This window comes from Fringilla coelebs, assembly GCF_963513975.1.
Source record: "Fringilla coelebs genome assembly, chromosome: 2".
NCBI classification, from domain to species: domain Eukaryota; kingdom Metazoa; phylum Chordata; class Aves; order Passeriformes; family Fringillidae; genus Fringilla; species Fringilla coelebs.
Genome location: NC_140029.1, coordinates 24,041,057 through 24,113,145, shown reverse-complemented (window position 1 = coordinate 24,113,145; position 72,089 = coordinate 24,041,057).

The following is a 72,089-nucleotide window of genomic DNA, read 5'->3' as shown; positions in this document are numbered from 1 at the left end:
GAAGAGTCATTTTTCCCCAGAGCGATCCTCCAGATCAGGATCCCACTGTCAGCAACCCCAGCCCTGGGGTAAAGCCAGGGCTGCCGGTATCCAACCTCGTACCCGCGAGTTTCCAATGGCGAAAGCCGGGAGCAGGAAGAGATCCAGCCCGGCACGGCGGCGCTGGGGACAGGGGCTGAGGAGCCACCTGAGGCGAGCTGGTGCTGGAAACCAGCCTGGCGCTGACATTGCCCTGAAGTCCTTCTGTCACCCGTTCGCGAGACACACTCCCACAAAAGATTGGGATTTAACCGACTGACACTATCGATGAAAGAAAATGTTTATCAGAAAATCGCCATGCAGCTGCCTGTCAGCACTGATTTCCACCAGCGGGCTGGCAGGATCGCGACAGCCTCTCCGCCCCAACCGGGGGCTCGGGAAGGGCAGCGGCGCGTCCACAAAGGGGCTGGTTAAAGAAAAGTGCCCATCTGACGGAGCCTGGGCTAGTTTTCCGCCCCCAGCACACAATGAGCTGACCCCCGAGCTCCCCCGGCTCGCTCCCCGCCGGCAGCGCGGGCGGGTCCCGCCGCCCCTGGCGGAGCCCACCGGGGCCGGGCCAGCCTGCGGGGCCGCGGGACACGGGCAGGGCACGGACACACGGACAAAAAGGAGCACAGAACAGATGAAAAAGCACACACGCCACTACCCTCCTCGCTCCCCTAATACTCACAAGAGAACACCAACCAAATCCGTCCGCAAAAGGCGCCTCCTCATCAGCCCGCTCCCGGCACGGGAGACCTGCGGGGCATGCCCCCGCTGCGCTGCGCGCCCGCCGGGGCCCCCGCCCTCTTCCGTCCCTCACGGCGGCACTCACCTCGGGGGGACGAGGGCAGGCTGAGGGGCCGCCTCTCTGCCGGTGCCGGGCGAGGCGGGGCGAGGCACGCTTCCACTTTCTCTGGGGGGTCTTTCTTTGCCGTGCCCAGCCGAGTCGTGCGGAGCCGAGCCGTGCGGAGCCGCGCCGCCTCTGCCTCCCCCGGCACTCCTCCTCGCCCGCCCCTCGCCGCCGCCTCCCCGCGATGCGAAGCGAAACGAAGCGAAGGATGGAAGGGAGGGATGCGAAGCGGTGCCCAGCTGCCGGGCCGGCCGGGGGCGGCTCTCCCGGCACCGCCCCGCCCCGCTACCTGCCCGGCCAGCCCGGGGGCGACGGGGCGGCTCAGAGGAGACGCCCCGCACCCCAGCAGCCACCCCGCCGAAGCCCTCTTGCATCCCTCTGCGGTACTCACCTGCCGTGCTCCCAGCTCACCGGGGCACGCCGCCAAGGGCTGATGCTTTTTCGGGGTTTGACATGCTTTGTCCGCTCTTCTCCTTCGGTAAACTGCGCTAAGGAGAGGGTCCGGGAAGGCTGTGTGTGTGGGAGCAGTCTACACGTACTTCAACACAACAAAGACCCACTTGGTTCCCTACTGGCACCTAATGCCCAACAAAAGAGAATCGCTGGGAATGTCATAATTATCACCCCGTGAGATGGATGCAAAAATCAACACTTCTTACGAGGTTGTACTTACAGAACAAATGGCAGCTTCGATGCATCTGTTTCTGTCCCGGTACTATAAGCAGTTTGCTCCCACCCTACTGCTTTAGGGCTGTGTTTCCTGGCACTGTAGGTACAAATCTTGCAAAAACATAAAGGCAGGGAAATCTCAGTTACAAATCTCAGTGACAGTCTTTTGTCACCTTATTGACTAAGGAGACTGGCTGTTAAGATCTTTTGCCCACAGATGAGACCCCTGCCTAACTTCTAGCTAAAGTGCACATCACAGCATCCATTTTTCAATGGAGGCTTCAATGGAAGCATCCTAGCAAAGTCCTCACTAGATACTGCCCTACACAACATATGCTATGTAATCTTCCACTACATCCTCTCAATTGGAGCCATCTTTGCTATCCTAGCAGGATTCACCCACTGATTTCCTCTGTTTGTGGGGTATAGCCTGCACCCCACACGGGCCAAAACTCACTTCAGGTTTGTATTTACAGAAGAAAGCACTGCCTACTCCCACAACCCTTTCTAGACCTAGCTGGCATGCCAATGGATATCAGAATATCTAAATACCTGCAGACTATGAAATGCTATAGAATATAAATACCTACATATTAGATTACCCTTCACTTGGTCTTGAAGGGTCCCTGCTTACCTGATGATGGCACCTGCACTGCTAACTCAAGTTCAGTTGTATGGGATCTAAGCAGCTGTCCTTCATTTAAAACTTAGTTGTGATCCACATGTAACTAGTCCACATCTGAAACACACTCAAGGTTTTCCAGAAAAGCTCAAGCTATGAATCATGGATCTGGTCACTGAATTCTTCACATGAAATTATAGGGACCTGGTATACAACTGATTAGCTAGTGTCACTGTAGCCAAGTTAGATACAGGCAGCAGAGGGTATGGAATGCAGTGCTGGGGGCAGAGCACACACTTCCCTATGTCTGGAAGCTGAACCAGCACACAAGAGTGTGGGGACCAGCACACAAGCTATGAGGACTGAAAGAAAGGAGAGCCTAGCCTTTAACTTTGTGATTGTGTACTCAGTTAGGAAATATCCTCCCAGAATAGTTTTAATCCTGATATCAAACACTATAGGTGTCAGAATTTGGACCTTCATTCAGACTTTGGCAGGTTAAATCCTTGAATGATATCTTCTGGTTCCTTGACTTTGACTTCTGGCTACCTTCTGTCTGAAGCACTTTCTTCAAAAGTGGACCAAAACCCTCTGGGGCTCAGGAAAGCCTTCAATGGCTCTTTGTTTACCAAGCCCTCTAAATTATCAATGGTTATGCAAAAGGAAGGCAATTTCTTTCTTGTGCTCTGTAAGCAACTTTCATGTATAAGATCTGTCATTTCCTATTGATTTTAACTCAGTACAGAAAGCCCAATGTCTCAGGTAGAAAGAATCTCCTAGATTTGTGTTGTCTATTTTTTCCTTTGACTTTTTCTGTAATGCAGATTTATCCTAGAGCCACCTTCTCTGTTTGAGGGACTAGGGGCTAAACATCTAAAATGGAAATGAAGCAATAGCTGTGTAAAGTACTTTAAAGCCAGTATTTCATTTCAAAGAGAAATTGTTGCCAGTAGTACTGAGGTAAGCCCCATTATTGCAAACACTGACATCCAAAAGTTTATTTACGAGGCCAATTGCTTTCAAATCATTGAGGTGTGTCATGTGAGACCAAACCTAGAGGAAAATCCCTGCAAGCTGAAAGACCTTCTCAAAAACAAAAGCTGAAAAAGTTACAAAATAATCACAACTATGTATCTAGAAATGAACAAGCAATTCATTTTTTGTTCTTGGAAGAAGAGAAAGGGGAGCACTGGTATGAAAAAAAATGTTTATAAAATGTTTATATCTTAGTGTTTGCTGGTGCCTACTTCACTTAAAGGAAAGAAATGTTTAGATGCCGCAGAAGTCAACTCCAGCACTAAATTAGTTTGCTGTTTCCCCTGAAGGTGTACATTTACAATGGAGCTAAGCTGGTTTGGGAGCTATTTGATGTCCCAGAGGTGGCAGTCCTGCTCCTAATGCTTCCTCTGTTGGAGCAAAATTTGAAGAAAACTAAACATTTCTTCATAGCTAGTTTAGATGCTTGAAAATGTTCTGAGAGTCACTGCTGGGTAGATGAGAAGGAAGCAGAGGGCAAGCAGCTGCAGGCCCAGCAAAAGGAGATGGGGATTGCCCTGGGACTGCAGCAGGCAGCCCCCAGTTTGACTGAGCTGTCTTGTGAAATTCACCTTCATAGGAAGAGCTCAGAAAAGACTCTACATTAAATCTGTTCTTCCTATGGTATTAGTTTACATAATTCTGGCTCAATGAGCTGCTAAAGAGAAAGAAAGATTTTGTTCCTTTGTGGTTAGGGCACACGATGAGGCTGAAGGAAGACCTCACTTCTGGTGCTTCCTTGAAGAATTGATTCTAGATACTCAAACAAGGCATTAAACCAAGGTCTCCTATTTCCCCAGCATCCTCAGTCATTCCTCCTAGATCAAATTCTCTATCTCCAAATTCCAGTGCCAAATAGAAATGCATGACCAGCTCTCAAAACATTGGCACTGATATCATCTGCATCACAACATAATCCCAGCAACAGTGCTGCTCTGTGTGGTTCCTGTACCCAAGCTACCACTGCTGGCTCTGCAGGACACAGAACTCTGCTGGGTAGATGTACTATTTTTCCAGCAGGCAAACCATACAAAAATATAATTCTAACAGTTAATAAAATATTGAATTATCCCACTAACTGGCAACACTTCAGTAAAATAGCAATATTGATTCTGTTTCCAAAGCTGATTCTTCTTCTATTAGATGACCTCAAAGGTCAGTTTATCATCTGATGCATATAAAGCTTCCCAGTTTTTTAGTTTTCATTAGTTTGCTGGCATAGAAACATGCCCATCTCTTTTTTTGCAAAGCCACAAATTAGAAGGAAGGCAAAAAAAATCCCCACATCGATATTTGAAGTTAGTGGTGTTCACTGTAAAAATAATTTGTCAGATTAAAAAAACACAAAATTTGGATAAAATCTTTGCAATGGTCAGCCAACAACCCACTGCTGTTAACTGTATTTATTCAAACTCCAATAGGAGCAGAAAGTTACTTAAGTATAATTTCCAATCTTTGTGTATCCTACAGAGAATGATGTTGTAGTTCATTCATTCATTCTTGTATTGATAGTTATGAATCTAAATTGCTGTCACTTTTGACACTAACCTTCAAACAAATCATCGCTCCTTGCTTCTCCCCAAGAGCACTGTCATTATATATCATCAGGGGATGAAATTCTGAATCAGAAGGAATTTGAAGTAGTTTTAAGTAATCAGTTCATTTCTGTAAGCTACTGTTGGTAGGAAATTTTAGTGTGGGTCCACACAGTATTTTTACAAGTAAAGGCCTAGAGAGATTCCATAAGAAAACATGGTCATTCCCACAGCCTGAGCTCTACCAAAATGCCAAGCGTGCCATTGGAATAACATGAATAAGAGCAGCATTCCCTCTGCAGCTGAGAAATTCCTGTTTCATAGGAAATGGAACTGAACCTCTGCAGTTGTTTTAAAGCTGCCTTCTTATGTTCAAATGGATTGTCATTCACTTTGCCACCTTTTTTTAAGTAAATACTATTTTCATGCTAACTCTTCACTTTCCTCAGGGTATGTTCAACTTGTGAATGTCTCACCCCTGCAAATATTCAAGGCCACACTGGCTGGAGCTCCAAGCAACCTGCTCTAATGGAAGGGCCATTACCCATGGCAGGAGTCTTGGAACCAGAAGATCTTTTAGGACCCTTCCAACACAAGCCATTCTATGAGTCTATGATTTTATTCGATTTAATGATTTTCACCAGAAATATAATTTCAACTGTGTACCTTGGAGAGAACAGAGGCAGAAGACTGTCTCTGCTTGTCCCATGCAGATACAACACACACTCCATTTTAGTGGAGTAGTCAGTTGTAGAAGAAAAACAACTCTAGTTTGACAGCTAAAAGCTTAGGTAGGAGGTGTGAATCATTGCCTGAAAGCTGGGAGACACTTGTTCATGCAAATTGCGTGAGGTGAAGTGGGGACAGTAAAAGGTTTCTAGGCAGCCAGAACCAAAGTGGTCTCAGAAAGGAAAAGTGGGAAGAGATGACTTGAGTCAGGGAAAGGGAGAAAGCATATTTTAAATCAAGCCAAACCTAATTTGATAACTTTGAATGCATTCCAATTTTGCTGCATGGACAAAAATGGACAGGTTATGTCAAAGAAAAAAAAATGGACAGATAAGTAAATAATCAACTATGGCTAGAGACATGGCAGCTGATGTAAAAATATGAAGTGAAGAGCAGAAAGTGAGCTAGGATATACACATCAAAGGATAAATCTTTTGCTTGTTACAGAACACCACATTAAAGACCATTATTTTTAAAGGAGAGATCATGCAGTATAACAGAAACATCAGGAAAAGTGAAAAGGGAACAGAGAAAGGAACCAGGGAGATGAGAAGGAGTCACTCTTTCAGAAGAGAGATCTTTATACATTACCAATACACAGCAGCCTGACTTGCTTCTATTGAACAAATATCTTTGCTACAGTCTTCCACCAAGGTTAATGAAACATTATGAAAGTTAGTCAAGGAGAAAAATTTTGTATCCATTGAAGTGTGTATGAATTTCACAGTATTTTTGTGTCTGTCATTTCAAATTATACTCATCTGTGTTTATTTGTTTTTTCAGATAAGACAATAGATTGCTTTCTGGCTCCATCTCTACTATCTAAATTCATCAATAAGGACTTGTTTTCCAGTTTAGATTTCTATATCTTAACCTGGAGAGTCATACGTCCTCTTATATTCTGCCAGGGAGCTAATTACAGTACAGGGAATGGCATTTTAAAACTGGTAAGAAAAATTTAAAAGTGCCAAAGTTTATCTCACCTTTTGTATTGAAAGGCTCACTTTGAGTCCATAGTTCAAAGCACAACACAAGAACACATAACACTTTTGCTGTGGATTTTCCCTGTATCTTGATGTATTCTGCAGAGTGGATCAGATGCTAAGCTTGACAAAGACATTGATTTCTATCCATGGGTTTGCATTATTCAAGGTACATAGTATTTTAATATGCCACATATCTTCTTGACAATTGGTTTGGGGAAGTACAAGACTTTAAATACTGGAGCAGCTACTAACCTCTGAATAGCACCACTGCTGATCTGAATTTATGACTCCATAAGGGCCTATCACAACCATAAAACTACTAATCATCAATGTGTTAATGAAGTTAATGGGTTACCAAGAGCTTCAGCTGCTTGGTCATTGCTGCATTTAAAATATTGAATTAGGTGTCATTATCTTTTACAGAGGGAGATATGTTACATTGGCAGAAGTAATTGTTCAGAAAACTTATATTTAGTATTTCAGCTTGAGTCTGTAAAATGCCTAATCTGAGACAACTGTTCTGTAGATTCTTACCATTTTCATGATTGTGTGAGTGATTTACATGCTGGGGTTAGCTGCAGAAATGTTTTTGCTTCTAAGGTTAAAGCCTTGTTTCTTCAACCTTGCTGTTCAAGGGTAAAACACATGAACTTCATGTCTGTTACACCAATTCAAGGCAGTGTATATCTGCATTTAGCTTTAGTTCAGTAACAGTGTGGCTCCAGTTACTTTAAATTCTTAGTGAATCATTTTTAGAAACTAGTATTTTGAGAGGAACTTTTTATTCATAGGATCAGTTCCTTCATACTGCTGGTTCAAAACCACATTTTTTCAGGAAAAAATATTTCTCAAGAAAAGAGCATGCAAAAGTGCAGTCAAGTGTAGTAAATAATATGCATGCCCATAGCCTACCAAAGCTACTAAAAGGACAGTGTGGTTGGTTAGAATGAGATCTGTTCCTCATAACTCCAATGAGGATCAGCCACTACCCCGAATAAGGCAAACCCACAAACTAAAAACAGGTTTCTGACCCACCAAGCCATGTCCTATATACTTCTTGGGGTCTCTGTGGGTCAGCCAGCTCGTCTTGTACTTCACTGTTTCCACAATTTCCAAAAGTTTTATTTACATCCTGGTGATAAAAGGGAGTGTTTCTAGTGGTAGTGGGAAAAATTGTGATAGCCTTGGCAAGAAATGTATGAGGTGTAGCTCTGAGATACTTGAAAGGAGCTTGACAGCTTGGGCACGATCACAACGGAGGAGGACAGAGGGGAGCTGGAGGAAGAAAGGGAGGAGTTGGATAACAGAAAGTTTCCTCCTTGAAGACATCTCTCTTTCTGTCCCTATCCTTTCCTGGGAAGATGGCAATGCTTAACTGTCACATATCTCTACATAACCTTAGGCTGACCCTCATGATCTTGGATGAACAGATAAGGATCTCATTGTTCAGGGCCACAGCACCAACCCTGAAAAATTCCTCTTCTTCTGCAAGTAACCCACCTTGTACAGAGTCACAGCTGAGGACAGTGCCTTCATCAGCAGCAGTATTCCTCCACTCCACAGGAAAAATCAGCCTGTCAGTCTCCACTGGCTGTTGATGAATATCTTTCAAGGAGACTGTCTGAACTTTGTCCATGGTTCTAGCAATAGCTCAATATCTGCTGGGTATTCCCGCTTTAGTAATAGGCTGAGACTGGCTTCACAGGTTTTGTGAAGCTACTCAAATGTAATGGCTGAAATTAATATATCTGGGGAAAAAAAATAAAATTTGACCATCTGCATCCAGTTTCCTTTGAATTGGTCTGAAGGACTGGGAATAAAGGTGTTTCTTGTTGGAACTTCTTAGATTAATCTACCCATGTCATAACCTTAGGTAATCTGAATAAAGTGAGGGATTCTCTGTATTGCCAGTAATAATTTAGTCAAATGAATCACACCAGCACTCTCCATTTTGTTTAGAAAAAGAAAAAAAAAAAGTTTAACAGAGTTATCCTGATTTTTATCCAGATACAAATTTTTTTTTTCTAAATTTCTGCTAAATATTACTTTTTAATATTAATTTAAGGCTTCTTTATAAAATAAAGTGTTTGCTAGCCACTTTTACATTCATTAGGAAAAATGAAAACCAAAGTGAATTACACATTTTTCTGCCAGGTTCCCGAAATTTTCTGGTTACCACTAGCACAAATGGAATCTTATCAGTCATCCTGGATAAGGGAATGCTTTTCATTTCATTTTTTACATTAATTATACAAATACAACATATTCTTATTTGAAGTAACATTTCAGTGCAGAAAATGTCTCACACAAGGAACAGACAAATTCCTCAGATGACTTAGCCAATCAATTAGGTATAATAAAAAAACCCCATATATTTCCATTAGTTTTACTAGATCTCTGACCCCGCCCAAACCAAAATAATCCCTGTTCAAATGTCTCACTAATGGAATTAAAACAGTGGTGGCAAGGCTGGGAAATTCAGACCGTGATTTAGTTAAACTTTTATACATGTAAAAAATCCAATACTTATTTTTAAACTAAAACAGACAAAGATGGATATTATACTTCAGTGAGGTAGTGTTGAAGTTTAAATCAGCAAATCAATTTTCATTTAAGTTGTATGTTTCAAAGCAAATGAGCTTAATTTACAAATTTAAGATAAACTATTGGAAACAGCAAAGAAAACATTAATGAAACAATAAGAAGGGTCATTGTCATTGCAGCTCAACAAACTGATACCTTTACTGCATACAGGGACCAAGGAAAGATTCATTTTACTAATAATATTCATATCACAACACCACAGCTCAGCTATTCATGTTCCCTTTAACTACAGTCTTCTTTACTAATAGGCAACAAATACAGGGTTTAGACTGAGTCAACTTGTCTTGTCCACCATTTTTCTCAATTTCCTTGAAGTAGAAGGCAAACACTTCCAGCACTGTGTTTCTAATTCTCAGCTTATTATGACAGCCTTGACAAAACCACCCAAAGGTCTGTTGCACTTCACCTCACACCTGCAGAATGAAGGGTGTCCACCTGTGATTAGACAGCCCATACAGAGCCATGCTAATGAACTCTCCTGTTCAGCTCAGTCAGATAAACACATGATGCCATCATTAGTATTTCAATGAAGAAGTGCTGAGCCATTGCTTTAGTTATAGGCCTTTATGCAATTTGTTGTGGTGCCTTGCTCAAGTTTTTGATGAGTTTTGCCCATGGAAGATCAGATTTCCCTTATCTAAGAACCTTGGTAAAGAACCAGCAAATGTTCTATAGAACTAAAGAGAAAAGTACAGCAAAATTTTAGCTTCTTTCAGTAAGGCTGTGCTGGAGGGGATTTCAACAAATCCAGTGGAACCAATCTCTAACAGGTTTATTTCCATGCCACCCTTGTCTCCCCTTCTTACAGTCACACAGCTGCGCTCAGCACAGCAAGGGAGGCTTGTTTCTTCTTTTCTGCCCCTTCAGGCTTTGACACAAATAGTCTCCTTCTCCCTATGTTTGTGTGTAGATACTGTGGAAAGGGAGAGGGAAAAGTTTGAAGAGAAAGTCTTTCTGCCTCCCTGTCCTTGGCCTGGAAGTGATTAAGAGCCCTCTGCACCATACCCCCCCTCCCCACACTACTGCACCTGAGACATGAAGTTCTAAGACAAAGGATTTATAGAAGATATCAAAGTTTCTAAGTTTTATACAAGTACAGATAAGAGTTACCTTCTTCTACAATTTGATCCTATTCCCACTCCAATCAAAATCAAATGCCCAGTTTTGTGCTAGTACTTCAATAACAGACTATCTGAAGAGTATGTTCAAAGAAAACCTTATTCAAATTTTAGATTTGTTTAATAACAGTGTTAAAGATACTCAGAGAAAAGTTTTTATTTTACTATAGCTACTATTGGTAATGATGAAGAATGAGGCAACTTTAGGTGAATAGTTAAATAGAAAAGATTGCTAAATTATTTTTCCTTCAATAAGTTGACCTGCGATGCTGAGATGTCTGAGAATAAATAGGACTACTGCCTTTTCACTTCATTCCAGTATTATGCTAGACAAATGTGCCATTTCAACTTTTTTCCTCAGCAATACCAAAGAAATACTAAAGGAATTAAATATACCTATATATCAAATATATGTACCTATTTATCTCCAGGAAACCAGTGAGGTAAAAGGGTTAAATTGTGTTTAACCAGAATGTATACTTAGTGTTCTTTATCTCCCTGGAACTTGTTAGCACTTTGAGGACCAATTCACTAGGAATGAATAATACCGTGAATGACATCAGCTTCCGCCAACATGCAAGAGGTTACTATGGTAATGGAGAAAGTTTTTCACAGAACAAAACAAGTACCATACTTGATATATTAGCCAGCCAAAGAAAGCAGTCACATATAAACTACAGCATCTTTCTAATGAATAGCCATTTATGCAGCATGCATGTTGGCAATTCTGCTGAGTTCCTCTGAACATCAAACTGCTGGCAGTTATATTGAAAAACTTGGCAGATTTACAAAAGTGCTAACATTTTGTTTTCGGCAGCTTGTTTTTTTCTTTCTCAGAGCCCATATCTTCAGCATATTCACAGAATCTTTAGCCAATGCCAGCCAGGAAGGTCTCTGATCTGAGCTTAAATGCACTGTATGTGCACACTGAGAAGGCAAGATGTACAAGCCATGCAAGTGATTCAAAATAGACTTTTTTTATTTGTGGCATAAGAACAGATGGCTTCTTTGTTAGGTGGTGCTTTCTTTTTTTATTTGCTCACCACCTTTTCTATAAGAGTTTAATCCACAAAATAATACAATGTATTTGCTAATATGCAAGAGTCAGAAAATACTGAAACCTTCAAATCATAGCCATGCATATATATATATATGGTTATTTCAGTAATGGATCAAGACCATATCAAACCACATAAATATCCCCTAATTCTAAACAGAGGCAAGATATCTCCTTATTCCTTCCACTTTCCAAAAAAGTAACCCCAAAACAACCCAGTAACTTCTTATTTTAGATGGGGTTTGAGCAAATCCATTCTTTCTTGCAGGACACAGAGATGAAGAAAAGAAATCTGAAAGCAGTTACAGACCATTGATTTCAGGAGTCTGCTGGCAGATAAGTCTGGGGGTTTTCTACTGATGTAAATTATTGTAAACCTTATCCCAATACACTGAGGTATCATCTGACAAGACCTTCGTCACAACACTTTTTCTATGCTTCTCCATTGCATTCCCCTTGCCAAGGATGAAGAAGTGAGTAAAAAGCAAAGGAATGAGTTAGAGTGAATGAACTTTCATGCAATTCCAGCAAAAAGCAGTAACTGATCTTGGATTCTGTCTTCTGCCACCTATGTAATACATTTTGGCTGAGGATGCTGCCAAATACATACATTTAAAATGCTGCCAAATTTAAACTTCACTTTCCAAGTCGTTCTGTGTATCATCATCCAGTCATTCAACCTGCCGTTGTTTTCACAGACATTAAAGGTTTTTCCCATCACTCCTCTGCACTTCTTATCAACCTTTCAAGTGAGGTCTTAAAATGGATTTTTAATTTAAAACACCTTTTACTGGATAGCTTATTGTATAAATTAATGTATTCCTAATATCAGAAAACTATTCTGTATTCTAAAATTTGTATCCTGCTGGCTCTATATTTTCAGCTATGGCATTTCAAAGATTTTCCATTCTTGACATTTGAACTAAATATTTTAAAGCTTTTCTTCATAGGGTTTTAACATTTTAGCTTCTTCTCTGTTGTCTCATCTATTACCATGCCAGTTGATATGTTGGTAATGCTTTTTGTTTGTTTCACATACTGGCAAAAGGATAAACAAGAAATGAAAAAAATATAGGAAAAATGTTTGTGTTTTGCCTGTAACTCTATCCCTATATTTTTTACCTTTTTTTTTCCATTTCTATGGCATTTCATGTTTAATTGTGATTCTGTAATTGAAAGATACAGCAGTTCCAAGAAGAGATACCCAGTCTTTGGAAATGAAGAAGACAGCAGCAGATATACATATTGGCCTGAGACCTGCAGCCTGACCAGTCTTAATGGACTAGCATGATACTGAGGGCAGAACACAGCCCACTTTCCTGAGCAGGAGAATTCTCCCTTTTCTTGGTATTTTTAGGCACTGCAATAAAGATCAGAGATGATCCTTGGGGTAGTACTTTCCCATACAGCTCAATAATATACTGCATAAAAATAGCTGCATTTGCCAGTATTCTATCATACAGCTCATACAACTTTACCTGTATTTTGAAAGCCTTGATTTTTTCCTCTGGTCATACTTCTTGCATCTCAGGGAGGAACATAACTAAGTTACTTCTTCGTAGTGAATTAGTTAATGTGCTAACACCATCTCAGAGGTAGCACTAACTTTCATTAAAGAAAAAAAAGTTAAACCCCAGTATTCTTTCAAGTACTGCCACCACATAATCTTGAGAGGATCTGATCTGCTGTTTTATGAAACAAAGCTTATTAGAACTGTACTCTTAAAGATGGTTAAATATCCACTTTCTTTTAGGCCTGAATATTTGCCTTAGTACTGATATTCAGCTGTTTCCCCAGAGGCAGTGCACTACCTAAGAAGACTTAGACACCTTTCAAATTGCTCACCATCAAATTACTCAAATTACATTCATCATTGAGGGTATTTCCTTCCCTTGGACATATAGGAAGGCAGCACCTGACAGCCTGTTAGTCCCCAAAAAACTTGCTCACTAAGACTTCTGAAAGGCCATGCAGTTGTTCATGTCCTTTAAGTTAGACACATGGGAGAAATACCAAGATATTCCCAAGAGGTCAAAAGAAGCAAAGAATTTTTCTGGCAACCTCAGAAAATCAAAGAGCTCTGGCAAAAATTAAGAGCAACATTTAACCAACGTAAAAAGCTTCTTAACACATTAACATAGCCCACTCAATTTAGCAAACTCTAAGCCCATTTGACTTTAAGTCACCCAAAAAATCCAAGAAGGAATTAGAAAACAAAGAGAGAAAAAAAGAAAGCATATAGAAAAGGACACACACTGTCACAGTTGAGACAGCCACGATACACTGAGTACCATCATACAACAGCAGAAGGCTTCACATGTCTGCCCATACAAAGTACCACCATACCACTTCAGAAGGCCACCAGCATCTGCCCTTCTTGTTCTTCAGCCCAGCCTTTTATCCCCCTGCTGTTCATGCATTTCACCTGTGTGCCCTCTGTTCCCTTTGGCCCTGGGTTCCCCTTTCCCTGGGCACTCCGTGGCTCACTGCTGTCAGTGCTGTCACCTGCTTTTTGCAGCTGTACCCACTGGGAACAAGGCTCAGCCACAGCCCCACTCCCAATCCCCACAAATTACCTTACACACCTACCTACATTACACAACTACCATCCCTGGGTGCTAGTAGTGTTCAGCTGATAGAAATTCTAAGAGGAGGCAGGGTCAAGTTGTGTGCTGACTGCATGTTTGGCCTTCAATACCCCTTGGCCAGCCTGGGCTCTTCCCCTAAGGTGGGACTCCAGCAATGTGGGCACTCAGGAGCTGGGTTAGGGGCTCCAGGGTTGGGCTGGGGAGCATTGCCTCTGCTGTGCCAGGGATGAGCAGCCACTACAGGGGTGGGTCTGTGAGCAAGGCCAGGTCTGTCTCCTCCCACACACACACACACCCAAAGAAATGTTTGGAGCCAGCAATCCTTCCATTCTCGCCCACAGCCCTGGGGACAAGGCATTGGAAACCCATTCTGCATCACACATGTTCTCTTGGTCATGATGTTAGGAAGCTGGAACAGGAGGACTGACCACAACCTTGCATCTTCAAATTCTTGACACATATTTCCATCTCAGTGGGATTTCCGCTGAGCTGCAAAATTTATAGATATTTCATATACTCAACAGAATCATGACACAAAACTTTATGATCTGCTTCAAAAATTTCAGAATGTTAGCACAAATTCAGGGTAATGATGAATAGAGTACCTGGCACTGAAAATAGCCACTCACCCACACTTGCCAAACAGTTTTATGAACAATAAGTTATTTCTTCATTTTCCTATTTTTCAAAGGATGCTGACAATAATTTTTGGTTCATGTGACAGCAATTTGTTTTCTGTGTTGTATTTATATAGAAAGAAACAAAAATGACCAAAATAAGTCAAGCTGAAAGTTCTAATGATAAATACGAAAAAGAACTCCTCCCACTCCATCATTCTGCTCTGCCATGATGGTTATTTTTCATTGGCCTTGTTTGCAATAAGTGTTTTTCTGGGTTAAAGCCTAAAAACCATTTTTTTTCTACTTTATTTGAAACCAAAGGCACACCTCTATGGCAAAAAAATTTAAATGCTTCATGTCTTCTACATCACTTTGCTTAGGACTGTTACAATTAAAAACAAATCAAAACCATACAGATAGTTGTAAATTAAAAAAAATAAATTAAATATTGTCTGATATATAGACAGCTGTAATTATACCACCAAGATCTACCAAAACAATTTATAGCATTTAAAAAGACAAGTTCAAAATAGCATGACTCTACGTCTATGCAGACAGAATACAAATGAATGTGCAGAGGAAGATATAGTATCAAATATCACATCATTATTTCTTGTTCCCTCATCAGCTTTACCAGCATGAATTATTTATACTGACTGAGCAACTAGAATCAGTCTCATTCACAGCTACATACAGGTGACAAAGTGTAAGAGTGATAATGATGGTAATCTTCTATTGCCCTCAGTTATTTTTCTACTACTTATGGCTACGAACCTGCATTTTTGTGTCTTCTGTTGCTTCATTTACATAGCATAAAATATCTGGAAAGGTGACTTAGTAGATTTTTTTGTGTTTGGAATCCTGGGACAGTTTTGAATTCATGCAGTTGAGAACAGTACAATTTTCTCATCCCTTAACTCTCTCTCATGCCTACTAAAACAGTCCCTTGATGACTGCAGAGTTTTGTAGCTTGGACAGTGCTCTAAGCTAACTAAAGTGATTATACTCAAATGGGAATTTCAGAGATAATTTTTGAGTAATTTTAAGTTCCCTTTCCCTGTTCTAGCCATTATTCTTCCTCCTGCAAGCATCTCATTTAAATCTGCTGTCTGGATGCTTGTAACACTGACACTGCATTAAAGGCCTCAAAATCTCAACACATTAATGTACAATTTCACTCATTCTTGTTGTGTTATCTTCAAATCTCCTGTTCTGCCCACAGTCTCCTCTTTCCACCATAACCTGAATGCATGGTATATTTGAGCAGTACACAGAAATGCATACAGACCTCAGGTATTGTTGTTTTGCTTCTGAATCCACTTTTCTTCTTGAAGCAGTGTGCAAATGAGATGACATTAGGTGACTTGGCAGCAGATGAACAAGGTGTCAGGTAAGTGAATAGCTGGGGAGAAAGAGAGGCATCAGAGGCTGGCTGTGGAATCCCACAGTATTTCAAACAGTTTGTGCCTTCAGCAGAAGACAAATCATTGTGTATTAGAGTGTCAGAGAGGAAAGCAAAGATGAATGTGGGATTCAGTCTCTGAATGTGTCTTGAGACCGATACTTATCTTATAAGTAATGTGCAGTGGGCGAAGTGGATCCACTGTGCAACTGCTAGGCAGAGAGCAGAGCTTTGAATGGAGTCCAGAGCAGGAAGAGACTAATCCTGAAAGGCTGGCACTCAGGGTTGCAACAGAGTAGAATTTAAAGAAAAGGCAGAAGCTGGGAAAGGGAGGAAAATAGAGTACTAGAGTACTGATGAAAAACTGGTGGTAAGACAACACCTAGAAAAGAAAGATGGCTAGGAAGGAGAAGTGGACCTGCCCTTCTCTGGAAGAATCAGAAGGCAAACCCCGGTCTTTTTATTCTGACTTTACTCTGGTTCATTAAATTTAATATTGTTATCCTTCTTCCACTTCTGGGTGCCACATTGGAGGTAGCTATTCCCAGCCAAAATGTTCAGGAGAGCTGTATCTTTTTTGTCTTTTTCCACTCTACCTGAATTTTGAGACACTCTTGACCATCCTTCTCTTTTATTTGTAGAATTGCCTTTGGCTGCCAAATATCACCTACAGAATAGGAATAGTGTGGCTCTGAAGTTTTTTAAGTCTGGCTTTTACTAGGGATGTAGCAAAATGTCAGATCTTTTGGTGATGAATAAAAAGCAGGTTTAGTAAGCAAGTAACAGAGGACTTGGAAGCCAATTCACATGCTGATTGAGTGCCAGACTTCAAAACTCTGGCAAAGAACTTGGTGCTACACTGTACTGCATCTATGCCCTAGTTTGAGTTTTAAATAGGAATTATTTGCCAGCTTTCAGTTATAATGAATAAGTAAGAAAGCAGTCTCAAGCTATATATAGTATTTGGAATTTAAGCTCAAGCAGTAACAGGAAAGCCTAGTCTGTGATTCTTCCTCTGCAGGTATGAGAGAGAAATAAAAAGAAGAAGGATTGACAAAAATGGTAAAAATGTCCAGAAGGACATCCTGGGCATATCCCTACTATTGTCTTTCTCTAGATAACAGCCCCAACTGCCCCAATCCCCATTAGCTGCCTGACCTTGTCAATGGGATTTTTTTTTAAATTATGTTTTTCTTAAATAGATACAGTAAATTACTCGAGAGAAAAAAAAAATGACATGACCTTCCATTACCTTAGTTTTCTACACTTAAAAAGATTTTTAAGTTTCATTTTCTGTGATGTCTCTCATTCAAATGAAAGCAAGAATTCTGTGGTTTGTGGCTTCATCCAGGTGCTGAGAGATGCAGCTTCAATACTTCTTTTGGCTGAGGGAATTTAAATGTATATCTGCTATTAAGGATCCAAGCCATTAGACTAATTTCCATTCTTCATAGGTTGAAACCTCTCTTCTTTGCTTCTCCTTTTTTTCTCAGAGTGATTGGTGCTTCAGACTCACAAAACCCTCTTGTTCTGCTGACCACCTCTGGCCACCCCAGGAATGGTGGCTCTTGTTAGATATGGAAGGGTTAATGAGGCCTTCCATTTTATAAGATGATTAAGCTTGACAGTGTGGCTCACGAGATCACACAACCTAACCCCACAAGTTAATCAGCCACATAACTAACTGCTGCCAAATCCATGCCAGTTAGGATTGCATACATTCATGTCAAGAGGGCATCCATGTGTTCCCATCTGGAACGATTCCTTGCACATTTACACCTCATTCAGCTGAACCTCAGCAATAACACTGTGCTAAAATCAAAGGTGAATTGAAAAAACTGAATTAAGCATTTCCTAGAGGTTACAGGGCTAGACTGCCATACAGCACCATTTAAAGGAAAGAGGAATCCAGACTAAACATCTCCCAAAGAGGGGGAAAATGTGACTAAGACAGAGCATTTGTTGTGGGTGATGTTTCAACAGCTTATTTTATTTCCAGAATAGCCTGGGATATTGCTTGCAAGAATCATAAAATGGTAGTGCAATATATTTATTCTGATAATCCATTCCTTAGATTTGGAATAGGTTATTCTAAGCTCTAGATTTACACAAACCCATACAGACAGGTTTCCATGTTTAGCTACAAAAATCCAAACTCTGCATGGGTTTCACACACTTCTTTAGGTACAGGCATTCACACAGAAAGGTGTGAAATATTACAACCACACCATGGAAGTCTGCATGTGAAGAACTAACAACATGGCTGTGTTTTCAAGGATGTTGTAAAAACACTATGTTCACTACTGCTTCATAGTTGTACAAAGAAGTTAAAAAATTCAACAAAGCAGAAAAAAAAATTGCATGCTTGTGTTGTATGCTGGGCAATGGAATAAATCTCAAAGTTTGGGCTGTATATCAAGGTCTGCTACAGGTTTTGTGTCACACTGTCATTTCCCCACTCTGCCTCTTGTCTTCATAAGACACTTAAAAAATAAGGAAATGGAATATCCATTAGTGAGCTTATTTTATTGTAACACTGCTGAGTACTGCTACTATGTATACAGGCACGATTATTCACATGTAAAAAAGGGATACACTTGTCCCAGAGAACATTAGTGTCTGATTAGATCCTCTGGGGCTACTGCATTCCAAACAATTAATCAGATCCATAGTATCCAAATTGGTCAGGAAGGCTACAGACATTAAAAATGGGAGGTTTTTGGCCTGCAAGCAAACAGAGGTCAACATGAACTAAGAAGACCTGTCATCAGGCCACCCATTAACAGGGATTTCACCATTAATTATTTCCTCTCAATACAAGACTGGTGCAAGAAATAAAGAGCAACTAACATGGTTTAATGAGTTTATTGCCTAAATGTAAACTTTTTCAGTTTGTGCTACATTTTCATGTATTTGGAATCATTAAAAATTAAGTGGAAAGCATCAAAATTGGGAAAGATAAGGATACAGAGAAAAAAGAGGTTAAAGATACATAGAATTGGTAGAATAGTAACAGAGATTTAAGACACTGGCATTCCATATTAACATGTCTTCATTGTATTAACAGTGCTAGAATGAATAGCTGTGCTATTTGCAGGGGCTTTAACGAAAAAGAATGATCATGTTAGCTCAGTCCCTGTGAATAATGTATGAGGCTGAATTCAACTTATTTGCCTCATCTTGCATTCAGTCTAAAACCCCCACAAAATAAAGGACTACACTTAGCATTAAGTAATAATTTCTTGCTTTAAATTCCAAATCGTTATTTCTGTGCAGTTAGACATTGGTTAGAAAATTGCATATGGGATGGTTTTCCATTTATTAGAATTTCCGGATGCAACCTCAGTGTCAGATGGAGGCCAGTCTGGGAGTTCTTCTATTTTACCCATTTAAATCCTTTAGGCCCTCAATGCATTTTTAATAGGCCATAGAAGAATCAATTAAATCTTGTTATTTGTATGCATTACAGGGTTATGCTCTTGTGGGTATATAGCTAGTGTTAATTAACCAAGGAGGAAAGCATTTTGCACTTTTAAATGGTGTAAAACGCTATATTCACAAATTAAGGATCTAACAACAGTTTGGAATGGAAAAGTCTTATTAATAATAGCAATTTATTGCTGAGTTATGGCTTCCAGCTGAAGAATGTTATGTGGAAAAGAAGACTTCATTATCACCTCTGTTTAAATCAACCTATTTTTCTAATTTTATTCTTTTAAAGAAAATTATACTTTATAATCACTTTGAAAACTTTAGCTACCTGGGACAGTAATGACCTTGAAGAAATGAAGTCACCCACTCTCCCATAGCAGACAAAAGACTTCCTGAGGAAAATACCATGGAGTTCTGAGGAATTATTCCAGCCCAGCTTATACTTGGAAAATCAACCTACCCCTGTCCCAACTGGGTTAACTTAGAAACTATATCCAAAAGAAAACAGTGAGGATGAAGAGTAGTAGAAAAGAAGACATTAATTTGCTGTTATAATTTTTCTAATCTACAATGAAAAGGGGCAACAGCAGAGTCCTGTCATCAAGCAACCCTTAGAAAATCAGGCTTGCAAGGATGCCTAATAGTCAATTTTGGCTGCAATGAGTTTTAGCTGTAGCAGGAGAGCAGAAATGCATTTGCATAGCAACCCTGGTAGTACAGGGGATCAGGGGAGTACAATAATCAGGGCAAATGGAACTGAAAGGTGGTAAGAAGGTAGAATCACAGAATATCCTAAATTGGAAGGGACCCACAAGAATCATCAAGTTCAGCTCCTGGCCCTGCTCGAGAATCACACCATGCTCCTGAGAGCATTGTTTAAAATGCTTTTTGAACTCTGTCAGGCTTGGTGCTGTGACCACTTCCCTGGGGAGCCCTTTGTCTACCTGCCTTCTGGATGAAGAACCTTTCCCCTGATATCCAACCTAAACCTTTCCTGACACAGTTCAGGCCATTCCCTTGGGTCCTGTCACTGGTCCCCAGAGAGAAGAGATCAGTGCCTGTCCCTCCTCTTGCCCTCAGGAGGAAGCTGCAGTGAGATCTCCCCTCAGCCTCCTCTTCTCCAGGCTGAACAGACCAGGTGACCTCAGCCCATAAGGCTTTCCCTTCAGACTCCTCACCATCCTCGTGGCTCTTCTTTGGACATTCTTTAATAGTTCAATATCTTATATTGTGACACCCAAAACTTGAGGTGAGGCTGCCCCAGCTCAGAGCAGAGCAGGATAATGCCCTCCCTTGCCCAGCTGGCCATGCTGTGCCTGATGCCCCCAGGACAGGGATGTCCCCCCTGGCTGCCAGGGCACTGCTGGGTCATGTTCCACTTGCCATCGACCAGGACCCCCGGGTCCATTTTTTGGCACTGCTTTCCAGCAACTCAGTCCCCTCTCTGTTTGTACAGTCAGGGTTGCCCCATCCCAGGTGCAGAATCTGGAACTTGTCTTTTGTTGAACTTCATACAGTTGGTGATTGTCCAGATCTCTGATTTGTCTAGGTCTCTCTGCAGGGTCCCTCTGCCTTAGAGTGAGTCAGAAGTGAACTTCCAGTTCACTATCATCAGCAAACTTCCTCAGAGTACCTTTGATATCCAAGTCATTTATGGACACCTTGAGTTAACAAAAGAGAATCAAATGCTGTGGTAACAGATATCTGTCCAGCAGTATGACAGCCCCATCCCCTGCTTTCTCACTGCTGGGGAAAAGCAACTTCTTACTGAATTACTCCTTCTGGAGAGGAGCAACACCTTTACACATACTAATCTGCTGATGAACTTCTTCCAGGCATGGTGCTCTAGATATCCTGCATGAAAGTCCCTGCATAGCTAGAGGCTTTTGCCTTAGTCTTTCTGTGTCATTGACTGGGTAGAAAATGAAGGTTTCTCACAGTGTCCATGAAAAACAGCATCTTGGAGTTGTAACACTGGTCACAAGAGAACTGCAGGACTATGTATGCCTGAAGACCCAAATGGGAAGGGAAGTAAAACTCAGAGGACAATCCAGAAAAACGTCACTGGGATCCTTTGTAAGGAAAAGGGCACTTGGCATATAGTCTAATATTTTTAAAAGGTATTATCATGCTAGCAGATGTTATTAAATGTTGCACATGATGCACAAATTATGGTTACTTTCATTTTGCTGACACTACTCTGCTATTTTATACGACTGATTTTGTTCATTGCTTTGGGCAGGCCATGTATAAAAAATTCTATTCCTTCAAGGCAAGGCTGAAGACAGTAAATAGTTCTTTGAAGTGGAATTTAGTTCAGAAGATATTCAACAATATTTTTACCTTGGAATTTTCATGTGTGTTTTGCTTTACTTGTGTTTCTCACTACAGCCTTTGGTAAGCTCAGGAAAGACTCATTTGGCCTAAGTACTACTATAAATAAGCTTCCCTTCATACTAATATGAGGAACTTTATCTTGTCCTGCTGTGACAGAAGAACAACAGCATTTTCTGGAGCAACTGGCATCCATTAAGGAATCCTATCATTCATCAAGCACAAACAGTTTGCTAAGCCAAGTCCTGTCTGTGGGAACAAAAACATCCCCATATTTCTAAGGAGGCAGAGCACACATTGTCATGTCTCAATAAGGAGCTGGATAAATATTGTAAAATATTGTTTCAGTAGAGCAGATGCTCAAACCATATTGACACCTACTAACAAACTCGGACACCCTGGGGCAAAAAATTTTATTTACAATGGAATTGAATTATCTCTGAATGTATGAGCAACATCCTACCTAAGGCAAAGAATAAGATTACTTTACAATTTTTTTTAAAAAATAAACCAAACCTAAATACAGACCCAAAATTACCTTGTTCCTGAGCATCAGTTTCAGAAAATGAGAAATCATCTACTAATCCTTAACATAAGATGAGAAAGAGCAACAACAACAAAAACCAAATTACAGACATAAACTTTTTAAAAAGCTGTTGTTCTATTTCTAGATATGTGGACAAGTCTGCTCGCAGCTAATTGTTTCAATTAGCACATAGACTGTCATCTGAAAAGAAGATCCAACAGAGGACAAGATAAAGTCTATATAAAGTAAATGGCATGTGTATTTTGTTTTATTTTAAGGAGCAGCATAAAATAGCTCCAGGAGATCCCTCAGGGCTTTTCTAAATTATCATTTCCTAAAAATAGTCACAGTACTGTTGTGCTATAATCTGTGTTTCAACCTGCTGTGTTTTAAAACAGGAGTCCTAGAATCACCATGAAATATCCTTAGCATGAAGCTGCTGGGATAGAGAAAAAGCAAGGTAACATTTTAGGTTTTATATGAACTCCATGAGCATAGGGCCTACGCTGCTGCTGAATCAACTTTTTTGCAGTTTTACAAATACACAGATTTCTCATGACTGTAAAAATAAAATCAGACAGTTATTTTATAGAGTGAGAAAATTACAGGAAGTTTGAGCATTGTAAGACCACAAATGCAGCACAATCCTCAGTAAGATCTAATTATTAGAAAAAACAGCAGACAACATACATGAATCCATGACACTAAAAAGAACGAGGTGATGAAAAAGGTAAAGTTAAGCCGCAAAATCTAGAGTCAGAATGGCACAGATCCTACATTAACTCTCAGAATCATAGAATGGCTTGGGTTGGAAGGGATTTCAAATATCATCTAATTCCAGCACCTCTGCCATGGGCAGGGACACCATGGACACCTTTCACTAGACCAGGTTGCTCAGAGCACATCCTCTTCTACATTTTCTTTTTATTAAGTGAATAACCCCTCATGAAAAGTAAAAAAAAGAAAAAAAGAAGTTTAGAGGCATCAGTTTCCTGTTAAATATTAAGGACAAATAATGAACTGAACATTCATTTACTTTACTGGAAACTCTATCCTTGATTGTTATATTCTAACATACTAATCTGTTCATCCGGACAGTGAGCTGCCGATAGCTACTACAAGAGCCAAAATCATCTGAATTTATTTATTTATTTATTTTGCAGACCACAATTCACCTCTTTCCGGTGAGTAAGTACCCTATTTATAGCTCTTTATTCTTAAATTCAAATTCCTATAAGAGTTCAAACATAAGGTATAAACTGTCTGTGGAGAAAAACTCACCAGAAGCTGTATTAATATTCATTTTGTGCATATTAGGTTCTATATTAAGAGCACTTACAGCATTCAAACAATCTCACTAGCGTCAAGCCTTTGGCTGTCAAAGAAAAAGATCCTGTGTAAGGCAGATAAGCTCCACCAAAGCCCTTATTTGTAAACATAGTGCAGCTGCCAAGTGCCTCAGAATTCTCTTACGTTACCTGATCACGTAGTTGGGAGCAGACTGTAGAGCAGACTTTGTCAGCTTGCAAACAGAATGTGTGTCTCCTGATCTGCAGCAGATCTTTCAAGTATCAAAAATACATAAAGATAAGGTGTTTTTCAAATCCTGCATTTACTGGCTTACAACTTATAAATATTGCTCAAGGCAGCAGCTCCATCCTCCCTCCCTTGCCTTCCTTCTTCTGTCTTTAATTTTAGACTGTACATTATTAATCAGGAAAAATTGCCTCCCCCCCATTTATATTTTTTAAGAGATTAAATAAATCTGAACTATGTCAACTGGGATAGCAGAAAAACTAATTTTTATCACTTACAGGTTTTTTTTGCCAAACTCAAATAATACAGAATACAGAAAAATTGAGGGAGAAATGTTTAAAGCAATTGTTCAACACCTTTGCCCTGTAAAAAACAGATGAAATAATAAATAATAAGGAAAAGAGGACTGACAGTCAGGCATTAGCTGGCAATCAGAAAGGCAACATATTTTTGGTAACATGAATTCACATGTCTTCTAAAAGACACACTCTGATATACACTCTAAAAGAGTGTATATTAGAAGTGGCATGTACAAATGATCAGGATACAGCAGCTCTAGAATAATACATGCTATTAAAAAAAAAAAGTGATAGATCTACCAATAACTTCAGCAGGGACATTTTTACTATAACTTTATTGTATTTTTTTTCCCTATAGCTGTACCTCTGTCTGGTCAGACAACTGTTATTATCCCTTCCCCTGTTCTCCAGATTCTCTCCTTATTCAGGAAAAGAGTACAAATAACATTCCAGTAAATGAGTTCACTGAAGGAGTCTCATTTTGAGTGACTTTTGTCTTTCAAGTGTGACAACAAATTTCACATCTTTGGCAAGCGTGATCACGAGTTCACGCTAATCCTTTGCAAACTGCTCTCAGCAAACTGCCTGAGGTGTTCTGCTCCCATACCCTCAAGCACTGCCTCTCTGGGCACATTTTTCTTTCTCCAACAGTGCTCTACACAGTCTTGAAAGCTGTGCAAAGTGTTTGTGAGAGGGATAGACACAGTGAAGAATCACAATTTATATGATCTAATACCAAAATCTGTCAGTGTGATAAAAAAACATTAAGTTCTGGTTGAAAATGGGTAAATTACTAAATAAATGCAAGTTGTTTTTTTTAGCATAGCTTCATATATCTTAAAAGTAAAGTAAACCATATAAATATTGTGTACAAGGGAAGAATTGTCATCTATATGTGTGGTGGTTCAGCCTAGCTGACACCCACTCAGCCCTGTACTTTTTCCCATTCTGCAAATGGGAGAAGACACAAGAAAGAAAAAAAAAAAAAGATTTGTGGATCATTGTTGTGACATTTTTACAGGAAAAGCAAAAGCTGCACAGATAGGGCAGGCAAAATAAGGAATTCATTCATTACTACCCCTGGCAGAGAGATGTTCAGCCACTTCTTGGCCAGCAGACCCTCAGCATGAATAATGCTTGCTTGCCCAGACAAACAGGATCACAACAAACATCCCCCTTTCTGCTTCTTGGCTGGAGCTGTTCTAGCTGAAGCACACACCCTCTGTGGAGCGCCCTTCTGTCAGGCTGGGTCCTCTGGACAGGTGGTGCTCCTTGCCAGCCTCTTGCACCTCCAGCTTGAGCCTTCTGGATGGAGGTGGGTGGTGGTGGTGGGGAGGAGGGGATTGAATCCAGTAGGTTCCATTTCCCACTCTGGGAATCAAAGTCTTGTCTCTTTCCTCCACCCCAAAAGTGGGAGTGGCAAGAGGCTGACAGAGGACCCTGCCAGGATGGCAGACCCAAACTGACCGTATTCCATTCCATGTGGTATTGTGCTCCTCAAGAAAAGCTCAGGACAAAGAGGAGAAAGGGAGGGTTTAGCAGTGGTGTGAAAGGAGTGAAAGAATATAACTGGTGTAACAAAGACAAATCAGTGACACAGTAGCACACTAAAGCTTGCATTTCTCTGTTTGAGATACTGGATTTTCTTACTCATCTGTTTGTGGTCTTGGCAGACTTTTTGCCTGTGAAAAGACCCTTTGATAAGTTTCATTAAAGTATCACCACAGGAATATGAAATGTTATGTTCTGCCATCAGAATGACAAATGTCTCTTCTTTCTCCTTAACCTTTGAATCCATCTGTACAACACAAAATCAGCATGTCAGCTTCGTGCCTACAAATACTTTTCATCTTTCTGCTGTTTTGTAGCTGGGAAAAGTCTTAGCAACTACCACATCTAATTTGAAAATCAATTTCCAAGGTGGATCTGTGTCTTCTTTCCAAGAGTAAGTTGGATTTCCAACAGATTGAACTCATTAATATGTTTCTTAAAAGGAAGATATTTCAATTCACCTCAATGAACTGGCTTTCTGGGTTCCTAACATTGTTACTGGGTGCTTCTGTATGGGGAACATGGAGAGTAAGAGGCTTTTTGAATGTTTTTGAATCTCCCTAACTTTGAATTTAGGCAATTAATATATAAACAGGAAATTAATAGAAGTCTATGATTATTTTTTTGTAGGGCAGGCCAGAACAACTGAAGAGTCATGCAGGTCGCAATAAGAAAATTTTACCACATAAAACTAGCAATAGCATTGTCTAAGCACTTCTGCAATACCCTTGAACGAATTCCTTGTTCTGCAAGAGTTGAATGAATTCTTTGTTCTTCTTTGGCTGCCTTCATGGCTTTAGCTTTACCTACTAAACTTTATCTCAGCCCTTGAGTTTTCTCACTTCAGCCCTTCCAATCCTCTCTTCCACCCCAGCAGGCGGGAGGGAAGGAGCAGCTGGGGTTAAACCAGACACAGAGCCATGATCTCAGGGGCTGGTGGAGCTGTGGTGGGACAGGTCACAGCACAGCAGTGCTGCCAGGCGGGGATGCAGCAGGCTCCTTTAGGAAGGACAGTGCCAGGATGCTCTCAGGGCTGGGGTTCCCATGGCACCTGGAGGTACACGGGATCACCGTGGGTTTTTTCTGGACAATGCTGAGCAGCCTGGGCAGCCCCAGGTATGTGGCAAGGTCACAGTGACAAGAGAGGTCTGAGGTCACCCTGGAAAGTCTGCCACTGTAATAGGAGACATTCATAGTGGGTCCTCTTCAAAAACACCACACAAGGTGTTTTTCCTTGGGTTATAAATTCCTGCTCTTTGCAGAGATGTAGTGTGACCGGTGTTCAGGAACAGGCCAGGTGGCTGTCATCAAGTCTGACTACAAGCCATTAAAATCACTGAATTAGGGCTGGAGAGAAACAACAAATATTGTAAGCCACTTGACTTAATTAAAAACTGATCTGTCAGTTACATAGATTGAACTTTACATTTCAAAAAAGAGAGAAGGCTCAACAGTAAAAAAAAGCACTAAAAGTATCTTTCACATACATGCAATCACAATATCATGTAGAAATTGATTCTGGATTTAAAAAAGTAGATTTTTTTCCCTGCGAAATAATTCAATTCCCCTGAAATAATTCAGATTGTAGAATGTTCCATAACATTACCAGCAGAAAAGAGTAAAATGTAGCCACCAGGTTCTGGTCTGGGGGAGTTGTCCAGTCTCACAGATGAGAGCCATTGTGAGGTGATAAAAACTTCTCTCTAGGTTCTGCAGTGGAAGAATGTCACAAACACAAAGAGAATCAAATCTCTTTCAGTGCAGAAACTTTGGCACTTAAATCTCTCTCAACCTTTAGTTTTTTATCTCCTGTGGAGTATCTAATTTCTCCTTTAGGAAAGTCAGCCTTTTATTTAAGAAAAGAGTTTGTAAATGCTCTAAATTAATGATACAGTTAATCAAATGCTGTAAAAAAAAAAACTAGGGAAAAACCATATTGTTCCACTTTTGTCTCCTAGGGTTCAATCTGACAGAGAGGGGTTGGTTCTGGAATCCAGTGAAATATGATTTCCTTGTTATTAAGCAAGGAAACATATTTCCTTGCTTGAGAGAAGAAAGGTGTTAGCTACAAATCTAGGACTTTCTTCAACTGAAAAGATTTACAAAGTATACTAAAGTTTCATATTTGCTCAAATACCAGCACTTGCTTTCAGAATCTCTGTCATTTCAAAAACAATTTAGAGACTGCCTGTGGTAAAGTTGCCAGCTAATTCTTTGTGGTACTTAACCCTACATGTCATCTAAGTTTCACTGGGATTTCTTCACTAATTATGCTGTAGTTTCATGCAGGGAAGAAATTCTTCCTGGGTGGTGGACATAGGGTTATTGCAGTTTTGTCACAATGATTTGGGTTGCATACAACAGCCATTTATGCACAGAAGAGTAAAGGCACAACAGTAATACTAAATTATTTCTGCCAAGGCTGATATTTTCAAATAGGAAAAAAATCAGTCTGTGGTGCTTAATGTAGAAGAAAGAGTGCTGCCACAGCAATGTGACATTCTAGATAAAGCCCCCACATTGCTAGTGTAGCTTAGCTGTGTGTTTTGCACTGAAAGCATGTAGCTGAACATGGCTGGCAATCAGTGAAAATTAGAAATAAAATAAGACAAATGTTCCTCACAAAGTAAAAGAGCTAATCTTTGCAATGTATTTGCTTGCAATACTCACTTTGTTCTCAGATTTAAGTAGGAGGACCTATTAACCTGCTTCTCAGCAGTAGAGAAAATTAATCCACCCAGACTAAATAAGGCAATTGTAAATGAAAGGCTTTCCTGTAGATTTGTTACTCTCCTATAACTCTTCAGCAGACAGATGGATACTTACATATAAATAGCAAAATGTGGAGGATGCTGATGTTGCTTGGGACCACAATTCCTTTAGAAGTGTTTAAACCAGCAAGCTATTCTTTTGTACTGAAAGACAGTTGCTATTTTTTCTGTAGGTTTCAAACAAATAGAACCAGCATGAGCTTTGAGGTAGTACTGATTCCTTTTGTATGGAGAGGTTATTTTGCACCAAACACAAATATATGCATCTGAAAAAAAAAAAGAAAACAAACAAACAAAAAAAAAAAAAAATCCTTGAAGGAGGATTCTCAATCCAAAAAGTACAGTGAGATAGTGAGATTGTCTTTTGAAAGTGACCCAGAGAGCTGCAGTAATACTTAACTCTGAGAGGCAGTGTGAACAGCCCTAGAACACAGAAATCAGAAGATCTGGCATGTTGCTCTGCCCACAGAAAGAAAAGCCAGCACACATTTTAACTACACTGGGGCTGAAATGTTGCTCTGGTCTCTTCTTCCACAGCTCCACCAAGGCTATCCCAGGAGACTGTGATTAAAATGTTATTACTCCGTGCCCATTTTTTCATTTGTTGGAAAAAAAATAATGAAAGAGCATTTGTTATTTCCCAATCTTTAATCATTATCTAGCTATGAAAATATCTAAAGATGTTTTAACTAGCCACATTATGTGAAGCAAGTCCTTCCTGCTGAGTTTTATTAATTTGCAGTGAAACAGGGATAATGATATTGCTTGCCTTTGTAATGTGTTTTCAGATCTGTAAATGAAATGTTTAATATGAAAAGCCTAACGAAAATTAAATATTTTAGAAATAAATATCATGTAAGTACAAAAGCATGAAGGTCACATTAAAAATGCAATTAAAACACTTGCTGTAATTTATTTGCATGCATATTAAGACTCACTTCATATGTGTTTTCATGCATAGAGATTTTACCACACAAAGAATTCACACAATTCACACATGACATATTGATGAGCATAGACAGTAGACAAAGTTAATATGTACTTGTTTAAATACAATACACTTCTTTATTTTTTTGCTATAGTTTAAACTTGATGGAAAACAAATAGTGGCTGATATTCCAGTATTAAAATGATTATAGCTGACATTTTATTTGAAAAATTCTGACATTACATAGTGTTTATTTTTAGTCAACACTATTCAAATGTGTAAGGTGAAATAACATTTTTTGCTAATGCTTAGTAAATAAATAAGTATAATCCTGATAGCCATAGCAATAATTTGTTCCTGGACAATTCCTTGTTCCTCCTGAGAGCATCACTTTCTCTTCAGCATCCTCAACTGTAAGTCAACCTGGAAAGTTTACTTCAAAAGATAGTTCTCTCAGCAGCCAAAGTAATCATATTTGCTTTCCTTCATACCTTGTGCACACAGATTCTTTAGCACTAATAATAAGTTTATAAGCCTTTCACTCTATGTGGCTAGCAGTAACCCAGCAGTCTGCTGCCCATTTCCAACAAACTTCAAAGTTCTGTATGAGCTTGACATCTCTGTACTTTTTATCAGGTCTGTTTGAAGTTGGCCAGCAGATTCAAAATGTACAATTTCAAAGAACACATTAGTATAAACCCCACTTCCTTTAAAGAGTATACTTTAAAATACTCCTCCAGCAGGTGAGGACTTTGCATTTGTTATTGATCTGCAATTATGATAAAATCTTAGATGCAGAAATCAGTTTTAGTTTCCTCTATGACACTTGAAATTTTCACACTGCATAGACCATGGCTTCTAAAAAAAAAATTGTATAAATGCTCATGGATGCGGTATCTCAATACAAACGAACTGATGATTCCTCCTTCAAGCAAAACAAACACGCAAAGTTTCAGTCTTCCATAAATGCACACATCTATTCAATCCAGGGAAGTGGATCATTGTGGGTAAAATGACACAATTTCAAACTAATATAGGAACTGTGTAATTTCTAGCAAATTATATTCAGCATTGCAAATCCAATGTAGTGTGTGATACAGTACTTCAGCGAGAATGTGCATTGCATAGTAAATATCTGGGGCTTGTTTTTCCTGGCAGACTTGCTAAGTACTTTCTAATTTCATGCAGAGGAATAAAAGGCCAAAATTAACATGATGATCCCTTCCAATTTAAAATCTAAATGTTGCTTTTGTTTTGGAGCTCACTTTATGTATATCAATACCAATCACAGCTCCTTAACTCATCTGGCACTATTTGTCCCAGTCTTCACATACATATTTAAAGATGTGGAGGAAGTATCTAGGCAAGAATTTACCATGAATAAATTACTATTCATGCAATGGAAAGGTCTATTTTCTGGGGGGTTGCAAGCAGATTTGTTGAACTACCTTCTTGTTCTATTAATGTTGGATTCTAGTTTGATGCTTTTGCAGAATTTGGCTGGGGTAGGATTAATCATTTTCACTGTGGCTGACATGAGGTTGTGTTTTGGATTGTGCTGAACACAGGGTTGATAATATAGAGATGTTTTTGTTATGGCTAAGCAGAGCTAACACAGAGCCAAGGCCTTTTCTGCTTTTCATACTCCCACACTGAGGATGTTGGTGCATGGGAGGTTGGGAGGAGACATAGCCAGAACAGGTGACCCCAACTGACCAAAGGGATGTTCCAGACCATGGGATGTCATGATCAGTGTATAAAATGGAGGGAAGAAGGAGGACAGGAGCAACATTTGGAATGATTTGTCTTTTCTAGTGACCATTACATGTCATGAGGCCCTGCTCTCCTGAAGATGTCTGAACACCTGCCCAGCCAGGGGAAACACTGAATTGATTCTTTGTATTTCTTTGTTTAGGTGCGTGGCCTTGGCTTTCCCTATTAAACCATCATTATCTCCCATGGGTTTTCTTACTTCTACCCTTCCAGTTCTCTCTCCAATCCTGCTGGTGAGAGAGTGACTGAACAGCTGCCTGGGGCTTGGTGGCTGGCCGGGGTTAAACCATAACAATGCTCTTGGAAACTGCCAAAGTGAAAATGGGGCATGAACTTAAAATCCTAATGCTTCCCCTGCACCCAAAAGACCACAGCCCTGCATACATTTTTTTACCATGCCTCAGTAAAAGAATAACTGATGATTTTTCTGGTCAAAACACATTGTTGTGGTGGATTGTATCCATCTTGATCTAGTGCTGTAGGTTCTTCTTGGTTCTATGTGATGCACAAGGACAGGACAAATTCCTAAAAGGAGACTGGGGAAGGAAAACAGAGAAAAATAAGGCATTTATCATTTTATGCTCTTTTCATATGCACTGTCTACTGGATGAAACCGTCTATTTGCAGAAGGTGGTATTTGATAAAATTGCAAGTCACTATGAGATGGCAAGTCAAAGGAGGTTCTGTGTGCAGTTTTACTTGAATGAAAGTTTTAATGATACGTAATTAATTGCTACATAGCTTCGTTCACATATTGCTGTAAGCATTCACTTTTTCCTACATCTCATACAGAAAGTCTTCCTGTATAATCTGGCATCACAGATGATAATGAAAATCAGGCTCTGGGAACACTGAGCTACTACTTGAGTTAGCTGTGAATTTATTCTCAGGCTATATTTTCCTCAATATTTTGGTAAAATTTGTGCCAACGTGAAATAACTTTTTTATGTTCTGTGAGTGTATCTTAATATGAAAGTGATAGGTTATGCAGAGGAAAAAAGACTCTGGAAACTGGTACTAAAATTAATTGATTGAATTAATTAATTGCTCATCTTTCAGTTGCCATGATCATCTATGAGACAGAGACCAAAGCCTTTGTCTAAACCCAGTTTTGGTGTTGTTTTTTTTTTCTTTCCATCTTCAAAAAGAGAACAAATTATAGACATACACTTTGCATGCAATGACATTTGGGGCATTTTTATGTATTTTTACAAAAGCTAGGATGACATATTTTGTTGATTTCAGTGTTAGATTCAAAACATAAATTCAAGACACTACACTTACAGGTAACTTCATGCATGACAGCTGTGTAAGCTCCCTTGGTAGTCAATGGATATCTAATCAGAAAACTTGAGCAAGTTGAGAGTTACTCAATTAACCTCATGATCATCTAAATAGCTCATTAGTCTTACTTGACTTTAATGGACACCTATATACTGAACACATATGTGGAGACCTGCATTTTAGACAGGTAAATGTGGATGTTTGGTCAGCTCTGTGTGGTTCAGCAAAGACTATTCACAAACCTGTCTCCCACCTCACCCAGGAAGAAGATGGTAGAGCAAATTTCTGTTCTTACTGAATGGAGACCCTTGACAAACCTAGATGGAATGAGTTATTCCCTATTATTCTGTCACTCCAGGAAAAAAATTAACCTTGATCAGATTACTCAGATAGACTAGAGATGAAAAGATCTTTTAAGGCTCTCGGGCCCACAAGATGCTAACAAACATGGGCTAAACAATAACTGAGAAATCTATGCTACCATAACCTCCATTCTACTCCTAGCTGTGCAACAGCTACAAATTTGGAAATGTTTTGTAATCTATCTTTGATGAATACAGAGAAGTTTTCAGCAGGGATCCTCCACAGGCTTCCCCTGAATAGTCTGACTAATAGTGCTGCATCTTAGAAATTATTCCCCTATGAATTATGTATGAGTTGTGGTGTGCTTTCCTTTACAAACCTTTAGGGTCACTGCATAAGTCTGCCATTTCTGTGGAGTCAGGCAAACTCCAGCTCTAGGTTGCTTTTAGAGAATAATTATCTTCAGTCAAACAGTTCAGAAAAGGAGTAGATCTATGATCGGGGGTACAAACCAATTATGACTTGTTATTAGCCTCTGCTTACTACACATCCATCTCCAAACCCCCATTGGTTTGAACTGGTCTGAGATGAAACTCTACTTTGTTTATGATTTCAAGTTTGTAAATTATTTCTGTCTACATGAAGCTACTAGAAGTAAATTAGCAATGGAAAACTAAAAAGGTGCTGAATTTTTAGAGCTTTAAGCAATCTTGTTAAACCCTTCTCTAACCCTTGACAGGCTGCCCAAAATCAGATTGACTTCAGTGGAAACCTGTTTCTGCTCTTTCCAACAATTTCTCAAGAGGAAAATATTTCTTCAGAGTGATCCAGTTCCCATGAGTTGGTATTTTCAGTGGGTAGTGTCTTAGCCAGACTGAGCCAGTATCATGTGTGTCAGCTACTGGCAGACAGGCTGCAGGTTAGTTTGGCAGGTAGAATGATCTCTGCAGAAGGTCATGGTCATTGTCACTGTGAGGAACTCTAATCCAGGTGCTTCCTCACTGTGGCAAGAAGGCACTAGGGCAGAACTGAGGGGAAATAATAAGTTTGGTGTGGTGATCTTTGTGCATTCAAGTGCTATGGAAAGAATCATGAAGAAACATCCCTTTCAGTATGTTTTGAGGACATGCAATGAGTTAAAGGGAATTTGGCTCACCAGTATTTTAGAGCAGCCCAGAATAAAATCTGTGGGAGGTAGCAATAAGATTTTTCTTTTTTTCTTTTTTTTTTTTTTTCCCCAGAACATTTCCTAAATACCCATTGAGAAAAAGTACACAGTGAGGTAAACAATCCCACCCTACAGCACAAGAAGAAGGCAAGGTAAGATAAGGTGAGGTAAGAACAGTTTTATTACAGTGATTGCTAGAATTGGCACAGAAAGCCATGGGATTGGGATTTAGAGACAGGCACTGTGGAATATGAGGACACAGCCTCACCTTATAAATTCAGGGAACTCTGACAAATAGAAACTTTCTGATTCACAAATCAGAAATTGTTTCTTTGACACGGCAAAAGGTTTTATCAGAAACTAAGTTACTTGTAGTAAAACAATCCCTGTCTTCTGCTATCCCACTTTTCCTCCTGTCTGAATCTCATTTTGCTAACTAATTTTGCCTCATTTTTGTACAGAAGATTTCAGGGAAAGGCATATTGCTGCAGAACTGCCAGTGCAACTTTCCTTGTGAATATCTGACTTGTGAAGCAGCTCCTCTCAAGGGAACATGGTTTAATTTATACACCAATTAACAGTGTAAATTAAAGCTTTACTGTTCATCCTCTCTCCAAAGATTTTAAGTGCCAATGGAGATTTCATTCTGAACAAAGATGAAAGGATTCAGAGAAGAGCAGAACAGATGAGAAAACCTCCAAAAATTTAAAAAAAGCAAGCGTATAAAACGCCTTGAGTGCAACTTGCTGTAGCTGGTTTGAATTGTCCCACTTCCACATAGCTGGCAGGCCGGGACAGAACTAGCTAGAAAACAGGTTTTTCTTCAATTGAATGTTTCAGATTTTATAATCTTGAGTTCCAAATTTGGATGGAAAGCCAAATAGTTTCTACAAGCCTAAAATTCCAGCTTGGCAAGTTCAAACCCCACTGTTTAATTTTTGGACCTAGGATAGGAAGTCTAAGGATGAATTTGTATTCATTTTTGATTTCAGATAAGAAGTGATAGTCAAGCAAATTTCCCAGTTATCCTCCACTTGCTGCATTTTGAGTCATGCCACAGAGCTCTGAGACAGAGCACACAAACTGGATTCCTTTTGGAAATTGATTTTCTGAAATTAAATCAAAGGATGTACTCTTAACATGTGCCAAACAGTAGTGAGCCTCTAGTGCCCAGGATTGGACTAGGGCTAGTCCAAAGCAAATGTTGGAATATGAGCTTTGTTATTATTTTCTTCCTTCTGCTCCTACTGTGCACATGACACCTTAATGTTGACTCAGTCTAATAATCTAATTCACTGACTTTGTTTTTCCATGCATTGGTGCCAGGTAAATATAAGAGGAACATTTTTATGAATAGCAAAAGTGAGGACTGCTGCACAAATCAAAACTTGAAGAGTGGAAAGAAGAAATAAATGGGAGGGGAAAGAAGAAAGGGTCTCCTCAGAGCTCCAAATAGCACTGCAGACCTTGGAAGCAATTTGCAGTGGCATCCAGGTGTGGCGGCTGCTGGGTACCAACAACCCTGAGTGCAAGGTAAAACCTCTCCTATTTCTGCAGTCACCCAGGGTGCTTGGAAGGCCCCTGAAGCAATGACAGACACCTGAGCTAGCACAGCATTTGCTTCTTACCAAGTCCACAAACAGAGTATTTAATCCCACAATCTCACCAGAGCCTTATTTGATGAAGAGAAAGTATGAACTGCCTCAAATTTGTGGCAGCATGCCAGAAGAATTGCAGATATTGGCTCTTGGTGCATCTTAATGCCTTCACTTTTAGTAATAATGACCATATACTCTTCCAAATTCCTAAACCATGGAAAAAGATATACACATATTTTTTATAACTCCCCAGTATGTGAGGTCTTCCAAATTTCTTAAAATGAAGGATCTGGAAGGTGCAAGAAGGAAACAGGAGGAAAAAAATAATTACTACAAATGTAACAGGGATTCCTTTGTAGTAATTCAAGAAGAAAATGTAGATAAAGTTCATTATTTCTTCAGTTACAGAGCTACATCAAGTTCCTTTAAAGCACTGTCTAAATCATGCACAAATATGAGAATCTGCTTCTGCTGTGTTACCTTATCTAGTAGCTTGCCTTTAGGGTGCGTGGAAGAATTTATATCAGCAGCTGAAGGAATCTGATGTCAGACATAAATCACAATATCTGTGTTTCTCTTTGCTAATGTGGGATTTAGATAGAGTTGCTCTATCAAATTTTGTGCTAATAATTTAATAAAGTTTATCTCATCTATTGACAGTGACAGTCTTTAAAAGCTATTATGATAAAAGCTATGCATCTGTATATATTCTTCCCTGTAATTCAGCAACAATTTGCTAATGTTGGTTTATCAACACAAGGTATATCAAGAGATATGTTCTATCTGCACAAGGCTATTTAGCTTTGCTTCACTGATAGTCCTGTGAGAAGACACCTCCTTTCACAATCCAGCTTGACAGAGGCATGTGGTAGAAGCTGCATATCTGGCTCACAAACAGCATTTCTATTTACAACATTTCAGAATTATATAAACTATTTACTTATGAGAAAATAAAACAAAAGCAGTGTTTAATTACCAGCGACCTGAAATTGTTTTGCAAAACAGACTTCCATATCTCAACCTGAAAGAGACTGAAACATGCATTATTTGACATGCAAAAGCAAGCCACAAAATAATGTGATGTGATGTATGTCACTGTGTAACTGGTGTAGATTTCTTGAACTCTGAGGGATGATTTAAACCAATTTTTACCTTTTTCCTAGCAGTCATAGTACACTATTTCGCAGAATCTTCTGAATTTTCATGTGTTGCTTAAAGCTAAATTTGAAATTGCATCTGTTATGCAGAAGAGGTATCCAAATTCAGTGAGGAAGGAAATTAGATATTTCACATATTTTGTGTGAATATATCTCATATATTTTAAGCTTTTTCTCTAATCTTTTTTTTGTTTTGTTTTCTTGCCTTTATTTGGCATTTTCTTCCCTGGATATATGTTCATTTTAAAACCCACAAAATTCTTTAAATCATTTTCCTACTTTGTTATATCCACAGGCTGATTTTGTCTCCAATGATTTTGTCAGGTGATCTATCATGAAACATATTCCAAATCTTCTCAGGGAAAGTACTTTTTTTTCTTTTAAGTGTCAATCTTTCAAAACATTTCTAGATTCCTACCAAAGAAACCCTAACGCTTAACTAAATCTGTGTTTTTAAATCTGTGTTTTTAATACCAGACCAAATTTCGAATGTGCTGTATAGAAATAAAACATTGTAGAGTTTTGAGAAACACAGGTCTACTGGACAAAATAATGTTAGCATTAGCTGGAACAAAAGTGTCCAAATAACAAACAATACTCAAACTTGAATATGCTTTTAAATGCTGAACTGAATGAAGATTCTTTTGTAGGTGACATACAATAACACCTGCAATCAGAATTTTCATTATCCTGTTGTCATCTGTCTTGAAGCAAAAACTGCCTTGGACAATTTTAGGATTTTTAAAAATATAAATTAAATGTATCAGCAAATAAGTGCATATTTTATTGGTCGCTATTCCACAGACCTCCACTGTTTCTGTGATACAGATTAAAGACTGTTCTTTTAAACAAGAAGTATCTCAAGTAATTTTATTTGGCAGTTTGACATTTATGCTATCAGTATTAACAATCATGTTTAAGCTGAGTGCACTCTAATACATCTGCTATGATAATTCACTTTTTACACTTCGAAAAGTATGTATTTTTCATCATTCATTGTCATGCTTTAGTAAGATTTTTGACACATGATCCTACAGTTTTTTAAAAAATTCTGAGAGGATTTGTCCCATGAAGGTAAAAATAACATCAGCTTGAGTGTTGTGTTGGATTTAGGAAGCCAAACTCGGTTTTTTTTCATGACACTGCCACACCAGCCATACTAAACCAGTTTCCTCTTCAATCTTGCATTCAAAAAAAGTTCTGTATTATTTTACTTAAAAATTAGGAACTTTGCATGCCCATGTCTAAGTCTCCAAAGATTTCAGATATTAAGACTGTCACACATACATTAATATTTCCTGGTCCATGGCCCAGCCATAAATCTGCATCAGATTCCCACTACAAACTAAAGACTTCTAACTATTTTCTTATAAACAAGTAATAAAATTTAAAGTAGTGAATTTTGCTTTCTAACCTATAATGGATACAAACATTCCTTGATAAAAACTCTTTACAGATACAACATGGTGTAACTCCCACTGGAGTTAGAGACATGATTTTATTTAATCTTACAGATACAGCATATAATCCATATTTATTTTTTCAAGGCAATTTGGTGTCAGTAATTTTGAATTTTTCTTTGTTAATCTAACTTCACTGAAACTGCCAGTGACTTGTGTTCTATAATATAGAAATGCACAGCTGGACTCCATTTAATTTATCTGGAGACAAATTTCTGGTTTAGTGGAAATTCCTTCAAAAGGGAATTTCACTGCATGAAATGCCCATCTCTGCCAGTGTTTCCTTGTCGATCGTCTTCTGCTTCTCATTTGCTTGGATTTGTAATACCTGTGAAAAAGAGGTGATGGAGAAAAAGGGTTTCAAATTGACTTCAAGGATATTCTACTTTCTAGATTTTCCAGAGGTTATCATGGAGCTAACAAAAAAAAAAAAAAAAAAAAAAAAAAAAAAAAAAAAAAAAAGTTATAGGGTAACAAACAACATCCACTGGTACTGAGAAATGCAAGAAATTACTGATCTTGGTCTGTCCTCAGTCTGATCATCTCTGCATTTGGAAGATGTTTGGTGTTGATAATGTAAAGGTTCACTTTCTTAACAAACAAATTATGTGGAATTTAAAAACATGCCCATTGTGCAGGCTTAAATTACAAATGTATCTTTACAATCTATGTATGCTCAACACACACCTTTCTTCTTTATCCTCTTTTCATCTTCCTCCTGCTTTCTTCCCTGGAATTTGACATAACCAGTGGCCTGACTACTTTATTACTATCCTTCTGGCTGAGATTTGGTACATAGAAATGGCAATCCAAAGTTTGTTTTGAAATCACTTTAATTGGAATGAGAAAAATCTTGTCATTAATATTCCATTGCTGTTGCAAGAATGGGTAAAATATGTAATATAGCTTGTTGCACCTGGGGACAACCTTTTGTTTTTCCCCATAATTTTAACCCAAAACCTACTCTTTATTTCTGTATTATGATTCCCCTACAAGAAATGGAAAGATTAAAGTAAGTTTAAGCTTTTCCACTCTTCTATTGATTGTCAGTGCTTCTGACCAGGAAAATATTTTTTTCCAACGTGCCTGATGTACAGGAATTAGCTGGGGTGTAGCTCATAGTCCTGGCTGCCCTGAGGCAGTGCAGCATCTCCCCAGCTCTCTGCTGGCTACACAGCACCAGGGAAGAGAAAGCTGAAAGTTTTTTCAGCAACACCTCCAAGAGGAGCAGGAGACAAGACAAAAGCTTCTTTAAATACTGACACCCAGTCTAGTTTTATTGCTATTAAACCGGGATTAAATGCTGAAGGCTAAGATATGTGGGGAAAGTTCTTCCAGAAGCTGGCAGAACCTAGGACTAGGAACAAAAGAGTTTTTAAAATTTCTTGCTTTTAGCTAAGGTTAATGGTAGTAACTCACCATGTCTCCTGAAAGTGTCATGAAGAATCTTCTGTAAGAGTGTATTAACCCTGCATATGCAACATAAACTGAGTCAGGATACCAAATGGAATATGGAATTGTTGCTTGAATCAAATACTATTCAAGACAACAAACTTTGAGCTAGTCTGGCATTTGTGCATAAAAATCTTTCCCCAGTCAATGCATTCCAGTAAAAGTGAGAAGCTTTTTTAGAATTACGTTACTCTTAAATAAAATTGAAATGAATGCCTGTTGAGGCGCATAAGCAAGCCACTACATACCCTGCCCTTTCCAATGAAGTGTGAGGGCCTTAATTGCTGCTCTTGTATTCACATATCTTGGCTGAGCAACACTGAAAGCTTTTGGATTTTGATTTTTTAGGTTTCTGAAAAAGGGAGATAAACATAAAAACACAAATAGTTTATGAGGATGTAAACCCCAAACATGAATTGTGCTGCTGAAATGACAAAGGCAAGATGAAAAGAAAAGAAAAGAAAAGAAAAGAAAAGAAAAGAAAAGAAAAGAAAAGAAAAGAAAAGAAAAGAAAAGAAAAGAAAAGAAAAGAAAAGAAAAGAAAAGAAAAGAAAAGAAAAAAAAAGGAATTACCACCCAGAGTACTCTGAATTACCCAGAAGTTTCGGGTTTTTACTGTTGGAGTACACCAGAAAAGCAGCTACAGAGTTTTAGCCAATGTATAGCAGTGACAGTGGGAAATTTACCAAGAGGTATTAAGTTATTGTAAAAACCTGTAAGGAATATTGTGTATTTTCCAAGAAAGGTTTATATACTTTGATCTTATTTCCATTACCAACAATCTGAAATATTTAATAGCAAAATTGATTAGGCCAACTCCTTGTAGTACAGGATATGAGATATGAGAGTGAACTACTGAGCTATGACAACTTGCAAGGGTGTACTTTGCTCCATTCCTGCAATTAATTTTTCTAAAAGTAAAGTTTCAAGTGATTCTGAGTGTTGCAACCTAAATCTAAATTCACTTTCTACCCATATCTGTGCTGCATATGCAGCATCTGTGAATATTGGTACTGTAACTAATGAATCATTGCAGCATGAGAGCATAGTTGGAGCTAGAATTGCTCTCTTGATCACTTTGATTTGCTATGAAATTACATTGGAACTGGACTGACACACAGCTTGCCTGGTAAGTTTTAATTATACAAGTGAAAAAGCAGCAAACTTTTGCTGATGCTGAAAAAATTAAGTGGGCCAATTTGAATATTTTTAAATGCCTCAAGGATTAACTTACTGAATTACTCACAAGGTCTTGAGATTCTGCTGTTAAAAACCTGTTAAACCTTGGTCTGTAGAAAAATGAAACTCCAGATTTCCTGTTCACACTCCAGAAAGTCTTGTATAGTGGCTTATTTATGCTGAACCTCTTTAATTATAAGGTCACGGATTTTTATGGTTGTATACATCAAATAGAATATTCAATTTACATCAAACACTATTCTGCCAAAAAGGATGAATTAAAATGAGCTGGTTTTCTGCCTGAATTAATACTAGAAGGAAAACTACAAAAAATGGTCCCTGAAAATCAGAAAAGGTAGAAACAGGATTAAATCTGTCAGCACATCTGGGAACAGTCCCAGAACTAAATGAGGTCAAGCAGGAGTACTTTAATAGGTTTCAATGTGTTTTGGATCAAGAGTCTTTGCTTATCCCTTCTATCAGTGAATTTTTGTAGTTTTTGACTGAAACCTTGCTTTCAGCTCTCCCTGCCTTGCTTGCCTGTACATAAAAAGTCCAAGTGAGGTGACACCTGAACAGCAGCATCTGCTGCAATGTTTCTTGCTAGATGTGGAAAGATCCTTTTTTACTGCAAATAGAAGTTGTGCTACAAGAAAGCAGTCAGTCTAATCTGACTTAATCTAAACTAATCATTTAGATTTCAAGGCATACCAGATTTTCTGAGTTCTGCTTCTGGTAACCCAGGAAGAGTCAAGAAGTTGAGTGATTTGACCAGGCCTAAATTTCAGTAGAACCCCAGAACTAAGTCTGGGGTTTTTCTTTCCTAAATATATGTCTGTAAGCTTACTGTCTACATCTGACTTTGAAATTTTTTAATTTTTTTCTCAGTTTGTAGATATTTACAGAGAATATTTTTTATGGCATGGTTTGCACTTCAAGATGTTTGTCTACTTCATCTGATTCATCTGGGGTTGTTTTACCAATTCCTAAAGGAGCCTTATGTAGCCACCACTGATTTGTGCTATTCCATACAAATTTAAGTAATTAATTCTCTGCTAAATGTCTTTTCACTTTTAAAAGTGAGAGATTAAATATGGAAGGTTACTTTGGAAATATCTATTGCCAAAATGAAAAGAGTAAAATAGTTGCAGCCAGAAGGGACCTACAATGATAATCCAGTCCAACTGCCTGGGAAAATGCTAAAGCACATTATTAAGTGCAATGTCTGAATGCCCCTTAAACACTGTCAGCTTGGGGTGCCCACCACCCCTCTAGGAAGTGTGTTCCCATAGTCAAACAACCAGAGTGCTTGTTCAGTTAGTTGCATACATAAATCTACTCAACTCTCCTTCCCAAAGGATGGCTAAATTCATGTTTTCTGCTTCTCAGAACAATACTGTCACCTGCATGTAAACATGATATATGTTTCTTTTAGAAAATGTTCCATTTATTTAATAGGACTCCAAAGTTGCTGGTTAAAACAATATGTGAGCCTCTAACCAATGAGGATATGGGATTTTTTTATTCTGATTTCTGGTTTAAAGTCCTTTAATTTACATACACAAACAAAACACACAAAGTTGATGGCAAACCCTCTCAGATTTTGGAATACTTTGGAGAAAGTCTGCTGTAAACTTTCTCACTGTTACTCCTTTGACATTAACTCCTGCATTGCAGGGAAGGAGACAGAAGGCTTGTGAAATACCTACTCCCACCTACTGGCACATAAAGATTGCTTATGAAGACTAGTTGTGTTTCTCATCTCTCTGCCTTTGGCAAGAATATTTTGAAGATTAAGCATTTCCCCCAGTATAAAGATACCTTTGCATCATGCCATTGCTTCTAATTTCAAACAGTGCTCTAGACTGTTCATCACAGAAATTTTAATGTTCTGTACATTATGATAATTTCCTTTTGTTTCCTATTAATGTGAACCACCTTCACTTCAAACTTTCTACTAGCAATTCACCAGGATTTCTCTAAATTCAATGTCATAGATTATTCTATGATTTCTGAACTACTATTTTAGGCCAGATGCTCTTCTCAAAAGTGCATACTCAGGAAGAGTCAGCATTTCACTAGCTTTCTTAACTCATGCTGTTTCTTTATTCCAAAATTAGCAATGTCAAAATAGCTTCCGAGTAGATCTACTAAAAGATGATATTGCAACTGGGGAGACCGAAGAACAACCAGAAGCCTCACTGGAAAAGATAAATGAAAAAATAAATTAAAAAAAAAAAAAAAAAAAAAAAAAAAAAAGAACCAAAACAAAAATTATTTCAAATATGCAAGTGCAAGATGGGTACAGACTTACAACATTACTGTGCTTCAAAGTTTTGAGTAACATGAAGGTACTTCATTCACATGTTTTCCTAAGACAGGTTCATAAATAGTGTCAAGGTCATTCAAGGTCAGGGAATTCATATGTTCAACCACAGCTTTGATGAAATCATGAATCTGACAGGAGTGGATTAATAGTAACCAGAGGCATGTATTTCAACATTTCTTATTTTAAATGATATCAGAGCAACAGAAGATCACAGCTTAAAATTTTATTGTGGTTAATTTTTCCCATGAAGCGAAGAACTAAAAACCCAGTAATCTATTTGCTATAACTGAAGAGGTTTTGCAAAACCTTTTTTGTCTGAAACTCCTCTGCATTTATTCAAAGCCAATGTGGAAAGACATGATGACCACTCAGAAATTAAAAACAATTTAAAAGACTTTAAATTTTTTTTTTTAAAAAGCCCACTTACTGTAAAGAAATGTTAAGATGTTATCTCATCCATTGATTGTCTTTAATATTTTTTATTATTAAAGATTTTGAGAAAATAAATTGACAGTGTTGCCTTTATTCAATATTATAAGGTATTGGGGGGAATGCCAGCAAAATAAGGTAATAAGATAACATAGTTGCAAGTAAAATGTGCTATAAACCAAAACAATGCATCTCAGAAAGAAGGCCTGCTTAGTATATGTCATAAAAAGAGCTAGGTTTGGTTTCTTCTTGGAACAAGGGAAAAAAGCAACCTCATATCCAATTAAAATAAATTATGAAGAAGCATTTACACCAGAGAGAAACACAAAAAGTCATATCAGAAGAGGTGAATAAGTGATGAACTCCAAACTCTACAGGCAATTTGTAACATTAATTCAGGCAAAAATAACCAAAATTAAATAAATGAATGTACAACAAGGGTAGAGATTGTGCATATTCTAAAAGGAAACATTAAAGAGGCTATAATATTTTTTGGGGAAGGATAAAAAGGAAGAATGGAAGGGAAAAAATTTTTATCTCCAAGAGTGAGGAAAGTTTTGTTCTAGAGGACAACAGGAATATGTTTTCAACAGCTACAATAGGAACGCTGTAATCAGGAATGAGAAGCTACTTTTCCAGCTAAAGTTCCTATCTGCTTCTAAAGAATGGCTACCCCTGATTTTGTGATGAGGACACACAGATTTAATTTTTTGTAATTCTAGGAAAGCAAAGAAGGAGGTGTAGATTTCATGATTTACTCTTAGATTACCCTCATATCTTTTTTAACTTTTATGGTGGGCATGTTTACTTTCAAATGCAACAACAAGTCCATTACTGTTGGATTCTTCCAATATGTACATTCATATGTATTTTTCCATATCTACATTTTCAAGATTTTATACATATATCAATACTTAGTATATAAGTAAATATATGTATACTTCTATTTCTGTGTTTAGAAACTTTCTAAATTTCATCTATGTTCATCAAGGTCTGATTTCTCAATTTGCCTAATACTTATTATACATATACTATTTTTTCTCCCTTCCTTTTAGCAATAATTAGTTAATTGGCAGAAGAGTGGACTTAGAGCCTTTAAGAGTTTATGCTGTTTCATTAGGTTATGTGGTGGGAAATGGCACTTGCTACTGGTTGCCCCATCTGTGTTCATTAATTAATACTGCTGTGCTGTGACCATTTCTGAACTCAGAACTTGAAAACACCTGAATCTGCCTGCATTTAAATTGGCAAACATTCTTATTTCCACTGAAAGGTATAAAACTGCAGGGAATGAAAGCCCAACAGGAAGATTAAGCACTGGTTGTAATTTTGATTTCACTTTGACAAGAAGTTTTACTCTGACCTGTGAGCCATCACATTTGACACATTCAGAGTCAGCTTCTGCTCCCCAGTAGAGTTTAAAAATAAACTGCATAGACATAATGCAGTTCTGTTGCATGCTTTTATTCATAGCCAATTAATGAAAGCCATGCATTTAAAAGGACATAAGGCAAGGAATATACATAAGGAATGTGCAATTGTGACAATGGCACAGGACTCAACTTGTTTTAATTTTAAATTCAGAATAGCAGGTTGTAAGCATTCCCACATTTGCATTCTTTATGTACACTGAATAGCTTTTGAAGTTTAAAAACTAATATGCCAATAACTTCAATCAAATCCTTCTATGGCTCAATACTATAACATACCTAAAATTGCAATAGGCCTTCCATTCTCCTGTGGTGTCCTTATAGAAACAGTGCCATTAACAAAAAAGGTAGTATGGAGGATTTGACTTGAAGGAAAATTACAGGATGAGAATACTGTTTAGCAGAATGTCAATAACACTGACATGGGAAGATGACTACAAATATTGATTATATACAGGAATTATACCGCAGTGAAACAGGCAATCTTCAGCATACAGAAGCTGTCTTAGTTTTGTATGTATTCTCATTGTGAAGTCCATGCAGTGTAATTGTATGAGGACAGGAGAATAGAAGCAGTTAAGAAAAATAAAAATGATGAAAGGAATAAAACAGAATATGCAAATTCTTCTTCTCTTTTATCAACAAAACCATATTCTAGGGTTTTCATAGGATTTCTACTTGGCAAGTAACCCAGCTCAAGGGAAATGGTGGACCACCCCACCTGGCACTTCACAGACCCCCTAGAGCATTGCATGCACTTTTGTGGCCCCATTTCAGCAGAGGCATCAGCAGAGTGGAGCAAGTTCAGCAGAGGCCATGAGGATGATGAGGGCTGGAGCCTTGCCCTGTGTGTAGGGGCTGGGGCAGCAGGACTTGTCCAGCCTGGTACAGGGACAGTTTTGGAGGCACCTCACAGCTGGTGCTACAGGGAAAGGACTAAGAGGAAGCAGTCAGGCCCTTCAGAGAGATGACAGGCAACAGCAATAAGCTGAAGTAAGAGAGGTTCTCAATACAAATAAGGAGAACTATTTTTGCTAATACAGCAGGCAGGCAGTGGAACAGACTGCCAGGGAGGTTGGAAACCTGTCTTTGGAAGTTTTCCAATACCCGACTTGGTAAAGCTGTGATAAACCTGGTCTGATCCAACAGCTGGCCTTGAAGTGATAGAAGAGAGACATAAGGACCTCTGTGGGGGATTCTGAGGACTCTCTGTAAAGAGAGAAACCATTAGCTCTGAATCAGTCAGCTCTAAGAAAAATAGAGATGCATCATGTTAACCACACTAACAGAAGATGACTGGACGGTCTTGATAAATGACAGCTGGCATCAGACCTGAAAAAGAATTTGTTTACGTAAAAGTACAGCAGTAGAACCCCCAAATCTCTTTCTTAGCATGGAAAGTGCTTTAAATTTGTTTTTTTGATTTCACAACTCTTCGTATGTGAGCATGCCTGGCACAAGAGTTCTCTTGAACAGAGCAATGCCACAGTTCCACACAAGTGTCATTAGATCCAAAACTAGGAAAAATCAGCCCTAAGCTGCAGGTTCTTCACATATTTCTTCCTAACAGGATAATTTAAAGCACAGGACAATAGATATAGATTGTGGCTATTTCCCTATAAAATCAGCAATTTTAATAGCATCCATCTTTTCCTACATAATATGATAACACTTGAAAGACTGTTAAACATTTCTTGGAAATTCGCCTTCAGTATGAAATAAGTCTACATTAGACTTTTCTAGGGTAAAGGAAGAAAGAGAGGAAAAAGAAAGTGGAGAGGGATAAGATCCTTCAATATAAAATTCAGAATTCAAAGTTAATTAGGGTAGAAATACTCAAAAAGAGAAGAATAATTTAAACAAGTGCCTAAAGCATTCACTCATGGCATGGGAAAGAGAGTTTATTTTTCTCACCTGTTATGATTACTTCTAAGGCTTTTTGGCAACAACTGGTAAATGTAAAGTGAATAAACAGCTTTTTTTATTATTATTATTTGTATAAAAACTGGTAAATATAAGCAATCTCCAGTTCAAAGTCCAGGTGTCACTGAGAATTGCCTAGATTTTTAATTTGTTTTTCATTGCAAAGCTAGAGCTTGCCAGGTTTGATGATGTGCTACGTGCACCATCTTCATCACAGAGCCTGGATTTTGCACACAGAATCTTAAAGCTTTTGGGGTCAGCTCAGTATTACAAGGCCCAAATGACTAAAATGGCCTATTTTCAGTGTATAAATTAAAATACATCTAAAAATACTACATTAAGAGTAGTTTAAAATGACAAAGTCAAGGACTTAAAAAATGGGATGTGCTAGACATGAAAGTTATGTAACCTTAATCAGGTTTTTGTGAATGCATTTGAGGATGCTGCCCTTATTTGCATCTGTCCCAACTGTCACCCTTCTTTTTCCTTAGCTTCCTCAGGTGTTCCTGTTCTGATTTTTTGACTTCATTCTTTGTCCAAACAGGCTGTGTTCCATGCTCAGAGAAGCTACCCTTCCTCACTCTCAGCCTTCCTGTGGGCTGCTTATCCAATTTCAGACTCCTATTCTCTGCAAGACTGGGAAGCAAAATATCCCTCTCTCTGTGCTTGGGGTGGGGGTGGTTGGCAGGTTGTTTAAAAAGTGCCTTCCACCCGGATTTTTAACCTTCTTTCACAAAGGAAAGAATGTGTGGACCCATGGGCATATCAGGCCACCCTCCACTCTGCTACAGCTTCTGTAGGACTTTATTTGTTTAAGGAATTCCACAAGAGGGTAGCAGCCCCAGAGGTATCAAGCTACTACAAGTTTCATAAAACCATCTGTTCAGAAGAGAGGCATTCTTAATAAATGTAAAGGGAAAAGGATCAGTGTTTATTCAATGCTTACAAAAGGTCTGAGGATGCATTTGAGTTACAAACCACAATATTTCAAGTGGCTTTACTGCTCACAGAGCAACGTGTTTCCCTTGGACTTTTTTCTTCTTCTTTACCTCCTGAAAATAAAAATTGGTCTGGAGCAGAAAGCCACCATGGAAAATTTAAGCCTAAATAGTTAATTTGATTTGGCAATATGATAAACAGCATGGAACAGGGGCTTAATAATAGGCAGCACTAGAGTCCCACATGTAATTATCCATTATGTTTCAAGTGACAAACCACAAAATGTTTCCTTGAGATGTAGGAAAAGTAGCTGCATCCAGACAATTTGGGTTTTGAGTTGAATCCAGTCTAAGGTAGTGTTTACAAATGAACAGTGGTTAGAGGAGGATCTGAGAACTTTCCATGGTGTAGGGAGGAAATGTGCTACCATAAAACTCTCAGCAGAAGTCTCTCATCTTCAGCCTGGTAATGACACAAGTGCTATTTCTGCTTTAATTGTATATGTGACAACGTTGGTTTAGGGCAATAATTATATACCATTGCAACCAATAATGCTTTACAAAAATAGAGAAGGAACCAATTCCCTTTTAAATGCCAACCATTTTTAGTAAAAGCAAGATGACTGTGGATTTCAGAGAGTATCTGCCGACTCACAACTCCAGATAAATTTTGGATAGATTTCAAAACTATGGTTTCTCACATAGGCTGAGCAGTGTTACAATAGTGCAATTTGATCTGCTGCTTCATATTTCCACACATAGCTAAGTCAGTAACTTTTTAAAATTTTGTAGTTTGTCTTTTTAATCTTTTTTGTAAGTATATTCTCAATGTCTTTGGTGCAAACTTTCTCTGTGCCATGCTGTACTAATCATCTGTACATGTTCTTCTACCCTGTGAATTACATTTTGGTCAGCATTATTTTTGTCCTCTTGGCTTCTGTAACACAGTCACTGAAAGATGGATCCCATTCCTTACAAGACAGATAGAAGTGCTTGGAGTGGAACTTATTAACCAGGATACAAGCAACATATTCTGGTCAGGTAAAAGGGACAGGGAGTGGGGCATGGAAGGGAGAAAAGATGGTGTCAGTGAGTAGTGAGAATAGCTGAGTCCCTTTAGAAATTGCTGCAGGGATAGAGGGACTCTGTGGAGAAGTGGAACTAACACAACCCTGAGAAGGCAGAGTGTTCTTCAATTGTACAGAGAAAAGCTGAAATTCCCAGCTTTCAAAACACCACAGTACAGATGGTACTGGCTGGTAGAATTTCTCTTATTTATTTATTTAGGTCTTCAAAGGGAAGTCAGCTTGTTTTAACAGAAGGCAAAATTTAACAAAATTTCATGACCGCTCTGGTGTGCAGTGGGAGAGACGCTGCGCTATCCCTGTATCCTCTCCAGCTGCAGTGGTAAGGGATAGGATGAACTGTACTCATTCACTGGTTGATGCAGCTTTGCTTTGCAGACTAATTGTATGACAAAGGTTACCTGTGATTACTAGGAACTCATCACTAATTAGCAATCTTCCCAAGTAAACACAGACTGTTTTATAACTGTGTATCATACTCACATATGGCTGTTCTCACTTGACTTCATAGACTAAAGTTCAAGATACTACAAGTTAAACCATGTGTTTCCCCTTTGAGCTCAAATAAACAGCATTTAGTACTATAGATCGTGAGACACAGGAATGACTTCATTCATCCCTGATCACACAGGGTTTTTTCCAATTATGTATTCTTCTTCATCAGGGCCTGAAAAAGTCCTGTAAACTCAGAGAAAAGCACTGCCATCAGAGACGAGCAGAGTTGAACTCCTTGAGCTGAGGTGTTTCTAGGATATGCAGTTTGTCCTGGCTGGGTGTTTGTTAAACCTATTAAAGCAAATCAAAGACGCTGCAGAACTACTCTAAGAGAATAGTTCCATGGTGGCACAGTCCTTACAGCTCTGGTATGTTCTCCTGTGTACAACCAAAGATCCTCTCTTGCCAGAAAGAGGCAATCCTCTTGCACTAAACTTTGTGAACAGAAGGTGAATGCAAATTGATCACAAAGCTTCTTTACAGCAAGGTTTTGTCCCTGAAGCTATTAGTTTATTTTTCAAGTTTTTTTGAATCTAATTCCTCCAAATTTACTTAAGAGATAGCTTTTTCAAAGGCATTTGCCATTTCCACTGATCTCTAGATTTTTCCTAATGCATATGCAGTTTCCTTCTAGCAGAGTAGCCAAAATCTGGAGCAATACCTTGTAAGTGGAGGTACAACACTGACTGTCATCATGGCTACAAGATACCTTACACCATGAAACACCATACTCCTCTGCATCTTCTAGAAAGTGTATTTTTTTCCCCTCCTCTTCACAGTATGGATGCTGAGGTACAAATTATTGAGAATAAGTTTTTATTCTTACTGGTCATAAATTTTTTTAAAGAGGTGTTTTAATATTTATCTCTAAGGAAGTGTTGAGGGAAAGAGAAAATCTCTATCCATTGTGACAATGAAAGCTGTCTTCCAGTCTACATGATGGCAGATGCTCCTCTTGGTGAAAAATGTGCCACAGCAAATGATGCTGGATGGAAGGAGATCCTCTTTTTGATGCAGATCACCTGGCATTAATTCTGTCTTCCTCACAGAACACTGCCATTTCATAAAAGCTGGCAGTAGGTTATGGTTATCTCCTCTTTGCAAGCACCTAAGAAATTAAAATCCGATATTACTAAGCAGTTTGTTCAGGTTTTTTATGTGTTGAAATATCTGTAAGTGAGGTAGGCCTACCCTTCATGAGGGATAGGGTACCATGTAAGTAATTGCTTCAATACTTCTCATAGAGGAGTATTTGACTTTAAAACTGGACTTGGTCTTAAGTATCAGATTAAATGTCTTTATTCCCTCATCCTTCAGACTACCATGGTTGGAGAGCTGACCTATCCTCTTCCTGTGAGCACATCTGAAAAACAAGAAATCCCACCTCTCTCATATAGAAAAATTATCTTGCTGCTTTGTGTTAAATGAATAACATTTTCTAAAATGCTAATCAACTGTATATCTTTCTTGCTTTTTCCAGAGAGCTCAGAGTGTGTTCTGGCACTTGAAAACCTTAAATAAAGAAGATTTTAAGAAGAACTCTCTTAGTAGGGTTTATTAGTTTGGATAAAGTACAAAACATGAACAGAGCCACGTGGGTAGGATTCTGCTTACAAGTGACTCAAATTCATCTATTTCATGGTACCCCAGTATAAAATGTGGCCTTTTTGGAAATAAACATCTATGTATTAAATGTTTTACAGGTTTGTTATATGCACTCTTACTGAACATTTCCTTAAGAACCATATAATAAATACCCTGTAAGTAATATGCTGAAATGGTTTTCTGTCATCAGTCTGTGATCTACTTCTAAAGCTTTGCCAAAAAAACCCCTTCAATAAGTTTCCATTTGTTATGGACAAAATTTGCAATAGATTTCAATCACTCCAGTATATATGAAGACTCAAAGCTGGTTTTGTTAGATTTAATATTATCTGTTTGCAAAGGCTTATTTAAATTTTCTTTCTCCCTGACAAGATAACTTTAATATAACATTTCATGTGCTTGAAATTCAAAATATGGCATACACTTACACTGTCCCACTCTGAAGTTGGATTTGAATATTTGTGTACATACACTGTTATTTATGACTATAGCTACTACTCCTGAAATAAACATGGTGCAGCAGGAGAATTAATTTATTTTGCTGTTTTCATTTAATGCATGCCAGACACCCCAGGCCTGTGTAAACCTTCTGATGATGAACATCACAAGATTCCATTGGTAAAACATGAATTTATATCGAAGTCAGTCTTGCTACATCACTGCTATCAGTTCTTCAAGGCAAGGCTGTCTGGGTTTAGCTGTACTGCAATCTTATTAATCCTTCCTGGTGAAGCTGAGAAGTTTTTCAATATGACATTGAAAAATTTGTAATAAAAATGCCTGTTCAATTAGCATTTGTTTTGCTTTAGCCTCAGTCTCAACAGCCAATAAAAAGCTTTATTTCATTTTTCATTTTGAGATAAGAAAATATCTGGAAAAAAAAAATCCAGCAGCCTCCCACATGCCAATCCCGTTCTTTACAGCCTATTCAGCTAAAGAGATATCCTTCCTTGCTTGGCATACATGCCCCAGAAAATTTGGCATTGCCTCCAACAAAAACTCAGTGAGAAACCACCATGCTAGGCAACCAAAGCAAATTGCTGCATAGGACAAAACACACACCACCAACAAAGCTTTCCCTTTGCTGCTGCTGCTGCATCATCCATGTACTGTTTGTTTATGGAGTTTCCAATGAGTAAAAGCCATGAGACAGTAGGTCTCATTCTGTCATTTTGTCATGCTAAAGTCATACACATGAGTTGAATCTTATAAAACCTTAAAAGACAACAGAAGGTCTACTTTTAATTGGAGAGAGACTATTTACAAGGGCATGTGGTGACAGGAAAAGGGGAATGGCTGAACAACTGTGAGTTTAGGTTAGACATTAGCAGGAAATTATTTACTGCAAGAGTGGTGAGGTGTTGGAGATATTGTGGGTGCCTCACCTCTGAAAGTGTTCAAGGCCAGGTTGTATTGTAGAAACAGGCAATCCCCCAGCCAGGGAATAATGTGCTCTGACTCCATGATTCAGAAGGCTGAACCATTGCTTTATTAAGCTATACTATATTACACTAATACTATACTAAATTACATACAGAAGGGATACTATATTAAAGAATACTACTGAAAAACCCGTGGCTGTCTGCAGATAGTCATGACACACGTGGATCCAATTGGTCAAGGAATCAAAACAACCTTCAATGGTGTCCAATTAACAAATTACTTAGGGTAAACAATCTCCATAACACATTCCATATGTGCAAAACAACAGGAGCAGCAAGCAGAGATAAGAATTGTTTTCCCTTCCTCTCTGAGGCTCTCTCTTCCCCAGGAAAAATCCTGGGAGACAGTTGTGCCTGCTGCTCTCTGTGAAGAGAGCTGTGGCCACAAGGTTGGATGGGGCTTTGAGCAATCTGCTCTGATGGAAGGTGTCCCTGCCCATGGCAGGGGGGTTAGGGTTGGATGATTTTTGAGGTCACTTCCAACCCAAATAATTCTGTCACTTTATGATTCTGTGATTCAACCCATCAGCTGCTCACACCCAGCAGTAATAGTCCTCATATTGCTGCCTTCTAAGCTGCACTTCTTATCAGGGCCTAACAGTAAGATACACAAATATGAATTATTACAAATTAGGCTGGTTATAAAAAGTATGCTTTAAGAACTTTAAGAAGGTAATTGGAAAGGCCTAAAAAGGAAAGTTTATTTTTCTTATCCTTTCTGCATTGATTAATGACTCCAGATAGTTAGATAGAAAAATAGATATGAAAGAGCAAAATTCACTTTAAGACCCTTACATTCCATGCACATGAACATACTGAGATGGTGCAGTTCTACTAGGTCTCAAATTTTTTTTTTCCTTTTTGAAGACTGGGACATTTTACTAATACCTGGAACACTGTAGAGCAAAAACTTTTGGTTTCAGTTTACTATTTTACACAGAAATAAAATATTTGCACTTTTTATAGAATATTTTTTTTAACATCAAAACAAATTCTAATTTTAAAATTTCAGCAGAGTCTGCATAAAGGAATAGGAAACCAAATAAAAGATATTTATGTACAAACAGTTCAAACACCTGAATAATATTTCAAATATTAAGGGACAAAATAGTATTTTAAATATTAATTGTCCATTTTTTTCAGTTAAAGATATTATGATCTCCAAATAATAATTTAATAATTATTTGATAATTATTTCATTAAATTCTTTTCATAAAATACCATCTCTAAAACTTCACTGAAAGTAGAAGCAAAATATGTCTGAAAATGCAGTAGTAAGGGCATTCAGTAAGTATGAACTGTATTTTTTTTCACCACAAACTTATTTTGATTCCATCCTAACTATTGATTATGCTATGAGGAGAGATGATTTTACACAGCAAACATAATCCCTTCCCCAAGTTGACTGCAGCATGATGTGGTGGTAGCACACCATCTTCTGGCACTTAAGAGATCACTTTTTAAGGGCATTTTTGAAGAAAATCTGTGGCACTCAAGAAATCAGGAAGACTCCTCATATACACCAGGATTTTTTTTCCTTAAGTCATTCTAAATTGTTTTTTTTTCTTTTCCATAAAAAAAGTATATAAAGAAAATTTCCTGAGTTTCTTTAAACAAACCACTTGCAAATTAGCAGTTTACTTCCAGCTGACAGGCTTAAAAAGATTAAACTTTGCCTTGCTCAAATAACTGGAAGTCAGAGGAGATGATAAATCTTTGATGAAACGTCTGTTAGGAAATTAACTTTTTTTTTTTAGTTTGGGTGTTTTTTTCAACAGTATTATGAAGAGTAACAGTGAGCATGATTGTTTACAAACCATTTTGCAAAATGATTATTAACTTCATTTACCCTGAAAGAGAGAGAAATTATGCCAAAACCTATAGCTAAACACTATATTTAGAGGACTGCAAAACTGTAATTAAACCCTGGTAAGCTGATGGCCTGTGCAGAGAATTATAATGCAGCAGAAGCAGCTCCTGCTGAAGTTCACCAGCACAGGTTGCTGACAAATGCTGCTTATTTCTGGAAGCCTTTTATGGCCTAATGCTGTGACTTTCAGCTTTCTCCAACAGAAAGAGTGGAAGGTGTTTGGGATCTCCATCAGCCCAAGCACTGGAGCTACAGCCAGGAGGACATACCGTGTTCTGGCTCCTGTTGGCTGGAGGCCCATATTTTCTTTTGTAGCCTATGTACATAAACAAGTGCTTTCTTGTTCCTTTGATATGCCTCACCAGATACAAATCAGGCAGGCTGGGATTTTCCAAAACTCGTGCCTAAGCCCAATGTGCTCGGGTAGTCTGTCTGTATTCCGGCTATGCTGTCAACAGCTAACAGTGGAATAGGTCAGGAAATGTGGTCTGGAGCTGGACAGAAGGGGCCTTAGGACTTGGGATGAGAAATAGAGTGCAGCAGGTGAACGTGCTCCATTCTGTAAGAATCATGGAATGTTTTGGGTTAGAAGGGACCTTTAGAGATCATCTAGAGTGACCCCTTGCCATAGGCAGGGACATTTTTCACTAGATCAGGCTGCCCAAAGCCCCATCCAACACGACCCTGAATAGGTTCAGGGATGAGACACCACAAGTTCTTTGGGCAGCATCTCACCACCCTCCCCCTAACAAATGCCTTCTTTTGTCCAATCTAAATTAACCCTCTTTTGGTTTAAAACCACTGCCACTGGTTCTGTTTATCTGCCTAGGTGGAGGACCTCTCTCCATCTTGCTTATAAAGCCCCCTTCATGTACTGCAGGGCCACATAATGTCCCCAGAGCCTTCTCTTCTCCACGTTGAATAACCCCATCTGTTGGGGTTGTCATTTCTGCTGTGAGAGTTTTGTTACCTCCAGACCCTTCACTCCTGTTAATGTGGATTCTTTTCCAAACCCCATGCTTTGTGCTGCAGAGAACAGATGTTTCCTGCTGTCAACATTACCTCTAAAGGAAACACAGCAACAAGTGAAGGCAACACAAAATTAGAAAAAGAAAGAAAACGGATTGAAATTGTCATGGAAACAGAAGAACTTGCTTAGCAGAGCAACTTAAAAATATAGCTACATATCAAAAAAACACTGGCCTCTGGCTGTATCTTCAAAGGTGAGGGAAGGAAAAAGGTCTCTGTTTTACACTAGAGGTGTGCATTTATACTGAGTGCATGTTACAGCATGTTGTTCAGCGTTTTCTGATGGGAAAATGTGGGAATGTCAGCACGTTTGTGTGCATTGGTGGTGTGTGTGAGAGTGTGAGTGCATCAGTGAATGTGAGTGAGAGTGGTTTACAAGGGATTTCTAGAGTGTCAGTGTGTGGCAGTGTATGTCAGTGTGTGGGAGTGTTTAAGTGAGGCAAAGTGCTGAGTCCTGCACTTGGTCACGACAATGCCAGGCAGTGCTGCAGGCTGGGGAAGAGTGGCTGGGAAGAGACCTGGCATAAAAGGAGCTAGGGATGCAGGCTGACAGCTGGCTGAACATCAGCTGGCAGTGTGTCCAGGCAGTGTCCATTGGCCAAGAAGGCCAGTGGCATAAATGGTGTAACCCAGACTGCTTCTTTCAGCCATACATGACCTGCAGGAACCTCAGCTGCTTCCACAGTGTGCAGCAGCTTCATTTGGGCAGGGCCAATCAACTAGAAGATGCTGTAATGTTAATTAAAGAAATGGCTTCCATTAAATTTGTATCCCAGCGCTCGAATGTCCCAGCCCACATTAGCTATTCACTGTAGTGTTCAATGATCCCAGGGGCTGGTGCATGACAGGGGATGTGATACATCCGGTCAATGCCTTGTTCCTTGGCCCAGGTGTCTATGAGATTGCTAGAGTCACACCCACAACTGATTCAGCTCTTTTGGGGGTGCATTGTCACCACAGAAGTTGTTTGTCAACGCCCAAGATGGTGTTCTGGCCCGTGGCATGGGTCACAGAGTAGGTTTCCAGCAATCCAGTAGTTGCTTCAAACTTTGTAAGCACCTGGTGCTTACCATGGGAAGTTTGTGGTACTGTGATATAGTCAACCTGCCAAGTTTCCCCATGCTGGTATTTCAGACATCATCCTCTGTGCCAAAAAGGCTTCAGACACTTGGATTCTTTACTGTGGTGTTATAAATAGCTCACCATTTTCTTCTTAGCCCAGATCCATCTGAGCCACTTCAATTCTAGCACTCTGGTTGTCCTGGTTTTGGTTGAGACAGTCTTTTTTCTCTTTAGTAGCTGGTATAGCGCTTGTGTTTTTGTGATTTATTATGAGCATAATGTTGACAACACCCCAATGTTTTTTGGCTGTTGCTAAGCAGAGCTTATCCTAAGTCAAGGCCTTTTTAGTTTCCCGTGCTGTGTCAGTGAGGAGGTGCTCAAGGAGTTGGGAGGAAGCATAACCAGGACAGCTGACCTACCATGGCCAAAGGGATATTCCATATCCCTTTGGCCCTTGGCCATCCCTTTCCATATCCATGGAAAGTCATGCCCAGTATTTCAACTATCTTTATAGTAACCCAAAAGGGTCTGATTGCTGCTTGAGGATGGAGTGGGACCTGTCCATGGGTCGTGAGGAACTGTATCGTGCACTGCTTCTTTCGCTTGTGTTCTGTTACTCTATCGCCTTTTCATTGCAATTATTGTTATCTTAGCATAATTAGTTTCATTATCATTATTGTATTTTGTCTCAAATCTTTTTTTTCCTATGTCAGCCCAAGAGGTGGGCTTTTACCTTTTCTTTCTACTCTTCTCTCCACTGAGGGTGGTCGTGGGAGAAAGAGCAAGAAGCTGCATGGTACATAGTTGGCAACTAGGGTTAAACCATGTTAGTCCTTGTTTGACACCCAGTTTGAGGCATAAGGAGTTGAGATAATGAGCGATCTGAGCAGAGATTGTTAAAACAAAGTGGTTTTAATAGCTTAATAGCTGCTGGTCATCATGTTGCTTTGTTTGCTCTCAGAGTTCCCGTGTGCACGCTCAGAAGTGCATTATATAGTCGTGTCCTTGCTGGCTGCGTTCGCTGTGTGATGTTCACGTCCTGTGGAGTCCGGGCGAGGATTATCGGTGCTGTGTGCCGCTGGGTCGCGGGGGCCCGAGCCGAGCCCGAGCCGCGCCGGGGCCCGAGCCCGATCCGCGATCCGCGGCGCTGCCCCTTCTCCGCGCCGCCCGCGCCCCCCGGTGGGCACTGCCCGTAATTACAGCCCCGCCTTCCTCGGGCCGGTGCGAACGGCTCACGGCGTTTTCTTCTTCCTTCCTCTTCTCCTTCCTGCCGAATTCTTCGTGAGCCCTCCAGCCCTCTAAGCTGGTTGCATTGGAGAATTTTAAAGGTTTTACTATAGATTCATGGAATGCCCTGGGTTGGAAGGTGCCTTAAAGATCGTCTAGTTCCCCTGCTGCAGGCAGGGACAGTTTGCGCTAGATTAGGATACTCAGGGTCCCATCCGGCTTGGCCTTGAACACTTCTGGGAATGGAGCTGCTTGAGTTCAGTCCTTCAAAGGAAAGTAAGACTTTCATGCACTCTGTCTGTCTTTTCTTCTTTCTGTATCTCTCTCTTCCTTTTCCATCGGTTATGCTTATATCAACAGAAGCAATATTTTCCTTATGGGAGGCTGTGATCATAGAAGCCTCAGACATATACTCAGAAGGCTGCTGCTCACAAGTCTCAGAGAATGATTCACATTCCTTACACACCATTTAACCTCTCAAGGAAATCTATAAAGCCAGTGTGTGTTTTCCAGACTGTGCTGTCACCCTGTTTTGGGCGGTATAAATGCTCAGGACAGGAACCTTCATGTAGGCATGATCTAACTCTTCAGTGGATTATAGAGGAGTAAAAAGGTAGCTAAAAATTGGAAACTTTTCTTCTTTATCTTGCTCCCATGATTTTGGAAGAGAACTTGGAGAGTTTATAAAGAGCATTTTTGAAGGAATCATGGCTATGTATTTCCCTTGTAGGAATCCTGCCTTTTACAAAAGAGATGGGTATTAACTCCCTTCAGAATAACTCATATTTTGCTATAAAGTAACTAAAAGCAGTAAGTGCTACGATCAGCCTGTCCAGAAAAACTTCTGCAGATGATCTTGAATGGAAAAGAAACTCCTTCCTATACTTGCCTGTATAAGAGGGTGCTTAAATCAGACTCCTGAGGTCCTGCTGCTGCCAGTGGTCATTCACCTTTTTTTTGTCATAGGTTTACAGCTTCTTTTTTTTGTTTTGTTTGGCTCATGCCACCCAGGAGTGCCCTTGTGCTGTCCCACAGAGGTGGCCATGTCACCTGTGCCACTCTAGGGAGGCCCCTGTCTCCTAAGCACTGTATCATCACCTCTGCAGTGAACCTCTCAGACCAATGCAGGCCACATGTGCATCCAGGGCATCTGCATGGACACAGTTTTTTAGGAATAGTCATATGTAAAGCAAGTGCTGAATAACAGGAAAAGCAGTCTCTCATATTATCTTCATTCCAAGGAAGTGAAGGTAGTTATACCTTAATGTGCATGAATATATATGCACTTACCAAAATTTATAGAGATAATTAAATTATTTTTTTTTTTCATGGGAAAGAAGAGTCAAATAGATTTAGAAGAGTTTTTAGGCAGATGAGACTGCTCGACTAAAGCTTACAATGGAGAGATTAAAAAACCCAAACAAAAAAGAGTGCTCCGGAAGCAATAAGATTAAAACAGGGTGGAGAGATCTAAAAAAAAAATCTCAAAAAATGAACATGATTTTTTCCTGACAAGTAATACTATACACAAACCAGTTTTTTTATTTTGATAGCTGGTGGAAGCAAGGCACATATCTAGAACGTCCTTGAAAACCAGGTCTTTAAAACTGCTTAAATCTGTAAGAGGCTGGAATAAGCCACAGTAGTGTATGAGGGTGTGAAGGTATTACCTGATCCAGTGTTCTGCTGACTAATGATTTTTTCAGCTCTGAAGCTATTCCTTCAGATACCAAGAGTTATATGTGCCATTGCAACTACAGGGAATGATTAAAAATCAACAGTGTTTCACTTTAGACTGTTTTCTGATGCTGATATTAAATACATTAATGCAAGCAGAGGATATTGAGAAAAATCACTGTGAGAATTTCATAAAAGGTGTAAATTAAATAACATGTTAATTTATAAGATAACATACTGAAAACTACAAACCATCAGTGTCAGTAAATACGAACTAGACACTCAAAGAGAGTCACAGGTTTTTAATGTTTTTGTAAATTCAAGTAGAATGAATGCTTTTGTGCTAATATATTTTATCAAAAATTTTCAAGATGAAGTAGAGAATTATTAACTAGAAATTAAAACTAATGGTTATTAATATTTGAATGTTATATAAAACTCTAGTAAAATAAATGGCATAACCACTTTTAGTGCCTCACAGTAATTGTTCCTTTTTACTGCACTTCACAAGTCAGCTTAAAATTATCTTCAGTTATTTTCTGAATTCTGAGTTCAGCATTTCCAAAGCTATGAAATATTTTCTCTTAGAGTCTACTAATTTTAATTTTCACCACTGAGAAAAAAAAAAACAACAGAAAAAAAAAGGAGAGCTCTGACCATGAAACACAGCATTCCCTGTTAAATCTAAGTCCTTTAAAATAGTGTTTTTGCATTACAAGCTTGCACTTGCCCTTCAGAACTGAGTCTTGACTTCAGAGTTGATCCTCTTGCCTATTTCAAATCCCAACTCACAAAAAGTGTCCATTTCACTTAGAGCAGCTGAGCACCAGGGTGGCTCCAGCACTGCAGAAAAGAGACAGGCAGGTTCCTCACAGGGATATTGTTTGCAATGTCAGGGAATGCAACTTTAGTCCAGAAATCAACGGTGGGAACGTTTCTGATGAAGTCACAAAGAAACAGCTTTGACAGTCTGCATAGAACAAAAACATGCATGATCAGGAGACCTGAAATATTTTTATATCAATGGCATTCTGAAACCAGGGTTGTGCTACAGACTTCTGCAGGCATAGCTATGTTGGTCAAAGGTGTGAAATGCATTTTTGTCACTGTGTTGGGGGGTAGAGAAATGACTAAAGTTAAATAAAATGCTAGAAGTGATTTTTTCTTTTGAACAAAGTGCATCTTCAGCAGAACTGATTGTCTGTCCCATATTCCACTGTGCCATTTAAGTGCTCTGAAAATGGATATGGCCTCATGGTTTTCACTCATAAATGTACTGTATCTTTTAACATCTCACTTCAACATCTGTAATCTTGGAGGGAGGTGAGCAGACAAGGGTATCACAATACTTTTGGAATTTTTGCTTGTACTTTACAGGTTGTGATATGGAATCCACATACTGTGGCATCTGTAGCCTTGTAAAAATGCTGAGTACTATATTTTGCTCTCTCAGTGCCAATTACTTATCAGTTTACAGAACAAAAAATTCTTGCAGTTTGTAATTGAGTACTGTAATGCCCCCTTTTTGAGGGCCAGTGAAGTAAATTCTACTGTGAGTGTAGCTTGGGGGAGGTCACTTCTACAGAATATACCCACAAATAATTATCCATCGAGTCATTAAGAAATATCTTTGAAAATGTAAATTCTTTTTTATTTTCTTCTTACAGAAGTTTAAAGAGTGATTTTACAGGTGGCATTGTATAAAGCAGATTTTCAGAAGCAGAATTAGGATCCTCTTCTTTCATTTTAAAATAAACATGTCTCCAATGCCTAATAAAATACAGAAAACAAATGAAATTTCCTTGTATTTTACATGCCACGTGTCTGCTAACTATAGCATTCCTTTAAAGGTCTCTCTTTTTTCAGTTTTACCTTGGAATTTACCAGCTGTGGTTTACCAATGAAGCAGAAGAGATTTCCTTCCTTCCCTCCTTCCTTCCTTCCTTCCTTCCTTCCTTCCTTCCTTCCTTCCTTCCTTCCTTCCTTCCTTCCTTCCTTCCTTCCTTCCTTCCTTCCTTCCTTCCTTCCTTCCTTCCTTCCTTCCTTCCTTCCTTCCTTCCTTCCTTCCTTCCTTCCTTCCTTCCTTCCTTCCTTCCTTCCTTCCTTCCTTCCTTCCTTCCTTCCTTCCTTCCTTCCTTCCTTCCTTCCTTCCTTCCTTCCTTCCTTCCTTCCTTCCTTCCTTCCTTCCTTCCTTCCTTCCTTCCTTCCTTCCTTCCTTCCTTCCTTCCTTCCTTCCTTCCTTCCTTCCTTCCGTTTTTTAACTTAACTGGTGTCCAACCATAAGTGTTCAGCAGTACCAGGTACTTTATTCCCACTCTGCTGCCAAGGTCAGTGTTTTTCTCTAGGAGCTCTCTGCTCGCTTTTGATCACCAGGCTACATCTCTGCTCAGGCTTACCAAGGAGATACCTAGATAGAACATTCTATGAAATAAGTAACAAGCAGTTATTCGAATCAAGACTCATTTCCTGTTACTGATGCACCCTCGAATTCATGGCATACCTCATTTGAAGCTGGGTTTGTTAATATAGACAACTTGCTAATTATGAAAACCTAGTATATTTTGGTGCTCAAACTGCTCTGGTAACCTCTTTCACTGTAAAAAGTGACTCTGTCTTTCATTGAGAACTTCTGAATGCTTATAGATCTCCTAAAATCTTGCTGGTATTTTTTTTAGCACAGTAGTTTTTTCAAGTGCTTTTCACCACTAGAGGGTAGAGAAATACAGTATTGGCCAGCAAGTAAAAATTCCTTGCTCTGCAAAGAAAATAGCTGTTTATTGCTGGTAGGATTCAGAGACTCCTCCAGCATTCCTTTCAACATGACTGTTCAGAAGGACTAAATGTGAATACAGCTCCCAGAGGTGAATCGAGCCCAGATAATTACTTTGATTGCTTGCAAAGAGTCCTCTGCCATCCTACATTTGAATATCAGGATTCACTTTCATCTGAGTGCTAAGTTTGCAACTGAGCCCAGGTATTCTCTAAGTGGGGACAGCTGAAGATGAATTATGTTTTATGTAGCTTAAACTGCTTATGAAAGTACACAAGTACTTCAGTAAGCCTACTTTCATATTGTTGGTGGGTTTCTTGATGAGTAATCATCCTCTGAATCTCTGCTTTGTAATCCAAGATTCCTGTGATCATGATAGGCATTTCTGTGATGTGTTACATATAATTATCTGAGAGAATTTATCTGTATGCAAGATATCCTAGCATCTGGGAATAGGTAGATATTTGAAATACAATTAAGCTGATTTTGTAACCATTTTGTAAGTTAATTAAAATATGGTATATAATTAAAATGTGGAATGTGGAGTGGCATGTGGTGTGCAGCTCCTCAGGGTTAAACTCAACTTCTTGGTTAAATTTATCTGAAGACTCATGCACTGTAATTAAAGCATCTGTAAGTTATAATTTGGATAATTAAATTCTAACACAACTTCTTTTGAGTGCATACAGTGGAAACAAAATGCATGAAACGGAGGATATTTTGCGACTCAGAAGATCTTTCTAACATAACCCAATAAAATTTATTCTCTGCTGAAAACAACCACAGGTCACAAAATTTTGATGCAGGCAGCTCAGATAGGTTTACCAGGTTCCTTAACTCTTCAGAGATATACATAGAGTACAGGCTTTAGGTGGCATTCCTGCATTCGAGAATTCTGTGTTTTGTTCTATACTTGTTTTTATTCTTTTCTGTTTTCATCTATGGAGTAAAAAACCTGCTCAGAAAAAAAAACCCAAACAAACAAACCAAAAAAAACCACACAAAAAAACCCCAAAACCCCCAACATTTTCTTCTCCTAAGTCATTAATTGCCAGCTGACCTCTTAGCAAAGAAATGATAGAAGCCAGTTAACCCTGTTTTAGAAGCACTCCTGTAATTAAAAGATAGAAAAAGATTTCCTCAATTTATATGTAAAGTAAAAGAGATAAAAAGAACACATCTTTTCCAAAGAGCTGAGTTTTCATATATTCAGAACAGATTTTGACTTCCTTAAAGTTTGCTAAAAGCATTAGATGAAAAAACCCCACTCTATTTAAAAAACATCTGTGGTGAAGAATTCCTCCTTGAAACAGTCACCTTTCATTGCCTGCTGCCATACACATCAAGGGCTTTGCTTCAGCTCAGGCTAAGGCAAAGAAAAACAAAATGAGGACAGGCCTGATGTGAATGAGTGACATGAACCCTGTTTATTCCATACTTCTATTATGGAATCATTCCTGTTTGAAAAGACCTCTAAGATCATCAAATCCCACCATCAACCCAGCGCTGCCGAGCCCACCACTAAACCATGGCCCTAAGCACCCAATTTACACATCCTTTAAATACTTGCGGGATGGGCACTTAAACATCCCCAGGACAACCCATTCTACCCTTTTGGTGACGAACTTTTTCCTAATAAATTTTTCCTCTAAACCTTCTCCTTGGCACAGGCTGTTTGATAAGGGCGAGGGGGAAGCTGAACAGCCCAACCCTTCGCATGTGGAGCACCACCTGTGTACGGAGCACCCCCTGTGTATGGAGCACCCCCTGTGTATGGAGCACTCCCTAGAGCCAGAGCACCGCTCCTGTCCTATCCCCCACAGCCTCCCTGTGCTCTGGGGAAGAAAGGGTCACACTAACCCACCGCAGCTGTGGGGAAAGGCTGATTGCCACCTACTGGGTCCAGTCAGCTGCACTGACACCAGCTCTGCTCCTGAAGCATGGCCGGAGGAAAGCAGTGGCTCTGCGCCCTGTGTGCCAATGCTGCTGGAAAGGGAGCAAAGGAGTGTGACACTGTGGCTGTTTGGGAAGGGATGCAGCAGTCTTTCTGGCTTTCTGAGCTTGTGGATAAGGAGATAGACCCAGAGAAAGCTGAGGATTTGCTCTATGCTGTGCTGGTTGAAGCGGTATGTTCACTGCAGGCATGATTTAAGTGACTGGCATCCTGCTCACAGAGTGCATGTTAGCCGATGCTTCAGTTTTCTCATTACTGTTATATTGTTGACTTTGTCCTTCTTGTGGGTTGATGTCTCTAGAAGACACCTCCTCTAATTCTCTGTACTGAAGATGATGAATGGATCCATGTGCATTGTGAGTGGTGGTAGTGGGAAAAGCGCCCTTTCCTGAGCACTCACAAAAACTCTGTGGATACTAATGGGCCATCAGCTGTCAGGCACAGCTCATCTGTGACCTTTTTGTGAAGTGGGCAGCTTAGTTATGACCCAGACTGGTTGAGATAATTATGCAGGGACATCATGCCTTCTGTCTGTCATGAACTGAAAGCTGTATTGACTGTATACTTGAACAGGTGTCAAAGGAAATCTGTAACTTGAGGACATGCTTTTAAAATAAATACAGATAATATCAGGAAAGTGTCAAAAAAGTAGGAGAGTGGTGATGTGATGGGGATGTTTGAAACGCACAGGAAGACTGACCTAAGGAATCCTAAGCTAGCTACATTGCCAGTTAAACAAGCCTGATATTTTCCTTTGCAATTACTAGTTTGGGAGGTCATAACTACTGGATTGCAATCTACCTGGGGCTTTGAAAGCCTTACTACAACATGGAATGAATTCTAATTTTAGAGGAAAATACTCCACAGCATCAGAGAAACATAAATGAAATGGATTAAGAATAGAATAACTGGCATATTATGAATAAGGCAGTCTTTCGTGAGCAAATGATATTTTGAGACCTGCTTATGTGCCTAAGATCTGCCTTAGATCCAGCACTATTGGAATTGTCTTTGTGACTTGGGGCAAAAAATTGCAGCTGAGCACATTTGCTCCAAGGACTGAAGAAAATTAAATAATCATCAAGACAAATCCATCCTACAGTGACTTTTGGTTGCTTTGTAAGTTGGTTTCTTTCTACAGAAGCAGGGCACTCACATGTTGGACTGCAAAAGGCAAGCTGACAACTAGGGGGAATATCCTGGAGACAATGACTGCGAAAAGTGACTAGTGATAGTGTCCTTTTAGTTTGTCATTAGCTGCCAGAATTACAGTGTAGAGAAACCTTTTTGTAATCAGTGATTTTACGCACAGAAAGAAAGTGTAGCAGAGGTCTGGCTAGAAAGATGTTCTTCTGACACATTTTCAAAGGACTTTGAGAAACAGGAGAGCCAGAGAAGAGCAATTTTAGGATCACAGAAGACAATTTACAGTGGGTTGCTTAAAATGCCTTGATTAGAAAAAGTACCAAGAAGTGACTCCTGACAAGTATGCAGATTTCTTGGGTGGAAGGGGGAATACCAGAGTTACTAATAAGTTAATAAATACCAGGGGCTGTCAGCAAATCTGGCTCGATAACTCCCAACAGGAGTTGCCATTTTGATCTCACTTTGGAACAAACTACCGAGAACACTTCTGTAGGCCTCTCTCTTATCTTGTTCAGCTCAAGCTTGGTTGCCTTTCTCTTTTAATACAGAAACAAGGGGATGAAACCTGAGGTCTTTTGGTATCTTTCAGGTCAGATTAGATGATGAAATTGTCCCTGTGGACGTACAATTCCAGGAGTCTCTGGAAAGGCTGATATCCAACATGTTTGAACAGATGAGTGTAGACAAGACAGTCTGGACTGAAGCACACACCAGGAACCAGTGTTTTTAAGCTGTTTTGCAGGATTTTTTTCATTATAAAACTCATGGATGAAGTGTAGGAGAAAAGCCAAACTGGCCTTGAAGTAAGAATGACCTTCTTGGACCATTTGTCCTTGGCAAGCTTAATACCTAAATAGCAAGTAAGGTGTTGTCTAGTCCAGGAGCAATTGAAAGCGGCTGATGCTTCTCTGAAATAGTCTTTATTTAGTTTTTCCAACTTATTGTACTTTTTTCAGTCAAGTTCCTGAGCATATGAAAAAGCAATTATGCCATATTTCTCATGCTAATACAAAATGTTCACTGTTAAAATAGTGTATATTTTGTTCTCCATTCATAAAATCTACTCCTTCCCTGTGATTGATTTTGCAGGTCAACAAAATATCTGAAGTTTTGGTTACAAACAAATTTCTCATTTCTTTCTTGCTCTCTCTCTTATATTAATATTTGAATTTTAATAATCTAGTGTAGAAAAAACATAGAATCTTTTATTTTTTTAAAGCTGTTATACAGTTGTGCATGTGTCACTTTATATGCGCCATAAATCCTGTTACATTATTTACCTTTTTAAAGTTATTTTGGTTACAGCTGTAAGGGCCTGCTCAAGAACAGGACGAACTGACTTTATAAAGAGTAGTTCTTGGTTTTTACAAGATGCAGTCAGGTCTGCTGAATACCCAAGTTCTAAGGGCCTAGGACTTTCTTAATAAGATCTTTCTGTGGAATGCAATTTTTTCAGGGGTTATAAGTCTAAATCCTCCATTTATTTTCAGTATAAGTAGTAGGCTTGTGTGTGTAAATAGAGAAATTGACATAACCTTTCTGCCTTCAACCATCTGCAGATATAAAATGTGAGCACAGTTAGAACTTTACGTATTGTGCTGGTGGAAAGACGTTGTACAAAGGGACTGCATATTTCTTATGCTAATCCCGTTCTTATACTAATCCATATTTGCCCAGATTTGTGACTTTACTTAGGAATCTAACTTTCTGCGGATAAAATAATTCTCTGGCTTTCCTCCAGGCTCTGATTCCTTTTCTGCAGGTTTTGTGCAGTATATTCCTTAGGCAAATCTGAGTGCACAAACAGAAGCCCAGACTGATGCCAGTTAGCCATTATGGTCTGTCTGACATGGCTGAGCCATTTCACATGACTGCAACTATCCGGTGGGTTATTATTGCAGACCCCAAACAATCCTCAAATTAAATGCTTGCAGATTTTGATGTCTGATTCTTTTCAGGCACATGACTGCATAAGCGGTTCAGTCGTCAGAGGCCAGGAACTTTTGCACCTCCAGTTGATCTTAATGTGGCAAAGCAAACTTTACAGGATTTCAAAACAAGCCTCCCTTTTCTTTGTCATGCTGTTTAAGTAGGAACATTTGCATACTCTGGTTCTTCCACTTATAGAAGCAGAAGTTTCTATCACAGCAATGATGCTATGAAGCAAAATTTACACAAATCTCAGAAAATAATTTAGTTGGCTGAGAAGTCATCTAAATGGTGTGATTGATTTAAACATTGTCCAGAAATAAGGCTTGGTGAGAAAATAATGCTCCCACATACACTCATGAGGTTTCTCTATTCCAGCCAATGTTTTTCCAGGTGCTCTACTGTTTATTAACACTGTTGAGCTTGTGATCCTCGTGTTGTTTTGTTTTTGTTTTTCCTTTTTCTTCCCAAGAATTCCTCTAGGGAAACATGTCTTTACAGCCTGACAAGCATATATGTGCATTCTGCAAGGATTCATGGAGGGTGACAGTGGGTACAAGGGGGAGAGAGGTGGTCATCAGTCTCTCAGTCAGCCTAGTCTGGACAAATAAATGATGTGCCTTATGGCTATAATCTTATCTGTCTGTAGTGTCTTCTCCCTGCTTTCAAGAAAGTTAGACCTGGAATGGCTCCTGTTGTGTGTTTCATGACAATAGCTCTCTTTCTTTGAGGTCTTGTTTTTAAGTATCACGAAAATGATGTCCCTTATTTTGTTCTTCCCAATGCTGGTGCAATATGTTCTAGCTAATTTCTCTGTCACACGTGATTAAATGAAAAAAGAGCAAAGATAAATGAGAGGCAGGGGAGAGGGGGCAACATTTCTTTTTCTGCCTCCATCCTACCAAGGGATGTGTTTTCTTCCCTGTTAGGCATATTTTACTTCTCTCCATACAGCAGAATTTATGTTCACCCGTTAAGAAAAATACATACATGACCTAGGGGTATATGTGGCAGCAAGTCAGGAATAATTTAGGCATGAGATCATATGTGAAGAGAAGTGCATTGCTGCTGGAAAATGTTCTGCTAGTATTATGAAAACACTGGTACATATGTTTTAAAAGACACATTATTGTGATAATGCAAAATAGTTAATATGTTAGTGAGCATAAGGATGAGAAAAAACCAAAATTAGGAAGTGACAAGTTACCAACAGCCGATGATGAAGTTATCCTTGAAACTAAGGCTAAAAATTACTCTGACAGAACATTTCATTTACAGGAGTGCTGAATTAATCACTGCCCTTAGCTAATGCACTTACCAGACTTGGTGACAATATGGATAAAATCTAGATTCCTTTATGTTTTTTTTCTTCTTAGCATTTACATGGAAAAATGTATTATGTCACCCTAAACCCTCAGCTCAGCTAGTCTGTGGTGCCAAAGAGCTTACAGATTATTCGTCTCACATTCTTCAGGAAGTTATCCACCAAATTTTGCAAGACTCCTTACTGATGAAAGTAACATACAAGTAACATAGTTACATGACAATTCATTGTAGCTCTAGAAATACAATGAGAAATACTGGGATACGAAAGGGATATAATATGAAAGGGATAAAATTTAAACAACCTAAAATGCAACATAAGGAGATAATTGTGTTCTTTAAAACAGTCATGTGAGAAGGCAAGGCAGTAGAATATATTATGGTGTAAGGCTATTTTACAAGAGGAACATTACACTCAATCTGCATTATCCTGTGTGGAAATATGAGTTCTAAATATATCATGCTACTCACTTCTTTCTGAAAAGTATCTTTGCATCCTTAGAGAAAAGGGTAACATTTGGCCAAAACCCCATGGATGAGGTTGTATAGAGACTGTCTATCCTGCTAAAGATCAGGGACCAATGCATGCTCCATTTGCTGGATCTGCAGCAGGAGGCAGTTGGTGCTATAACCTCACAATACCTGAGCAGTTTTTTTCATTTTTTTTTAACTTCAAACTAACTTCAGACTTTTCCCAGACACTGAAATCTGAAATTGTAAGAATACACTAGAAGTGGTCCTCCAGGTTATCTTTCAGTTTAATTACACTTGAAAAAAATCTGGTTTGTGCATGCTAGATCCACTAACCCCTTCATGAAAACTATTGCATTGTGTACAGGAAAGTGCAGGGGGAACTACTTCAAAAGAGCAGATATATCCATTAAAAGCATAACCATCACCTGATCTATTGATGGCTACGATACAGAGGAATGTAGTTCTTGCAAGTAGCAAAATCCTATATCCTTTAATATGCAGGAGACATTTCTTAATCAATGCCCAGCTTTATGATTTCAGAACTACAGCATGCTTACAACCTCTCATGAGTTCACTAAGTGGATAGGAACTATGTGGAAAAAATAATAGACGTTAATGATTACAATCTTATGCTGTCAATTCTCCTGTCAGTTACAGAATTGCTTTTTGTAATGCTAATTAAAACAAGGAGCCTCAGCAAAATGCACGTCTCTTAAATATATTAGTTTAGAAGTGTCTAAAAACATGCCAAATGCTGAGCTATCCAACTCCAGCCCAAAACTTATGGCAGGTGGGCTTAGGTGGGGCTTGATGAACTCCAGCTTGTCCCTGGAGTGCTCAGGCTGCTGCACGCCCACCTTGGAAGCTGATGGTTTTCTTGGGTCAGTGCTGGGCTCCGGTGGGGCTCAGTTTAGACAGTTACAAATCTCTCCTGAACATCACAGCCTTTGGGGTAAAACTGACTCAAGTTCAGCAGCCTTGAACTGTGGGATGGGCAGAGTTTTTTAGGGCTGACCAGCGCTGGGTGGGTGGGTACGTGCCTGGCACAGGCATGCCCAGCCATTGGATCAGGGCTCTCAAAACTGCCAACAAAAACTTGCTTGGCAAACACAGTCCTGTTAATAGATTAGAGGTTTTTTTCCCCTGAACAAAGGCTCTGTTGTGGTTGCTTCAAGCCTTAACATGCTTTACAATGCTCCTTCCCTCCCTCATTCCCAGAAGGATATATATCAATGATGAAGTATTTCCTGCATGCACAATATTTGTAATCAGTCTTGTGATCCTTCAGAAGGAAAAAAGATATTTTAATGACAGATGTTTTAAGTCATCTTTAATTTACTTATTAGAAGGAAACCTGTTGTCCTAATCAGTTTGATTTTGTTGTACAAAAAAAAAAAAAGTTAGATAATCAATGTAGCTTACATGATTAAGATTGATTACCTAAGGGAAATGAAAGTCTCTGTTATTAAATAAGTAGATAAACAGTTCAAATTTATTATTTGAAATTACATATAGTGTTTCTATACAGTCTTCTAGGTCTTTTTGAATTTAAATTTCTGTAATTCATAATTTCAACACCATAGTTTTCATTAACATTTTAAAAAAATGCATATAAAATTACAAGTAACTCTAAAGATATCTCAAGTTTATAGTAAGTTATTTCTTATAGATGTATGCAGAATCTCTGTGCAACTATAGAAAAACACAAGGAAGTGACACAAACCATTGGTTTTGATTCCTCTGCAAGAGAGCTGGACAAAATAAATGTGGGAGATAGGTAATTTTAATATTTGCTTAGAACTGAATATGCTTATATCTGAGTAACATTTGCCCATAGGTAAAATCTGGTTGAAGTTTTAAAGGAAAATGGTTTTGCTCAGGATCAGGATGATGAGGCTGAAGAAACCTTATATTGGTTTCTCAAGGAAGTCTTGGGCTGACAGAACCTGTTCCTCACAGGTGATTTCAATTTCCCATACACTTGTTGGGAAAACAGCAGGGCAGTGCACAAGCCTTGCAGCAGGTTCTTGGAACACACTGAGGACTGACTCTTGCTGCAGCTGCTGGAGGTACTGACAAGGAGCAATGTACTTACTGCCCCATGTACTGCCCATGAACCAAAACGACCTTACAACCACCAGTGTCACCCTGGAACAGACTAGCCAAAACTCTGGGGAGCTGGAGATCCTGCTGGGCGATCTGAGGACCACTTGTGAAGACACATGATTTTAGAAGAGCCAGGTGCAACATCCTCAGAGCCAAGCTGTGTGAGGTATCACAAGCAGTAACCATGAGGAGATCTTTTCTCTTTCCATCTACAAATTGGCAGAAAATGATATTTGATAGGAGGTGGATTCATTAGTAAATCATCTGAACTTCTAGAACTTGCAGTGAAGGCAATAAAACAAAGAGTGGCATCACACATAAATCCTTTGTATATACATATCAGGCAGGTGAAAATAGAAAAAGAATTCCTGATTTAAGGACAGAGATGTCCGAGGACAAAACAGTTGAAAGATGGCTTTAGGAGGGTAGCTTCTAGAACAACCTTCATATAATAATGAGTCTTATAATTAATTCAAATATATATTTACATAATTTTATTTATTTTTAAAAATAATCATATGAAATATCTGCAAAGGCAGACAATCAGACTCTAGGACCCAGCAAGCTCTTTCAATTATTTTGTGCAAAATTAGCTGGTACATTATTAAGACTTTTGAATTTGTATTCAGGGCTAGTAAAAATTCAGAACTGAAAAATTAATTACAAATATCACCTAGCAGTAAAAGTTTATAATAATTTCTCTGTCATATGTCTGAATACATGCCACTGAAAGAAGAAGTAGTTATGGAAAACTTAAAGGGGAAGATTTACCTGTGTGCATTGTTCTGTTTCTGCAGCATTAAATAACAGAAGGAAGATCTTTTGCCATGAGACCTACTGACAGTTGCTACCAGAAGTGCCTGCAGGAGCTGATTGTGGATTGTTCATTGCTGAAGGGAACATGCAAAATGTTTGTGCAGTTTGCACTTTTAATTTTTGCCAATGTGCATGACTGTTTAGAAAAAAAATGGGGCTTGATACCTCTAAAAACTCCCAGCCAATTTAATATTCATAGGTGTTCCTGTGGACTTAAAATCAGCTTAACATTTTTAATGTGCTTTTAGGCACAGAGCATCGTTAGCACCCTCTTTCCTCTTTCCTTTGTGTGTCCAAAGCAAAGTAAAAAGATAGGCCCTTATTCCAGGCAGCAAACAGAGAATGACTGATTGATTTCCTTGTAGAAGCTGCTCTCTCTTTCTCCACTGTCAGTTTTCCTCTGTTGGGAAGATACTGTTGGTGTTAGAGAAGAGTTGATGCTG